This window comes from Phoenix dactylifera, unplaced genomic scaffold, assembly GCF_009389715.1.
Source record: "Phoenix dactylifera cultivar Barhee BC4 unplaced genomic scaffold, palm_55x_up_171113_PBpolish2nd_filt_p 000427F, whole genome shotgun sequence".
In the NCBI taxonomy this organism is placed as follows: Eukaryota; Viridiplantae; Streptophyta; class Magnoliopsida; order Arecales; family Arecaceae; genus Phoenix; species Phoenix dactylifera.
In genome coordinates this window covers 47,788-119,206 of record NW_024067863.1, presented here as the reverse complement: position 1 = coordinate 119,206, position 71,419 = coordinate 47,788, and the positions used below count along the sequence as shown (strand labels likewise).

General features: G+C 39.1%; 5 protein-coding genes across 7 annotated transcripts; 3 read left to right on the top strand and 2 right to left on the bottom strand.

Annotated features, from left to right (window-relative positions):
- Nucleotides 1-434: 434 nt before the first annotated feature.
- Nucleotides 435-3,557, bottom strand: LOC103723470 (probable E3 ubiquitin-protein ligase BAH1-like 1). The gene is made up of 7 exons (XM_008814383.4): nt 3,340-3,557; nt 2,985-3,218; nt 1,978-2,222; nt 1,596-1,850; nt 1,091-1,228; nt 899-957; nt 435-822 (listed from the first exon to the last, which is right to left on the bottom strand). Exons 2-7 carry the CDS (start codon nt 3,208-3,210, stop codon nt 717-719), a joined length of 1,029 nt encoding a protein of 342 aa, XP_008812605.2. The 5' UTR covers nt 3,211-3,218; nt 3,340-3,557; the 3' UTR covers nt 435-716.
- A 7,257-nt stretch (nt 3,558-10,814) lies between these two features.
- On the bottom strand, nt 10,815-18,143 carry LOC103723471 (translationally-controlled tumor protein homolog). 2 transcript variants are annotated; one of them, XM_008814384.4, is made up of 5 exons: nt 17,987-18,143; nt 12,470-12,543; nt 12,097-12,192; nt 11,798-11,955; nt 10,815-11,209 (listed from the first exon to the last, which is right to left on the bottom strand). In XM_008814384.4, exons 1-5 carry the CDS (start codon nt 18,012-18,014, stop codon nt 11,092-11,094), a joined length of 474 nt encoding a protein of 157 aa, XP_008812606.2. In that variant the 5' UTR covers nt 18,015-18,143; the 3' UTR covers nt 10,815-11,091. The 2 variants fall into 2 exon arrangements, with proteins under 2 accessions (XP_008812606.2, XP_038974757.1); XM_039118829.1 differs by having other exon boundaries at nt 10,845-11,209; nt 12,064-12,192.
- A 10,075-nt stretch (nt 18,144-28,218) lies between these two features.
- On the top strand, nt 28,219-44,534 carry LOC120106005 (auxilin-related protein 2-like). The gene is made up of 8 exons (XM_039118828.1): nt 28,219-29,042; nt 32,470-33,985; nt 34,063-34,201; nt 34,311-34,408; nt 34,543-34,608; nt 34,779-34,868; nt 41,345-41,521; nt 44,284-44,534. Exons 1-8 carry the CDS (start codon nt 28,375-28,377, stop codon nt 44,320-44,322), a joined length of 2,793 nt encoding a protein of 930 aa, XP_038974756.1. The 5' UTR covers nt 28,219-28,374; the 3' UTR covers nt 44,323-44,534.
- Nucleotides 44,535-46,011: 1,477 nt separating this feature from the next.
- On the top strand, nt 46,012-66,917 carry LOC103719724 (E3 ubiquitin-protein ligase RFI2). Of its 2 annotated transcripts, XM_008809101.4 has the most exons (7): nt 46,012-46,379; nt 61,243-61,412; nt 63,105-63,163; nt 64,952-64,980; nt 65,070-65,472; nt 66,025-66,257; nt 66,358-66,917. In XM_008809101.4, the coding sequence occupies exons 1-7, from the start codon at nt 46,238-46,240 to the stop codon at nt 66,438-66,440; spliced, it is 1,119 nt and encodes a 372-aa protein (XP_008807323.1). In that variant the 5' UTR covers nt 46,012-46,237; the 3' UTR covers nt 66,441-66,917. The 2 variants fall into 2 exon arrangements, with proteins under 2 accessions (XP_008807323.1, XP_008807322.1); XM_008809100.4 differs by having other exon boundaries at nt 66,025-66,917.
- Nucleotides 66,918-69,604: 2,687 nt separating this feature from the next.
- On the top strand, nt 69,605-69,928 carry LOC120106007. Its single transcript, XM_039118834.1, has one exon. The coding sequence runs from the start codon at nt 69,605-69,607 to the stop codon at nt 69,926-69,928; it is 324 nt and encodes a 107-aa protein (XP_038974762.1).
- Nucleotides 69,929-71,419: the final 1,491 nt, after the last annotated feature.

Here is a 71,419-nt window from a genome sequence, read left to right as displayed (position 1 = left end):
CAAAAAATGGGGATTCATGGATTGGATAGCAAAGTTTACACCAAGATCCAGGCATGCATCTGTCCTGTTGGGCAGTTTAGTTCAAAGAAAATTTTGGACTCCAGTTCATTTCCAAGAGATCTTAATCATAGATTAGTTGGTGAGGCACGCCAATAGAACCACTAACACACATCAATCAAGTACTTAGTGCAGAAAGGTTTCAACAATAAATTATCAGGCTAGTGAGTCACAGTTTGAATGCAAAGCATGAAAACCAATGTAAATGATGTTCAGTAATAGATCAAGTTGGGGGCAAGTTATATAGCATGATAGTTTGCAAATTGGCAACAAAGAATGATTGTTTAAAATATTATGACCACCTGTTCATTGTTTATGAATGATTCAATGAAAGAGTATCTAACGCAAACCTGAAATGAATGCGAAACATACCAAAATACACCACAACAAAGAGATTGTTTCCATTTCCAGTTCAGAGAAGCAATTTGGAGTTTACAAATATGCAATTTGCAACCTCTATAAAGAAGAAGGATTGGCATATTTCGCACCTCTGAAAGAACTTCAAATACTCATGGAATCATGGGATGCCACCTGGTAATTATGCAATTCAATATGACAATTCCTTCATTCACAGCAAAGTGCATAGCATGACATGTCACAACATACAGAAGAGCAAGAGCTCAAGTAGAATGAAATACAAACATCGAGCTGACTTCCACTCAGACTCCCATGAATGCCCGGCACTGGGACTCCCAATGCTCCTTGGCCTGCCGAACGCGCTCCACTCTTTCAGTTTGAAGCCTCTGCGCCCAGTAGCCGGGGCAGCTGTGAAAAAACCAAATTAGCAGCAGTTCTTCTAACTAAGAAAATCTAATGCAATGCAGAGTAAATAGAAATATACCTACGGCTTAACAAAATTTTCAGCTCATCCAAGTGCACTGCACCCTCATATACTCCTTCCTGGAATGACATGTCAAGATTACATTGCGTCTTAAAGGAAAAATATCATTTTGTTACAGCAACTGTAAAATGATATTATGGGAAGTGAACATAGATAAGCACAACAGGAGGTTGTGGGGTTGAGAGAGAGTACCCTCCGACACAATGGGCATTTTGCTTTTGAATCTGCACTCTTTAGCCCATCGACTATGGTAACAGATGCAGCAGAGCAGCAACACATATAGCAGAAGATGTGGCCACATGTAAGAGAAACAGGATCAAACACAGTTTCCTAGAGCATGCCAATTGAAACAGCAATTAGAAGGAGAACTGACTTCCAAAACATCTGATATATTCACTTCCCAAGAATAACTTTAGAAGCAAGTCGAGAAGTTTTAGCTCTACCTAAAATTCTAGGCCGAGTAGTGTTACTAAAAAGCAACCAAGCTTGCAACCATACTCTAGATACCAATTACAATATACTTGGACAAAAAACCATGAGTGAGCCAAGGGGGCTTGGCAGCAATTTTCAATAAAATTACTTTGTGTTTGGAGCACTGGATATGAAATTCTAGGAATTGAAAACTCTTTTTTTTGCTTGCAACTAGAATTGAAAATTCTGTAACCAAAAAAAAAAAGAACTAGAAATGTAAACTCACCAAGCAAATAGAACAAGTCAGGTCAATGTCAAGATTCACTGAATCGAAAAGGCCACAAGAAAGCATGGGTTTGCCATTTTCAAATGTGAGAGAGAAATCACCAAACAGCCCTGGCATCACGTTCTCGTCAGGCTTATTTTCTTTCAAGTTAATGTAAAATGCCATTAGCTCGCAGAGCCATGGAGACTGAAGGATATCAATATGCATACTTCGAGCATTTGATCTAAAAGTCCGACCTTGCTTAGAGTCATGGATCTGTACCAGAAAATTCCATGATATCAGATGTTAGACGTTATTGCATCAAGCCATAATTGTTGACCATTTGAGATTGAACCCATTAAACATTAGCCAAGAAGTGAGATCATAGAGTCAAGTTGTATACCTTATCATATTTCTTCAAAATTTTTCTCATGGCGATGGAGTTAATGATAGCATAGGAAACAAGATCTTTGCCCTCTTGTATTAATGCTTCATGATTACTACTCACCTTGCTTCCAAGCCATATAACAAACTTCCGAAAGCCTGATGCTAAATGCAACTCAAGCAATTGCTGAGCTCGTTGATTAAAACAACCAACAACTTCTGACATCTCCTCAAGAAGGGAGGGGAAGAAAGTCCCATCGCATACTACAATTGACTCATCAAAAGAAGTCAACAAAAACACTAGAAATAGGGCATTATTTTATGAACCAATGTATTGACTAAAATCAATTTGTATATAGATAACAGAACTAAGCAAATTATATTAGAGAAAAAGAACTCAAGATAAGATGAAGAAGAAGAATTCGAGATTTTTACTCTAATTAAGAAAAGGGGAAAGGAAGAATAAAGAGGTCACTTTCCATTCCAAAGGCTCATAAAAAGACCTAGAACACAACAAACCATCCCAGTAACTTACAAAGAAATGCATAATTTTCCAACGGTTTTCGTGTTTAATTCCCAGATGCAGCATACCTGGGCATGTGAATGTATCATAAGAAAAACAAGAAAAAAAGGAGGCAACTTTCTGTATCAAAAAAAAAAAAAAAAAAAAAAAAGCATACCTGGGTGATCAATGGTAAGAATATCATGCACACTTTATAGCACAAACTGTTAAAATTTACACTTGTAATCCCAAAAAAGGTGAAAAATAAGCCAAATGAGGCAACTTTCTTAATTCCAGCAGGAAAAGCTAAAAAGCCTAGAAGAAAACTCAAAGCAAAGCAAACAATCCATGCGCCGAGAAACGGATAAAAAGAGTTTTTAGCTGGTGGTGTGAAGTTCCAAAAGGAAAAAAAAAAGGGAACAATATAAAGAAAGGAGACAGCTTTTTCTTCATCCATTCACCTATAAACAGATAATTTTTTTTTTTTCAGGTAGTGGCATGCGATTCGATTCCCACTTGCATACCTGTGCAATGGTCAGGGCATTGATGAAGCGAAGAATTCTCACCCCCGAACCAAACTGGCTTCTCATTCTCTTCTTCTCCTCCTTCCTTCTTTTGGTGCTGGTATTGAGAACAGAATTCCCTTGGGCACCTCTTCAGTATCTGCTTAAACCCCTTCAATCCAACTTTTTTCAGCCCATTCTTCTCCCTCCCCCTCATATACTCCTCATACTCCTTAGTAAACTTCATCTCCAACTCTACACCCACAAGAGAAGATCAAATCCAGACAAGCACAAAAAGAAATCTAACCAAACCGAAGAATTTATAACAAACATGAAGGTAATTTCGAGAAGAGGAGGAAGAGAGCTTTGTTGATACCGCCGGCAACATAGAAACGAAATCTATGAGAGAATATACTCCTAATCCTGCTTTTTAGCAGACGAATCTCTCCAAATTCGAATTTTTCTTGAATATTCCATTTGGTTGACAGTGATTCTAACACCCTCAGGGGAAGAAAGAGGATGGGAGCCGGGAGATGAATCCGAGATCCCGGAGCAGAGCCTCACAGGGCATATCACCATTAATTTATTTGAGAGCTCGAGTGGAAACCAATGGAGGGCAGGCCCATTTGCCACCTCAAAAAGCATTAATTTCCGCACCCAGTCATCATTCTGATATAGGTCCCACCTTCGCTTACCATGCAATCTGATTAATGATGTGGTAAATATAGTGCTAGTTTGAGTTCTTTTTTTTTTCCCCTAGGCTCTGCTTAGTTATTTAGAAAGCTTGAAAAAGTATCTTTATTTCTAATAAAAGCAGAAAAGAAGGATAACAGAGAAAATGAGGATTCTTACTGTTTGATTGTATCAAAAAAGTGGAGGAAGAGATCTCAGAGAGAATTTTATTGTTTTTTTTAATTTTTTCAGATCTTCATAGAAAAATGTTATCATTATTCTTCTTTTAATGCTGCTTTTTAGCAAGGAAAATCTTAGATCGGTAGGTATGTATATACATACTTATATACACACTTTATTTTGGTAAACCGGATTCATCAAATCATTCTAGAATAGATATACATGCATATGTATATATATACATAGATATAGACACATCATTCTTCTCTTTAATTTTTTTCATTTTTAGACAATCTGAAACTTTTTTCATTTCAAAACATTGAAAAAGGGTGATTATATAACAAACTTTTTTCTTTCTTAACTTTCTTAAGTATAACTATCTTACAAATGTATTAGGAGTAGAGATGTGCAGAGTTCAGACTGGTTAAATTTCTGGGCCAACGAGTTTGCGTTGCCAAAGAACAAACAAAATATACCTTCTACTCATTATTTCGATTAAGTTTATAATGCAAGTCATCCATCTTTTATTCACTCTATATAAAGGTCTATACTCTAAGTGGATGAGGAAAAACTGAATGGTAAATAGGTGGCTCTAAATAGGAGCCAGGTTAAAGAAGAAACCTCTCTTTAACTTAGAGGGTCAGTTTGTCCCATGCTCAGCAATATTCTGAAAATTATGGAAAGCTATGCTAGTCTCAGAATCCATTGTATATTATAGAGATCTTTATCAGATTCTTGAACAGGATTATTATCCCAGCCAAGACATCAACTTATATCAGCATCAAGCCACCCCAACACAATATATATAAATCTTGATCTTATTATCTTGACTGATATAAACTGATAAAATGTGAGATAGCAGCTGCTACAACATATTCATATTGATTAATATTTATTCACTTATTTAAATAAACATTTATAACTAAGTAATATTAAAAACAATGTTTAAAAATAATTTTTAGTTCATCTCATCTGTTGAGATTTCAATATTGCAATCCGGTAGAGATCTTGGAAGATCTCAGTTCATTCCAAATTTTTCCAACATGCCATCGAGATAAACCAAGATGTTGGTTTATCTTAGTCTTAGTCTTTCAACCCTAAAGTTTCGCTTCGCAGTAGATCAAAACTACATTTGCCTGATGAGAACATGTTCGAAGGCTTCAACAAATTTGAGAATGGGGGAATATGAACTGAAAAGGTCCCTTACAAACATAACATACAACCTAGAGTGGCTTGTTTTGTATCATCATCAACGTCTCGAGGCTCATATGTCAGTGAAATTAGGTGACAATGAATGTTCTCAGAGATCAATGGGTTATCTTTCTTGGAACAAGGGACTGGTGCATCAGCTAAGCTGGTTAATAAGACAACATATACAGGTGTGCCCTTTCTTTTACCAACAGAGGTTGGCACCACAACTCTCATGTATCAAGAAGGTTGGGAATTGAAATCCTTACAGATATAAGTGGATAAGCTTTGCTCAAAACCAGGGTCCTCAAATCCCCCATGGTTTAAGTACCAACCAGAGTTCTTAAACAATGATGTACTTGTACAAAAGCCTACCTTTTAGATAAGTAGGATAGCCTAATTGCAAATCATCATTTGTATATCTGTCAAAGGGCACAGCCACATTGTTTATTAATGGATGTGGACTCATTCAATTGTTTTCTCTTCCACCGCAGGTTAAATGTCAAGAAGGGCCCTGTTCTTTCTTTCTGAATCTGTAATGCACACAACCATACGAAGGAATCTTTCTTTAATCAACATGTACAGATTGATTGCTGCTATCCAACAAATAGTTCAAGAAAAATGCTTTGGTGTGCTCATCATGTGCACATGAAAAATTCTCTAGAACTAATAAAACCACAATGGCAACATACTACGCAACTATATCCCATTTATTGCACCAGTTTATAGAGTTAAACAAATGGCATCCTACCACTTGTTAGAGAAAACTTCTCGACTGCACATAATGAGAGCAGCATGACATTAGCCATGGTATGTTCTATTGTCTATGATTCAAATCCATACCTATTTTAACTACAAAAGATAACCCTACTGATGAGAAAAGGAAAGAAAGAAAGAAAAGGAAGACAAGAATGACACCTCAGAACACTTGTTATTGACTTGGTCCTTGTAGGCTTTGTCTGGGCATTCATAAATTGATAATTACAAACAAGAACTTCCACAAAATGGCTAATATACAATATTATACTAGTGGAGAAATAGCCCCTTCATTATTTTAAAAGTCCTATCTAACTGTACTCTTAGGATTTAACCTCTTCATTATTTGTAGACAGACCTACCTTATGGTCCTTTTCATGCTGTCAATGACAAGCCATTTGACATTTTGATGGGAGGAATTTTTCCTGTTGAAACAATTTTCTATGTGCCCAAAATTTGGTGGGTAGTTCCTGATGGCTTCTTTCTTCTTCCTTTTTTTTTTTTTTTTGCTTTCCTCATGATGGGAGAGGTAAAATCTTTAACTCTCCACTCTTGTTTGCCTGCCAACTCCCATCATGTCATCAATTACCAATCCACAACATTTGCCGGCTCTGCGACCTATTGTAAGAATGAGGAGAGAATTAAACTATGCTTCAGTATTTAGCCTGCTTATAATAGTGTAATGATGTACTCTTGTTTTGTGCTACATGCTGTGGAATTTGAGGCCACTGTAAAAACTAGACCTACTCAAATTTCAAAACCAGGAGGCAAACTGAGTCACATCCAATGGCATTGTGCTTTCACTTTCCAATGCAGTTCCTGTTGTGCATGCACCCAAATAGAAATGCGGATGAGGAAAGTTTTTCCCTTTTGACAATTGTTAGACATTTCTCAAGTTCAATGAATCACATGGAAAAACTGCTAGTGCTAGACAAAAGTCATCACAATTATCATCTTTCAAATGAGGCCACCATATGATGTCAGGCTTTCTTGCTCTGTTGGGATCCTAGTAAGGAAATTTCTTGATTTAATTTCAAAGAAATTTATCTTTTTTTTTAAAAAAAAGAAGCATTCATCTGGCAAAATTACTCGAATCGGAATTAGATATTAACTATTTTTCATTAAATATGTTTTCTGAGAGAATGAGCTGAGATCTGAAAGGGTTGATAAGAAAAAGAAAGATATATCATGCATCCTCTCAAAAGAGAGATCTCGTAGGATTTGTTTAAATATAAGTAAAAATATGATTTTTCCAAAAAATGTTATCATTCTATCTGTTCCTATTATAATTTGAAATCGACATGATTGAAGGTGTTTGCACCGTAGTTTTAAGCAATATTACACGTTCAAGTCGTTGTGGCATCAATATTCTGCAAGTATATATATTCAGAAAGTGACTTGGTATCTTCCACCATCTTAATAAAATGGAGTTCGTTTATGTTTTTAATGAGTCTGTAGGAGTCAAGCCATGCACATTATACTCCTGAAAGGGTGGTCTTTGGGATAAAGACTTAAAAACGAAAAGGCATATGATAGCAAGAACAAGGACATGCTCAATGAGAGCTATCCTACCAGCTTTGTAAAGCTGGCCAGCTACTGGGTTGAGCTTGGAGATGGTTCAGCATGGCCTTGTTGAAATCTATCGACTTGCCTAAGTAATAGTTCGGTCTTTCCTTTCTTTCAACTCTCCAAGAAATCATCTTCAGAAGTTTTTCTTAAAAACATCAGTGCTGATTTAAAAGTTCAATTCGATGGTTTTATGCCTGATGTAAACAAATATTGATAGCATCCAAGCTACTGGGTTGAGCTTGGAGATGGTTCAGCATGGCCTTGTTGAAATCTATCGACTTGCCTAAGTAATAGTTCGGTCTTTCCTTTCTTTCAACTCTCCAAGAAATCATCTTCAGAAGTTTTTCTTAAAAACATCGCTGCTGATTTAAAAGTTCAATTCGATGGTTTTATGCCTGATGTAAACAAATATTGATAGCATCCAAGTGGAACAAGCACGAAGCATGGCTTATGGTACACCACACTGCAATCATCTACAAGTTAGGTAAAAGAATCCCCAGGTTAAGAAGGTGATCTTTGAGCATGGAGACATGCTACTAAAAGTGACTAAAAGTATACCTTACAAGAATGAGGTGACGAAAGGTGAGAGGAGTGTTGATCTAGCAAGATGCTTTGTTAAATATCTAAATAACATTAAAAGAAAATCTAACAATTATAATAAAATAGTGATAAGAAAATATTTGGCCTGTGAGGTGTGAGAGGCACGCCAAGAGACGCACTGTCCTAAAGCCATTGTTGCCTCCCCACGTGCAGGTATTGGCGGTCAGCGACGGCTCCAAGATACAACCTAAACGGCTCACAGCGGGCCTAATCTACAGTGCACGTCTGTAGTAGGCAGATTACCTAGTCTATATCGGTTGCCCAAAATATAAAATAAAATAGAAAATTGTAAAAGAGAGAATGGTGGTAGAGAGAAACAATGAGAGCAAGAAGAAGACTCTTGTATATATTTTTGTTAGATGCAAGGAATGGCTTCTTTATAGGCCTTGTGTAATCCAACCATAACGGTTGAATACTTATGGCCTCATTAAGGCCATAATGAAAGATAATGGGAAGTTTTGAAACTTCCAAATGGAATTTGAAATACTTAAAAGGTTATAACAACTCTTTTAAAAAATTTGGGGGTTACAAATCTTTTTATTTACACCACTTTAAAACTTTTCAAAATTCATTCAAGTTCCAACAAGGAGAACACATTGTCTCAACCCACGGATTATGGTAAACCATAGACCTTGTTGCAGAGTCTGAAGGGAGTGACACACTTCATGTAGTCCAACAGATCTCAACTCTATACCTTCTCTTTTAACACATTGATTTTCCCAATTTTACCAATTCTAAGGGTTAATTCTTGTGGAATGTTCTACAGAACTAAAGAAGTTTTTCTTAGTTCTTAAGCCATATGGCATTGCCATGTCCTCTGCTATTGGTTGTGCTGGCTTTCCTTGAATTGCATTTCAGTAGTGATGATGCCATGTGTATGACTCTAATATATCAGGACCAAATGATGCACTTTTGTTACTAAAACCTAATTGAACCTTGCTATGTGACTGTATGAAGAAATATTATTCTTTTGGCAGAATTCTTAAAGAATGAAAATGCCCTCCAAATTTGTGCATGATTCCTTTTCTGTTGCTAATATGAACTGCACATTAATCTATTTCTTGATCTTTCTTTCAGAAAATGCTGTTGCCCTGTGAACTTCCTACGGAGAGAGAAGAAGTTTGGAGTACTTTCAAAGCAAACACTGCAGCAAATTCTCTTCTTTTTGAAAGAAGGGGAGAAAGCATTATTCTATCCGTATTGAACACCATGACTTTGTCTTTCTATGCGGACCCTGGATTTAGATGAGGGATTTGGACTTTAGACAGCCTGTACTTGTCAAGGCTGCATTTTTTTGGTTTTGCCTCTGTTAAGATTGGTGTTGAACCTGTTTTACTGAGATAGTTCAATTTCTTTTGCTCTAAATGTTAAATCTAATTTACACGCTGCAATGTAAAAATTTTTGACTTTTTGTTGTGCGATACATGTTTGGATTTGCATTTGTTGGACCAGTTCCCCACTACTGGTAAGTTTCCTTAGATGGTGATATTTGCATAGATTTTTTACATTCCAAAGTGGTTTATATTGTATCTTTGTGGCTTGAATGGGGAATTTTTCTGATAGAAGTTGTCACTGAAATTCCTAAGCTGAATGCAGCTTTGATTTTTTTTTTTTTCACAATTTCTCAGCCTATTAATTTTTCAGGATCTGTTTTCTGGTTTCTGCATAATTTTTTTGGAATAATAATAATAATAAATAACATTTTTTGGAATATACTAGATATGCCCCGACCTATTCTTTCCAATTCTTCAATGTTTTTTTATGTATCGGTAAGAATAAATATAAGCAAATTCTCCTAATTACCAAATGCCTGCTACCAACAAGCAAATTATAATGTGAACTCCTTGATAGAAGCCTTCAGCCTCCAATTTTCAATTAATTAATCCAATAATTTGATGATGTTTCCATGCAAGTCAAGAAACAAATGTATATTACAAAACTGAGTATGCATCAGTTCATGCTGGTCGGAAAGCATGAAGCTAAGGTTTGTCGTTTTGATATTGGTGTACCGGTACCACTCTATTACTATATCGGTACACTTAGTATGGGCACCAAAATGTTGGTACACTATATATTGTGTAGCGGTACCGTATAAGTATGGCATAATATGGCGTACTATAAGTGAAGCGAGGTTAAGAAGCACACCCTTTACCACGCACCTCTGATCCCATCGTAAAAATAAAAATAAAAAGTTTGTTAACTGAATATGAGCTATATTTTCTTGTAAGGTTCTTTCTTAAGTTTCCTTCTTTGAACATAAGTTTTATACGGCTAAAACTAGTTCTAATAAAAATAATCTACTTAATATATGTGAAGTCACAACATATATACACATCCCCATGAAAAAGAATTAAAAAATATTTACACCTCTATGCCTGATTTATTATTTTTTTTCGAAAAAAATATACAGACAATGAGTGGATAAAGAGATTCTTCTCTCTTTTTATTGAAAGTTTTAAGAAGATTGAGAATAGAGAAGATGTTCACTAGGAATTTAATGTTTATATAAAACTATAAAAAATTTTGTAGTTCTTATAACATTTTCTATTACTCACATTGTATAATTTTTTATCAACCTCTTTGAATTTTGAAGTAAAGCCTACCCCCTTTCCTTGCACCATGAAAATCCATCATCTCTGGAAAGCCAGATTTTAAGCAACATCTAACAAACGTAGCACCTGTATTGATCTTACATTGCAAAGAGAACTGCAAACTTATCCAAACTCCTTCAGTCTTCTTTTAAATATCTCCATATATTTTAGGTAGCATTTACCATGATAGCTAGTTTTCATTTTTTTTTTTAAAAAAAAATTGAAACTACCAAAAACTTATTGTTTGATGGTGAAAATGATGATTGTTTGATGGCTAAGCGGTGGCCAACAATGGTGGCGGGCGGCGATGATGGCCAGCAGCAGGTGCTTGCCAGTGGCAATGGCTGCCAGCGACAGTTTATTCCTCAATAACCCAGTACTTAATATCTCATTACAAACTCATTAAAACACACTTAAGCAAAGCTCGAACAAGTATTTACTTAACTGGTTAAATTAAAAGACAAAAAAGAACAATTAACCCAGCGTAACATAATAGGACTTCTAGCAGAAAGATAAAGGCAGTACTATTTGACTGAACTACAGCATCCCCTTTGCGAGCGGCATCATCATCCTTAGCACTTGACCTCCTTCAATCCATAAGCAAAGTACAGAAATGTTGGATCAGTGGCACCCTCCTTGTAGTATGCAAAGACCATGCTGCTATCATCATGCATGCTCTCGCCCACGAAACTGCCAAAGAACATCAGATTGTTTGAGTCTCAAAAGTTTGACAACGAATAAATCTTGCATCCGACAGTTTGGCAGGATAAAATCCTAGAAGAGAAATGGTTTTGCCTTTCACAACTGAAAAGATCAAAGTTAACAAAAGCATGAGACATGCCTTCAGGCTGGTCCTTCATTTACCAGGAGGTCAGTACCTCGCCCTTAAAAAGGCTAGCATGTTTAATGATTTAGATGACTGTTTATAGCATACTCATTACAGAAATATGCATGCATAAATTTCTAATTGCAGCAAACATAGCTCGTTCCATACATCTGATAAAAATTCACATGCTCATGGCTTTGAAGATTCAAAGTGTGCTAGGGACTTGGCCGTGAGATGTACAAGAGGGGTCTAGGCAATTGATAAATCTTATGGAAATATATAAAAAGAGGCACAAAGTTTTGGGTTTGTAATTACTGTTCTCTATTTTGTCCATTTAAGCCAGAAAAGTAGTTGTCTTCACCATAGGATTTGGCAACATTGTCATCCATACAAGAGATGATATAAAATTACAAACTACATCAAACATAGATAAATGGAAACTTGAGACTTACAATTGTAGGTCACTGAGCTTCGAGATTAAGTACTTGGTAGCTCCCTCAATGTGCTTCTTGAAGAGCTCTTGCTTCTCGGCATCCAGCTTGGGTGTCAATTGCTTGATATAACGCTTCATAAAGGTCACAAATTGCTTCTTGTCGAAGGCAGGTTGTTCCTGTTAATAATTGATATTACAAAGGTAAACCAAAAACCCTTCTTTAGAGCTTTGACCTATAGATTCCAGAATAAAGCTAAATGAATGATATTGACCAAAGGCAATAACCTGAAGGCGGAAGGTGTCGACAATATCAACCACCTTCTCAGCCTGATCATCAAGCCCTTCATCTTCTTCACCACCTTCAGCAGAAGGGTTTGCGCCAATGTCTACATTTACAGCTCCTTTAACAACCCACTGTTCATCAATCAACAATACTATATATTTAAGCTTGTAGGGATATTTCATATCCCACCAATAACAGTATCGAAGTTCAGAATTTCATCTAGCTATCGAATACCAAAAGTTCATAATCAAACAATCTAGGCATGACATGCTTATCCAAATGTATCACAAAAGTGCAAAAAAACCTACAGAAGAAGAACAGAGGCTATTCCACAAACAAACAAGAATGTGTATAAATGGACATACAGACACTTAAAAGGGGTAATTGAGAGGAGCTGGAAAAATTGACCTTCCCCTCAACTTCCCACAGCATTCCATTTTCGATTTCTTTGTAGGGGAATGAGTCTGAGAGGAGCTCGTCACCTAAAAAAAAAACATTAAATTGATCAATTATTTGTTGGCATCAAATCATTAAAAATATCAGTTCAGGAAAGCATATGTTAAGTGCTAATATCATGGACATGGTAAAGAATAAAAGCCATGTAATTGATAAATGCAATGTTTAAAGGACTGCATCAATAAAGAATCAACAGAGAGAGTCAAAATTTGGACCTACTATCATAATTTTTTTTAAATAATAACATAGTTGACAGCATACATGGACCTCAACATCAGTACCAATGCCAATTGCAAGCCCAGATGAAAAAAGTAGAAAGGTCGACATTTGGTTGACAGGCAGTCATAAAAAGCATGTCAAACTATGAAATTGATCCAAATTGGATATATTCATAAATGCTAGGTTGCAATGAACAACTTATTGATATCCCAAAATAGTTGGTAGAAGGCTTAATAAATATGGTTATGGGACAGCAAATCAAGAACTTGTTCATCCTTTAAACATGCTGAAGAGCCAAATGGGCAGATCTGAACTCCAAGTCAAGTTTTCTTACTCATATAATCGAAACCAAACTTACACTAAGAACTTGTGCAGAAAAGGTGTGTCATGGACATTGAATACTGACAAAAAAGAAATAGATTTCTACCGTCTGCATTCTTTATACAGATTACTAGTTCAAGAGAGAAGAACATATAAACAAACAAGGTTCACACGACTGATACACGAGACAATGTTCAACCACTACACCATTCTGACACATCTTCTCCTTCAAAGACAAAGAAAATGCAATAAATGTATACCAGGAAGTCCTAATGGTTTCTTTAGAACAAAGTAAACTTATAGCTGACAAGGGAAACAATTGCAGAGTGACTAAATTAAACTGGATCATATATATAAAGATAAAATATCCTCATGACTCATTAGAGCATTTACATCCACCTGTAATCCTGTACAAAAAACAGAGATGAATTTTTGCATTTTAAATTCCAGTTAATCGCATGGTTGTTAAAAGCATCACATTATAATGCAAAATGGATCAGGTTCAAGATAGCTTATCCCACCTACTTAAAGGCCTAAGTAGTGCTACATCAGAGCCAAGACAGCCAAAATATAAAATATCTACCTTCATTCATATTTCTGGTTTTCTCTGCTAACATGCTATCCTTTAATAGGCATTTACATCCACCTGTAATCCTGTCCAAGTCGACTCACTAACAAACCCTGTAACGCTGACTAGAAACACAAGCTCAACCATTTTTGTCACCTTCTCTAACATAATGTTCAGCCATCTCATCGATGCCTGCTTCTCCAAAACACACAATGGCTTTATCTTAGATGACCTTCATGTTTCAAACCTATACTGACTATAGTCAAAGATTGCTTGCAATGCCATATAATTGACTAGATTTTCTTTGCTAGGGATATTATCAGTCACCACCAAAGATTGTAAATTCTTTTAATCACTTTACAGGCAAAACTTGCCCACATATGATGCCATCTGCACTTCCATGCTAATATTCTGATTAAATATAAAATCTAAAATTATTTTACATGTTGAGGCTCGCTTTTACGTACTCAAGTCCTTGAATTTCAGATTTATATATAACACATAATTTGGGTGATTGAACACATAGAAAAACAATTTATGGCCTTGACGTAATCCAATTTTCAACCACTCTAGAAGCCCAAGTTTGCATGAGGCCACCTGATCAGGTTTTGTTACCGTCTATTTTAAGTATAAAGCATCAGGTTGTGGCACAATTTTATATTTTCCTAACACCATTTTCCAGCCCAAAACACATGAAGGTGTCTAAGCGCAGCAGTGGATACAAGGGCTCATAATCATTCAGATATCAGGCACAAGAATGCCATGCATGCTTCAAGAGCAAGGCAAGGAGGGAAAAAGGAATAATAACATATCCGCTTTAGACCCCAAGAATTCTTACTCTATTTTGAGAATCACAACTGTGAACAAACACGATCTCACATAGTTCACTTCCTAAGAATTAGCCAAGTGATGGTGCAGCACTAACCCTACGCAGTCTAGTCTAATTCAGACCTGTCTTAATCATTTTAATAATATATTTTTCTGTGGACCTGTATCTTATACATGCTGACACCCGTCCCTAGTTCTGTGCACCGACCAATAATTCTTTGGGTAATTGACTTTCCCATCCCTCTAAAGACTCCACTATAACAAAAAGTCCTTGTTAATTAAATCTAAAACAACCGGTCCAGAAACTTTCCAAACTGTAATTCCCGGTCCCTGAGCCCCTTTTATTTTGAAATAAGATACCGAAAATGCCCCTTCCCTCATGATCTCCCATCCTTCCGAAGAAGAAGAATTTCAGAGACTTTCCAAACTGTAATCTCCCAGCCGCGGCTGCTGCCGACCGCGGCCTGCCCCCTCCTGCGGCCGCCGCCGGCCCGGCTCGCCTCCTCCCGAGCCCCCTCCCGCGGCCGCGCCGCCGGGAATGCCTCCGCCCCTGCCCCCATGGTGGGAAGGTGCCGAAGAAGAGGAAGAAGGGCGCCGTCCCACGTCCTGCGGCTGTCGCCGGCCACGGCCCGCCCTCCTCCAGCGTCCGCCGTGGCCCAGCCCCTTTCCGGCGCCGCCGGCCTCGCGGGAAGAGAAGAAAGAAGAAGAAGGGAAGAAGAGAAGAAAAAAAAGAAAAAGAAAAGAAAAAGTTTGAACTGGGGTCGACTCCTGCTCTGCTGGGGTCGACTTGTGAAAATCTTGGGTCGACTCGCTCACTTCTACAACAATTTTCTAAGAACACTTAACTGTGTGCACAGTCCTGTTAACTGTGTTCGCAGACAACTTAACTGTGTGCCGCCAGCTCGCGGAAGGAGAAAAAAGAAGAAAGAAGAAGAAGGGAAGAAGAGAAGAAAAAAAAAAGAAAAAAAAAGAAAAAAAGGAAAAAATAAAAATAAAGTTAAATAAGCTTGGAACAATTAAATAAGTTTGGAACACACTTAATCTAACATGACACACGGTTAAATAAGCTTGGAACATATTTAAATCATCCCGGAACACACTTATTCTACCCCAGAACACAGTTATTTCGACTGTGCACACAGTTAAGTGTTATTAGAAAATTATTGTAGACTTATGCTGAGCTGGGGTCGACCCCTGGGGTCGACCCCTAAAGAGCTGGAGTCGACCCCTGAAATCAGGCAAAAAACAGCTCTCTGAAAAGCCTGAGAGAGTCGACTCCAGGTGAGCAGGGGTCGACCCCAGGTCTGTGAACACAGTTAAGTTGTCTGTGAACACAGTTAACTTGTCTAGGAATACAGTTAAGTTGTCTGTGAACACAGTTAAGTTGTCTAGGAACACAGTTGTTTAGGAACACAGTTAAGTTGTTTGGGAATACAGTTAACTTGTTTGGGAACACAGTTAAGTTATCTAGGAACACAGTTAATTTGTCTAGGAACACAGTTAACTTGTCTAGGAACACAGTTGTTTAGGAACACAGTTAAATTGTTTAGGAACACAGTTAACTTGTCTAGGAACACAGTTAAGTTGTCTGTGAACACAGTTAACTTGTTTAGGAACACAGTTATCTAAGAATACAGTTAAGTTGTTTGGGAACACAGTTAACTTGTCTAGGAACACAGTTAATTTGTCTAGGAACACAGTTGTCTAGGAACACAGTTAAGTTGTTTGGAAACACAGTTAACTTGTCTGGGAACACAGTTGTCTAGGAACACAGTTAAGTTGTCTGTGAACACAGTTAAGTTGTTTAGGAACACAGTTATCTAAGAATACAGTTAAGTTGTTTGGGAACACAGTTAACTTGTCTAGGAACACAGTTAATTTGTCTAGGAACACAGTTGTCTAGGAACACAGTTAAGTTGTTTGGGAACACAATTAACTTGTCTGGGAACACAGTTAAGTTGTCTAGGAACACAGTTAACTTGTCTGGAAACACAGTTAAGTTGTCTAGGAACACAGTTAACTTGTCTAGGAACACAGTTGTTTAGGAATACAGTTAAATTGTTTGGGAACACAGTTAACTTGTCTAGGAACACAGTTGTCTAGGAACACAGTTAAGTTGTCTGTGAACACAGTTAAGTTGTTTAGGAACACAGTTATCTAAGAATACAGTTAAGTTGTTTGGGAACACAGTTAACTTGTCTAGGAACACAGTTAATTTGTCTAGGAACACAGTTGTCTAGGAACACAGTTAAGTTGTTTGGGAACACAGTTAACTTGTCTGGGAACACAGTTAAGTTGTCTAGGAAAGCCTGAGAGTCGACTCCAGGTGAGCAGGGGTCGACTCGTGCTGTTAAGGGGTCGACTCCAGGTCTGTGAACACAGTTAAGTTGTCTGTGAACACAGTTAACTTGTCTAGGAACACAGTTAATTTTATTTTTATTTTTATTTTATTTTATTTTCTTCTTTTTCTTTCATTTTCTTTTTTTTCTTTTCTTTTTCTTTTTTTTTTTCTTCTCTTCTTCCCTTCTCCTTCTTTCTTCTTCCTTCTCCTCTCGCGAGGCCGGCAGCTACGGAAGGGGGTCGGACGGTGGCGGCCGCAGGATGGGGCCACCGGGGGGGGCAGCGGCTCCTCTTCTTTGGCACCTCCCCACCGTGGGGGCGGAGGTAATTCCGGCGGCGCGGAAGGGGGCAGCGGGTGCGGGAGGGGGCGGGCTGTGGCCGGCGGCAGGCGCGGGAGGGGGTGGGCCGTGGCCGGCGGCAGGCGCGGGAGGGGGTGGGCCATGGCCGGCGGCTGCCTTTTTCTTCTCCTTCTTCGGTGGGAATGGGAGAGGCGGGGGCATTTTTGTCCCATAAAGCAATGTTAAAATATATATGGACCGGTTGTTAAACAACCGGTCAACAGGGATTTAATGTTAAAGTTCGGTCAATAAATGGACCGCTGAGCAAGTTCCCCTAATTCTTTTTCAAGGGCTTAATGCCTTTTATCTATTTAATTATTATCATATTCAATTGAAAACAATGATGTTATGAATCATGCAAATGCACAATAATGATTTTATGCACACAAACCCGTTCTCAACAACAAAAGATGAAAACAAATTAAATAACAAACTAAAATTATCAATCCCAAGAAAGCAAGACACGGGAAACATCGCACCAATAACAAGCAACATAAAGTCACGAACTATCTCACCAGGTTATTTTCAGGAATAAATCAAATAAATATAATCATAAAATCATAATCTTCAACTCTCCATTAACTCCAATATTTCATCTCAGAAGGTGAATTCCATGACAATTACCACCAACCAAACAAAAAAAAGTAAAAAATTCCAACAATCGAAGCTTAAAAACCACAGAAATTAATCAAACGAGACAACTAAACAGCAGAATTGCACATCACCCGACCAATAACTACAAAAAAAAGGGAAAAAAACTAACTCTCGTGCTCTGCCTCCAAGATCCGAACTTTCCTAAGCAATCCAAAACCAAAATTTGAGCGGAAAGACAATATAAGAAGATGGCTGCTATACCTGTGAGCAGATCCTGGTAGACGATCATGGTTCCTTCCTCCCCAAAAAGATTCGAGCGACAAATCCTAACCCCGGAGCAGCGAACGAGAAGCGGAGACAGAGGCGAGAGCGACACGGGCTATTTATAGGCGAGGATCGGGCATCCTTGGCGGTGTAGGATTTCCCCGGCTAATGATAGCCGGAATTGAATTAGATTCCGTTTCGAACTAATATTGAATATTCACCGTCCGATTGGTGTTTTTACGGTTATTCACCAGATGGACGGCTGTCCGTGGTTTCCGTGGAGACGAGGTCTTCTGGGTCCAGGAGTAATAGCGGACCGGTATGATAACTCGGGGCGGAGTTTTAGCGGAGGCGAGCAGGTATTACGTGAAAGATCCGACGGTTGCAATGTCTAAATGTTTCAAACAAGAATCTTCGGATTTTAGATCTCGTGTTCCGCGTGAACAAATTTATAATCTTGTATTGTTGGATCTTGGAGGGTAGACTTGGATTTGGAGCAAGACTAGACTATAGTACAATCTTACTTGATGTGTTGGTTACTGCAGTTTGAGTCCGAGTTTGGGTTAGACCAGGTTTAGTTGAATTGGAATGAGTTTTTCATAATTCTAGCCAAGTTAGCATTGTGATCTTATGGTTTTGGATTTCCACTGATCCAATAAATCCAAGGCTTGATCAAGAGATTTGTTCAAATCAATCTTGCTATTAGGTTGTCTCAAAGTATATGTCAAGGCTTGATTGGTAAATGAACCAAGCTTGAATAATGATTGGGCTGATAAATAAATTGAAACTTAGGTTAAACTTGTTGATATCTTCATTTAAGCGGCTCATGAGTGGAGCACGATCAAAGTTTGGACATGTTGGACCGGAACGGTCCAAAATAATATAGGATATTGTCTTACAATTTTATGCTAGAATCGGCTAAACTTGGGATTGGACATATGTAGTTTAATATTCAAAGTAAATTAATATTAGGAATAAATTACATTCACATCTAATAATTTAAAAAATCTATAATTACTCTTCTCGAGGTTTATTTTTATTCATCATTTTCACCCATAACTTAACATGATATCGGTCAAAGCACTAACCTAAAATAGGACTCAAACACCATATCAAAAAAAAATAAAAATAAAAATAAACAAAATAACCTTAAGTAACATAACAACCATCCAAGGATAAAAAAAAAATGTATGCATCCTTCTCTCCATCCAAAGACAATTTTGACTTTTCACATGAGGTAAACAATTTCACTAATATTATTAATTTAATTGGATGTAAGTATGGATTTTACGAATTATTGGATGTAAGTATAATAAATATAAAACTTAAAAAAAAAAATATAATTTACTCTAATATTTAATTAAACCAAGATTAATCTTCGAATGGAAAGTAAAGTAGCCTATGGTTGATATTATATATTTGGGTGGAACGGAGAGAAGCGGTCAAAGAGGTGCATGCCACGGCCTGAAAGAAAATTATCTCCCCTCTTCAAAAGTTGTATGGGTGGAGAAGAACAAACTTGAGGCTATGGGCAAAATCAAAACATTGTGTGGCGGAAGTTCACTACTTGATCTGCATGGTTTTTTAGAGACGGATAAAAAATGGCTGTAAGTGGACTTCAATGTCTCTGTGATCCTGGATTGTAGAGGAATCAAGCTAGATCTGAATGTTTAGTATCTCAAACCTAGTGTGCAACTATCTTCATGTCTAGGATGTTGATTCAACCCAATTTGTGTGCACAATATATTGTTAGCAATATAATATCTAAATAAACAAATGACTCTAAAATTACAATTAATGGAAAATCTTTATAGGGAATAATATATATATATATATATTATTCGACATCAAAATAATTCTATTTTAACACAAAAGAAATCTATTCTAGCACAAAATAAATCTATTCTAGCACAAAATAAATCTATTCATTTAATAAAATTAAATCACAAAATTGCAAATTCTACATATCTACTAATATTAAATTAAAAATATAAGTTAGAGGAAATAGCCTAATGAAGGCAGGTCGAAGCACGTGACGCTGTCCCAAAGAAATGTTTGCCCCTATGTACGGGTCTTTTGACAATCCTCCTTTAAGATACGATGACCCTACAACTTTTTCTTCGATACGTCTCGAAAGAAGTCAAAACGAACCTGATCGGACTTGCAGATCCAGCGAAGAACAAAATAAATAAAATAAAATATAATGTAAAAGAGCAAAAATAAAAATCATAAGTGGCTAAGAAAGGAAGAACTTTTCTGTAAAATTTTTTCAGTATTTTTTTCTATTTTTTTCGTGTCCCGAATAGGATGAAATCAAGGGATATTTATAGGAGTTTTAAGTAGAGTCAATTTGGTCTTTAGCGGATCCGTCCGCGCCTTCCGTGGATTTCGCAAACGCCCCCTTTTATTCCCAAAGCGAACGTCCCAACGGACGTTTCGCGATTAGCCCACATCATTCCCAGCAAAATGCCCAACGGGTTTTCCAATTTCAAACGCGCACGCGGCCAAGTCTCGGGTCGCGTGCACATTTAAATTTTTCCATCAATCCTCTGCAAAAATTTAAATAATTTTAAAATCAAAATAAAATACTGAATATCTTATATTATGTAATAGGTGTAGGTACCTTTCGATTTAAACCTTCACTTAGTAACAATTGACTGCATCTGTGGAGCCAAGGTGGTCTTAACCTTTAACCTCGGTCCATGGCTTAGAATAAATCAACATTACACATAATATAGACCAATTTGCATTCTAAACGGGTTGCGCTAATATGGCCATACGCAGGTATCTATCATGTGCTTTTTAGGGAATCGCTCATTTTTCATAATTGCGGCCTCACGACTGCACATATAGGTGAGTCCTAATAAGAAAATTAGAAAGGAAGCTCCTGCCTCTTGAGTCTCTAACTCATTAAGAGTTATAAAAACAAACTCATCCTACCACTTGCTTTTATAAGCACTACTGCCATAGGAATGAGGAAAGCATAAAACAGTGCTCCTTTTAGTCACACTCCGATTTGGTTCTACCCATTGAACCTTTTAAGGTTGGGTTCCCACAATGGTGATCTATCTTTATGGGCTAAGCCCAATCCCCTCGACGACTCTAAAACTACTATTCTAGATAAACCTTTTGTAAGCTGATCAGCCAAATAATTTTTTAGATTTTACAAAATTCAAAGCAATAACATTATTTTTCAATTTATATCTTAATTTATGACGCACTTTTAAGTACCTGTTCATTTTTACATTTACACTTATGTATTGCAGATTTACAATCATAATGTAAGGAGATAGGTGGTAAAGGTGACTCATCTATAGGAAGGTCTATAAGTAGATCTTTAAGCCACTCAGCCTCAGTGCTAGTGGTGCTAAAGCTATCAGTTCAGACTCCATGGTACTCCTAGATATCAAGGTTTGTTTGATGGATTTCCAAGACACAACAGTACCTCCTAGGATAAAGACATATCCTGTGGTAGATTTAACATCTAAGGTATCACTGATCTAGTTGGCATCACTATAGCAGGAAACCCACTAAAGTGCAAGCAATAGGACTTGGTACCCTTAAGATACCTAAGGATCCTCTCTAATACTGTCCAGTGATCTTTATTTGGATTAACAGTATATCTACTAAGTCTATTTACAGCATATAATATATCTGACCTGGTGTAGTTTGCTAGGAATCCTAGTGAGCCTATAATTTGAGCATATAGGCTTTGAAAGATAGGAATTCCTAAGTTCTTCTTAAAGTGTGTAGAAGGATCAAAGGGAGTAAAGACAGGCTGACAATCAGAATAATTAAATTTATTGAGTATCTTGTCAACATAATGACTTTGGGATAACTCAATTCTATTTGCACTTCTAATTATTTTGGTATTTAAAATTAAGTCAGCTTGTCCCAAGTCTTTCATATCAAACTTATGACTTAAGAATTGTTTTACTTCATCAACTATCTGAAGATCTGTCCCAAAGATCAGTATATCATCTACATAGAGGCACAAGATCACAAATTTGTATCCAACTCTCTTATGATATATACATTCGTCTGTGCTATTGATTTCAAATTCAAATGTCATTATGGTTTCATTAAATTTTAAGTGTCATTGCTTGGGTGCTTGTTTAAGACCATAAAGAGATCTACTAGTCTGCAAACTTTATTTTCTTGGCTTGGGATTACAAATTTCTCTGACTGATCCATATAGATTTCTTCATTTAAGTCTCCATTTAGAAAAGATGTCTTGATATCCATCTGATGAATCCTTATAAATAGATTTAAAAGGCTTCTTAGGGAGTTTGGCTTTTATACAAATTTGACATTTCTAATGGTTCTTAAGATCACTTTTTGGTATTAGATTTAGGTTCATAAGTTGCTTAATTGAATTATAATTTACATGACCTAATCTATCATGCCAAATAGAAGGAGGTTCTATATTCATAATTAAAGGATTTTCATTCATTGAATGAGCTATTACATTCAACTTAAACAATTCTTCACCTAGAAACCCTTTTTCTACAAATATTACACCATAAGAAATTACAACTTTATTGTACTCAAAAATAAGGCGATAGCCTTGCTGGATAAGCAAGGAACGACTATTGAGGTTTCTCCTAACAATTGGAACATATTGGACGCCGTGTAGGGACAGGACTTTTTCAGAGGCGAGCTTTAAGTCCACTCGTCCCACTCATAGCATACGCACCTCCGAGCTGTTTGCCATGATCACAGCTCCTCCACTTAAGACCTGATAAGAAGAAAATCAGGAGCGATCCGAACAAATATGAGTACCAGCTCCGGTATCAATCCACCAATCAAGTGCTTGCAAAGTCATGTTAACTTCAGGAGTGAAGGAAACAAACTTGAAAGCTGTCTCAAAAGAGCCAGTGCCAGAAGTCACCATGTTGACTTGAGCACTGATTGTGTGTGGACAATTTTTCTTGGATTGAAGAGGTGCAGTCTTCTTATAGAAGCACCGGAGAGATAAATGGTTGGTCCGACCACACACATAACAGAAACGGACACGATCATTCTCTTTCTTCTTCTTCTGCTCCTGTGATTGGATAGGTTTTCCATTATGGTGGTTAGGGTTTCTAGGGTTGTAAGGTTTCTTTTTGTAATGCTTATTTTTGAAGGGTCGGTTTTGATTTTTTCTAGGTGGGACCTCTATATTATAAGCATTATTCTTGTGGCTAGTAGAGGTTTTACTCTTGAGCCTATGCTGCTCTTCTATTCAAATGGAGTTCAAAACTTGGGTTAGGTGAGACCTCCTTGGGTATGGCTCAGAGTCTTAGCAAAATCAGACCAGAAATTAGGTAGTTTATCTATCAGACAGGCTACCTGAAATGATTCATCCAAATTGGTTCCATTAGCACTAAGCTGGCAGATCAGGATTTCAAAATCATAGATTTGGTCATTCATAAGCTTTGAGTCCACCATCCTAAAGTTATTGAAATCGGAGGCCTTGAACCTCTTCACCCCAGCATCATCAAGACCATATTTGCTTGCTAGGATTTTTCGGAGTTCTTTGGCACTCTTGGCTGTGTAATAGATATCATACAGCCTCTCAGAAAGGACACCTAGAATTTTATGGATGCAATAATAGTCTATCTCATCAGGTGTCCTAGAGGGTGTGCTGGTGGAGGCAGAAGGTTCAGTGTTGGAGGAGGTTGAGTTCCTGTTTGAGTTTTGGCGAGTAGCATATCGTGAAGTAGTTGGGTTGGACCCATTATCAACTTCAATGGTGCTCTCACCTATGGCTGAGATTAACCCTAATGTGGTAAGCCAGAACCGCATTTGGTTCTGCCATCTCCTAAAGTTATGGCCAACAAATTTTTCAGATTTGGCACTAAGGTGGTCACTAGTATTTGAGGCCATAGGTTCAACATTATAGAAAAATGACAGAAACCTGAATAAAGGCAAAAAGTCTATGTCAAAAGATTGCATTAAATTTGTATTGAATTTTGAATGTCTAGTTGATATATCCAAAAAATAATAGCCAAATCAGCTCCAGATCGGTGGTAGAGCACTAGACTCACTTAAGTACCAGCCTTTCTTAGGCACGTATGCCTTTTTGACAAGCTTTTCTTTGACACTATTAGTTAGTGGATATAATCACTAGAAATCACACAAATTTAATTTTTACAAAAGTCTAAGTGCAAACTTAAATTTGTTGTTACGAATTAACCAATTTTCAAAATTTTCATTTGAATTTTTCGAATTAGTAATAATTGATTACTAATTTTGTGCCAGCAAATCAAATATTATAATTGAGATCTAAAATGTCAATTCAATAAATTATAAGATTTATTATCTTATTAGAATAATTGATTACTAAATTTATCCTAGCAAATCATTATTGTAATTGAGATCTAAAATGTCAATTCAATGAATTATAAGATTTATTACCTTATTAGAAGAATTGATTCTAATTTTGTGCTAGCAAATCAATTATTGTAATTGAGATTTAAAATGTCAATTCAATGAATTATAAGATTTATTACCTTATTAGAATAATCGATTAAGATCTAATAAGTCAATTCAATAAATTAATTATTATGTATTAAATAATTTTCAAATTTTTTGTTTGAATAGGATATGGAAATTACTCCTTGAGGAGTCCAAATGGAGATATGATAAATCTCCTGGAGGTTAAACAAATTATTACCTTTTTAAAATGATTTACTGGATTATATATTACTAACATAAAAATAAACAAACACTTCTTTGGATTGTTAGCAATATAATATCTAAATAAATAAATGAATCTAAAATTACAATTAATGGAAAGTCTTTATAGGGAATAATATATATATATATATATTATATTCGACATCAAAATAATTCTATTTTAATACAAAAGAAATATATTCTAGCACAAAATAGATCTATTCATTTAATAAAATTAAATCACAAAATTGCAAATCCTATAGATCTACTAATATTAAATTAAAAATATAAGTTAGAGAAAATAGCCTAATTGAAGGCATGTCGAAGTGCGTAGACGCTGTCCCAAATAAGTATTTACCCCCACGTACGGATCTTCCAACAATCCTCTTCTGAGATACGACAATTCTACAACTTCTTCTTCGGTACGTCTCGGAAGAAGTCAAAACGAACCCGATCGGACTTGCAGATCCAGCGAAGAACAAAATAAAAGAAATAAAATAAAATATAAAAGAGCAAAAATAAAAATCATAAGTGACTAAGAGGAGGAAAAATTTTTCTCCATAATTTTTTTCAGTATTTTTCTCTATTTTTTTCGTAGGATGAAATCAAGGGGCATTTATAGGAGTTTTGAGCAGGAGCAATTTGGTCTTTTAGTGGATGCGTCCGCGCCATCCACGGATGTACCCACGATGATTTCGCAAACGCTTGCTTTTATTCCCAAAGCGAACATCCCAGCGGATATTTCGCGATTGACCCACGTCATTCCCAGCAAAAACGCCCAACGGGCATTTCCAATTTCAAATGCGCACCGACCAAGTCTCGGGCCACGTGTGCATTTAAATTTTTCCATCATATATTTGACTTGAAGTTTTGATTGATGTCTAAATTTTATGGCCTTGTGATTGTAAGCTACTACTCTTGTTGAAATTAATTTTGCTAAACTCTTTAGGTATTGAGTCCCTTTTTGAGATGGTCAACATTTGCGGGTAGGGATTTAATACTACAAAATAGATTAAGCAAGGAATTTCTCATATTTGGATGCATTTTCTTTTCTTTTGTTTTTTTGACAACACCAATTGCATAAACAATTACTATTGCTTATATCTAAATGGTAGTTTCTATTCGCATATTAGTGCAATTTGAAACTCGAAGTCTGTCTCATAATATTATAGTTGTGATCATGTAATATAAACAACACTACAGCCAAAGTCCACATGCTTGCTGCTTTTCTCTCTATCCATAAATTTGAGATGTTTGCAGTCATCTCATTGGGTAGCTATATCTTTATCTTCCATATCAGTCTCCTAAAAATGTGCATATTGCACTTACTCTTCGACCGACAAATTGAGCCAAGTGTTATATCCTTGGAAGATAAAACCTCAGCACACAAAATAGATATTATGATTTTAATGCTGAATATTGATATGCAATTTTATTTGAACCTCATGTTGCTTAACCTTGCCGATAGTTTTTTTTTATGTGCCTTCTATCATCTATTATTGCACTAGGTTTCTAGATGATTTTGTCTTATTAAACTATTGGCCTCTAAAGACTCATTTGGTTCGTGGCTGAAATCGAGATCGGAATGAGAATCAGGATGGTCATATCCTCATTGTGGGTTCGTCATCAGAATCAAAATCAGAATTGGAATGGAATTTGAATACTATAAGAGAATAGGGATTGGATCTTAGAGAATTGAGGCATTCCATCCCTCCTTAGAATTAGAATGGGAATGGGACTCCCCCATCTAAATAGCTGGAATGGGAGCCACTCATTTTCATTCCAGAGTCTAACACTCTCCAACCTAGCATACTCTAAAGTTAATGGGTTTACAGTTTTTTCAGCCGTGGCCTTCTACAGAGATAATAAATAAGTCGGGGATTAGAAAATATGGCCACTTTAAAACAAGCAAACCATCTACTTGATGACAAATATACCCCTCTTTTTTTACTCTGATGGACACCCCTCTCCCTTCATTCTATGTTTGAAAATTGAAAGTTTTGCGTACATTCTATATAAAATGCCAAATTATGTGTTTACCCCTATGAAGTTGCAATTTGCATATTAACTTTTGGATTGAGTTGTTTTACATCTTGGCCCCTACCACCCCTCTACATTAGATGACACCATTAAAATGCCATAAAAATATTATTAAATTTATAAAATAATATTTTATCCTCATAGAAACAGATCTAAAAATAGAACTAAAATATTATTTGAAAGCTAAATTAAATCCTAACCATCAAATAAAACAGAAACATCTCAACCACTAAGTCAATATTTGAAGATGGCTTAGAATGATGATTTATTTTACTTATATTCATTGAATCGAGTTATTGCAACTAACTTATAATATTTGAAATATTTTTTCCCCTTTGAAACAAATGATATATATATATATATATATTCTATTTATTCTTTTGCATATTTTCAAATTTTACAATCTAGAGTAATTAAAAGACATTTAATTCTGTTAGTTCTATATATTTCTCTACATTATACATTAATTTTTCATTAAAAATTGACAAGCAATGTAGAATGTAGATTCATGTGATTTAATGACAATAATTAGAATAAAAACTTATCAATTGCTATGCATATTCCTTTTTATTTGATAAAAAATAAATATACTTCATTTTATTTTTTGATACTGTTAAAATTTAATACTTAGAAAAACTAAATGATATAAATTTTATTTCAAAATAAATAAAATATATCAATTTAACTTTTAAATAATAAATTTCAAATTTTTAAAAGAATGAAATACAATATACTTTATTTTTGTCTTTCCATCAAAGAAAAAAGATTATGCATAGCTATCGACAAATTTTTATTTTAGATCACATGGATCAACGTTCTACCTTACTTTTTAGTAGTAGAATAAATACAGAATGATCATAAATCATATAATCTTCTAGAAAATGTTTAATAAAAAAATAATATATGATGCATAAAATATGTGCCCCCCCCCCCCCCCCCCCCCCAAAAAAAAAAAAAAAAAAAAAGAGACCATTTCAATGTTGTAAACTAGTAGAAATAATTCAATTCAATTAGATATGCAGTCCCTTGGTAGCTAGTTGATATAGACGCACAGAAGGATCACATTACAACAAAAAATGTAATATCAAAAATTTAATGGTGAATGTAAGAAGGGGTAAAATTGAAAAGTCTACGTATATAGGTACATACATACCTATATATATACACATATTTTTTGAGAAAGAACTTTTTTTCCTTTAAGAATCATAAAAGTAAATTCTTTTTTTTTTTAAAGCAACACCAAGCACACACAAAGTCATTTCTATATCTTAATTAGACTAGTCAATTCATCATCCTCCTATGCCATGTTGCCATGGTAAGATCCCAAATGCATTACATTAATCAAGCACTCAGCAGTGCTCTCCCCTAATCAAAATTTTTTTTTCAGCACGCAGCTCCACACAGCAAACTTCTTACTCCACGAATCACAACAGTCCATCTCCAGGCAGGCGCGTCCTCCTCTCTCTCGACCGGGGCCCACTGCGGGAGCCAAAAGTTTAATCCCCGATCTCACCTCACCAACCTCGGTCTCTCGGGCTTGCACTCTCTCTGCCCCCCAACCTCCGAGGCGTCCGCCCCCTCGCCGCCGATCACCGGAGCTTCGCCGAGATCGAAGCCCCCCGCCGAGATATCCGACCGACCAGCTCGATCTCCGCCCCGATCCGCCGTCGCCTCCCCCACAGACCATGGACGAGTTCCCTGGCCTCCTGGCCCGGGACTTCGGCTTCCGGCCCCAGGGCAAGAACGCCCCCATGGCCGCCTCCAAGGCCGCTTCCGTCGGAGGCGTCAATCTTGGGACTGGATCCGCCCGATCCTCCCCCGCCTCCACCTCCTGGAACAAGTCAAGATCCGGCTGGAATTCCACCGGCGATTCCCTCCTTGGGGATCACGGCGTCGAAATCTCGGAGAACCGGAGCCCTCCGGCCTACGACGACGTCTTCGGTGGCCCCCCCAGTCAGTCGAACTCCACCTCCCATGGCCGCTCGGGCTCCGCTACCTCCCCTCCTTCTTTTGACTCCATTTTCGAGGGTTTCAAGGATTCCGGGGCGAAGCCGGTGACGTCGTCGTCCTTGCCCGTATATGATAAGCCCGTCTATGATGATGATATTTTTGATGGGGTTCCGGGCATAAAGAGCTCGTCGATCAAGTATGATGATGTCTTCACCTCGATGTCGGCCGGATCCAATCACGTCTCCTCACCTCCGTATGATGATCTTCTTGAGAATCTCGGGAAGGCAATGCCGGAGTCAAAGGGTGCGGGTGATAAGAGACCCGGGGAGCAGAAGGACCAGGACTTCTCTGGATTTGAGGAGCTGATACCTGGATTCGGTGGGAGCAGTCCTCCGCATAAAAGGTACAATCTTGGCTCCATCAATGATCTCTCTTGGTGATCTTATTCTGCTGTAAATGTTGAAATTCTTGGTGCTCTTGTCTTAGTATCTTTTGCCTTCCCTTCAATGTTGCACCCCTGGACCAATGTTGGATGCTAATTATCCTTATTGAACTTACATTCTTCTAATGAAAATTTGATATTAGAATTTTTGTCTCGTGAGCATTATCTCAATCGAATCTCAGAGAATCTGTTTAAATATGGTTCCAATTAGTCTTTATAGTCGCTTGTTTTTCTCCTTAAATATTTGTTCCTAAATACTGGTTCGAAGTAATAGATGTGAGGATTTAGGCTTGTTGTTATTAATTTTCTGTTTTTTCTTTCATTCCCTTATTTTCTGAGTGTTTTTTAGGAACTAAAAAGTTGCATCAGAGAAACGGTGTTTTCTTAAAGAAAGAAAGTCAAGCCGATGACATATTGAAAACATGACCCACTAATTCATATTGTCAAGCCCGTTGCTAGCTGCAAGTTCACTCTGTTTTTCTTAAAGAAGGAAGGAGAAGCTGATGGCATATTGAAGAGTGAAAACATAATCCATTAATTCATGTTGTCAAGCCCATTGCTAGCTGCAAGTTCACTCTGTTTCCTTCTTTCATTCTGTGGGCTATTTTGAGCTAAGAGCAGCAGTAAATGTATTAGTTGTCAATCAAATGCCATCCCAATTTTGCTAACTTACTATCTCTTTGCTTCTAAAGGTATTGGAATGTTTAAAAGTTAGAGAAAAGTTTTCAGGTTAGCTCTACCTTTTCAAATCTTCTACATTATTGCTTTTCTTTTATTTTGTTCTTTTTAAAGACACGGTACAAATATACTGATATGTGAAATGTATCATACACCATGTATCATTTCGAGTCCTAACAAACATTATATGCATCCTTTTGGATCTTAAGGTGTATGCATCAACATACCATGTAAATCAATATTGGTATACCCATGAATCTAGCAACCAGTATGCTGTATAACAAAGTGACAAAGAGTAAAGTGTGTATATAACCAATGCTTACACACACACACACACATATATTCAATTTTCCGTTGGCGTTTATTTTTGTTGGAGTTATTAAAAAGTGCAGTTTCCATATTTGTGTAGTTTTTGGAGTCTTTAATGTGATTGTTAGTATCAAATATTTATTCTACAGGTTGAGGATATGTCTATGTATTTTGTAAGGCTACTCAGAAACTGTAATTAAAAGGTGTTTATGTTCACGTATATATAGAATATACATCAGGGCGGCTCCTGTATTTTTCCTGTGTCATTGCAGGCAAAGTTCGAGCATTGTAAGTTGTAGTACACATACTATGTCAAATCTTGAACCATACCACCAAGAAAAGAAGACCTGAAAAATTCTGTTTATCTTTTTCTCAGTCTGTTACACTATCTCCTGGTTGCACAAAATTGACACTGTTGGATCCAATGTTTCTGTCATATGTATTTTTTTTAGAGTCACACTGCCAACTCTTAAAGTTTCTACAAAACTCCAAACATTCATGTTTGATCTTGGTGAACTAGGTAGTGCCCCCTCCTCTCCTTCGAGAATGTTCTGTGTTCAATCCTTGTGTGGTCGCCAAATACATGGACTTTGTAATTTTTCTTGGGTGGGTATTCCCTCCCATTCTTCCCTCACCCCTCAAAACGAAAAAAAAGAAACAAAAGAAAACAAAAAACATTACTACATTCGATGATAATTAGCGACCTTTATTTTCAAAAAATGGATAAAAAAATGGCATAAATTGCCAATATGAACGGAGACCCTGAAATGATGCTAAAACATCAGTATAATGAACAAAAAGATCGTTCATAACCAATTTCAGTCTATTTTGGTAGAAACTAGACAAAACCACTGAACAATGGACTCAATCCAGTTAGTTTCAAAACTGGCCATGGCTCTGGTTTTAGCCAAAACTGATCCATTTTATTCAAAACTTCAAACCTTAGTTTACATGTGAAAGGTTCTCAAGATTGTTTCTTGGCTACAATTTATGATTTGTGTTGTCATTGCCATCTTTCTTTGAACTACGCATTTTTATTCTACTTTCATTATTTCTTATATGTGTTGGGATAATCTACAAATCATCTTATATGTATCATGATTGGTGATACCACTTTCTTTGAATGAAGAAAGACGGTTCCAAGGTATTGTCCCTAGATAGCTGTTATTAGGCTTTGTTGATTATATTTTGGTCATGACTCATCTATATCAAATAACCGGGCTTATACATTTAGTTGGCTTATGGATTATGGCTCATTATTAGAGGGTTCAACTGCTTTTTTTTCTCCACTTGTTTTAAATATTACTTGTAAAAAGGATTAAGGATTAAATCAATAATTGGGAGAGTCTTTTATGAATTATCTATTATTATTATTTTCAACCATACATGAAATACTGCATCAATTCGATGAAAAAAGTTCACCATGTCAAAGTCTTGTCAACTTCTCTCTTTGTCTATAATTTTTATAATTTGATGAGGATATTAGAGGTCTGCTTCTAAGTAACATGAGTTTAAACTACAATCATAATTTTAGTTCTTTCAACAGCCAATTGCCAACTGGCTTTATAGCTTCCATGGTTTTTCTCTCCCAACCAGGACTTGACACCAGTACTTAGACGATCGATGGCGAGTTGTGAGTTGCTAGTAAGGATTTGCTTATTCCTTCAGTGGAGTCTTGTTGACTTTGAGTTGCACTCTGTAGCTGACTGGATTCAGAGCTATGCTCTGTAACTGACCCATTTTGAGGAAAAAAGGCGTGGATGATGATGATCATTTATTTACCTGTCCTTATATTTCATTGCTTTTCTCTAGCCATCTTATATAATCCACAATCGATATTTTTTAATTAGTGTTTACTCTCAACTTTTCAGAGCACTTCCAAGTTAATTTATCCTCAACTAGGAAAGCATCATTGTTTGTTGGCACAGGCTAGTGGTCAACTATGTTGCCTAACTTGTTGCACTTATACTGACAGCGGCATGGATATTGATATGTTGTACAACATGGGTGCTTAACAGAATTTGTTTTAATAGTTAAGATCCTTATTCTAAGTAACCATTTTTCCTTTTTTATATCCCGATATATCTTCATCTATTTGTGACTGTATGAAGATGTCATATACTTTATCTTTACATTTCACATTTTCATCTGATTTGCATGAATTGTCTTGGTTCTGTGTTAGTTCTTTCCCTCCTCCCAAGCTTGTTGGCCAGCCATGTGGAAAATATACTCCGAAAATGCTGTTTATTTGGTAGAACTCGTCATTTAATGCATCCTCAGTTTTTTTTTTAATTTTTTATTTTTGTGAGTGTGTTTAGGTGGGGGTGCAGTGTTCTAGTTATTTAAACGATTCATATTGGCCATTCATATTCTTGCCTTAAATGTTACTATTTGTTTGCAGGGAGATTCCAGTGACTAACCAACAAAAAGCTAAACCAACTGCCAGTACTTCAGAAGATCCTTTTGTTGTTTTGGAAACGACATCAACCTCACCATATTCATCATCTGGGTTGTTCAATGACCCTTTGGAACATATTAGTAGGACTACCAATTCTGGAAGCACAAAAACTGGATCTTCTTCTGTTAGAGGGTCGATATTCGATGATGCTAATGTGTTTAATGGCTTCTCAAATTCAGTGCCTTCATATACAAGTGAGATGAATGACAACCAGGATGAGAACCCCCAAAATAATGTCCAGGGTACGAGCCCTGGGCATCATTTTGGAAAAGAACCACCTCAACGATCTTCAATGGAGGCTTCTGAAAATATCACTCCTAAAATGCAACCAAGTAAATCAGATACATATGGAAGAAATGCCATGGCAGATCAATCTCCAAAATCTCATGACCATTTGGAGAGAACAGGTGACCAATGGCTTACTGTTAATGAAATTCCTCTCTCTACACAACCTACAACTGCTCCGCCACCTTTGAGACCTCCTCCTCCACTTGTCATCAAACAAGCGCCCTTTGAAGCAAATACCAAAAGAAGGGAAAATGAACCTTTTTCACAGCCTAGTCAAAACTATTCTTATCCTAAAGATTCAGTGAAGAAATCTAGTGTATCTCCAATAGATGAATTAGAAGATTTTGCCATGGGAAAGCCTCAAACATATGCTTATGATCATGAAGAAGTATTCACCAATGAAGGAGAAATTGAGACGAATTCAGCTGCAGCAGCATCTGCAGCTGCTATGAAGGAGGCTATGGATAGAGCTGAGGCGAAGATTAAACATGCTAGGGAGGTAAGGGGGAGAGAACGAGCACAGCAAGAAAGAGATGGAAAAGCCAAGTCAGATGCTCAGGATATAGAAGATAAAGAGAAACAAGAAAGACTAGATCGTGAAAGGGAACAGAAGGAAAGGGACGAGAAGGAGAAGGAGCAAAAGAGACTTGAAAGGGAGAGAGAACTAGAACTTGAGAGGGAAAGGGAAAGAGCAAGGCAAGCTGTGGGAAGGGCTACAAGAGAAGCACGGGAAAGAGCAGCTGCTGAAGCCCGTGCGAAAGCTGAGAGGGCCGCTTATGAGAAGGCAGCAGCTGAAGCACGTCAGCGTGCTGAGAGAGCTGCAGTACAGAGGGCAGCGGCTGAAGCACGTGAAAGAGCTGCAGCAGAGGCAAGGCAAAGAGCTGAGAGGGCAGCTGCAGAAGCCAGGGAAAAGGCTGCTACAGCAAAGGAGAGGGGTGCTGCAGAATCTAGAGAGAAGGCTGCAGCTGAAAGGGCTGCTGTGGAGAGAGCTGCAGCAGAAGCACGGATGAGAGCTGAAAGAGTAGCAGTAGATAGAGCTAATGCTGAAGCTCGTGAAAGGGCTGCTGCTGCTGCCAGAGGAAAGCAGAACAAGACCGAAAATGATCTTGAGTCATTCTTTAGTATGGGTGCTCGAGCAAATAGTGCACCAAAACAAAGGGCTACTTCCGCGGTGAGAACCCATGTTCAATTTGTCAGCATATCCATTGTGATTTAAGCAGGTTATCACTTGCTGCGTGGATGTTTCAGGAGACTATGTTTGACACTCAAGCTCAAGGCAGGGGCAGTTCTGATGCATCTTGGAGGACATCTTCTGGTTCTTCATCCACCATGAAAAAGGCATCATCTACAACAAATATTGCGGATGACTTGAGTTCCATTTTTGGAGGTAGTATTCTTTGGGTGCAACTAGCATTAATTTATGCCATCATGTGAGTTCTTTTTTACTTAATAATTGCTATTCGACTAACATATTATTATTGCTAATTTTTTTGAAGCTCCTTCATCATCTGGAGAATTTCAAGATATTGAGGGAGAGAGCGAAGAAAGAAGAAAAGCTAGATTTGAAAGACATCAAAGAACACTTGAGCGTGCGGTAATGGCGTTTTTGTCTATATTGTACTGCTTCAAACTGAGGATAGGCACTTGCACTCATCACTGATGGTTAAACAAGAAACTCTATACTCTTTAGATGTTATAATTCTGGCTTGACTAAGTATGTTTGTCCAGGCAAAAGCTCTGGCCGAGAAGAACGAGCGTGATTTGCAAACTCAGAGGGATCAGGCAGAGAGACATGTAAGCCCTCTATACCTGAATGAAGCAGTTAATATTCACATTTATTTACATTCAAACTATACATACAAAAGGATCACTTCAGTTACAATTACATTTGATATAGGTTCTTGTTCTGAAGACCTTCCATGTAAGTTGCTATTTCCTCTAATGCTGCTCTATGCTGTTTTCAGAGGATCGCTGAAACACTGGATGCTGAGATAAAACGGTGGGCAGCAGGGAAAGAAGCCAACTTACGTGCCTTACTATCCACATTGCAATATGTGAGCCTGTTTTCTTTCTTTTTATAAACTTGGTTGACTTTGTTGCTGATGTTTCTTGATTGTCATTTTGTGTTGCTAAACTTACCCACCCCCTACTCCCCCCACCCCCAAAAAAAATGTTTTTTGGCATCCCCAGATTCTGATGCGTGCACTCTTAATTGGCTGTGACCTGTTCTTTTCTGTTTGGTGTTTTACAACCTAGATATTGACTTTGTTTGGATGGAATTGCATGCTAGACTGTAATAGCAGTGCTTACCATCTTTGGTGAAGTCATGAGGATGATCTTTTGACGATGGCATGTGACTATTGCAGTTACTGCTGATTCACTAATTTCAGAATTTTAGTTACTTTTTCAAACTTCTGCAATCTGAAATTCACTTATATAGGATGATACCTTCAGCAGAAAGGTTACCATGATTCTACAAACTGCTACCAGTAATTTGGGATGCCTAATTGACTAGTTTGTTTGATGCACTCTTTCTTTTTGTCTCATGTTCATTATTTACTGCTTAAATGGTCTCTGAATGTCCTCTGATTTTCGTTTGCCTTTGAAGTTGTTCCTGTTTATGGTATTCATGCTTTGCATTTGTAGTCCATGAACTGCAGACTATTAATTTCAAAAAATTGAGTTTGTAATGTCAAAACCAAAATAGAGCAGCAAGACCTTTATATATAACAATTGTACAAAAATAACAAGCCTTAATCCGTCCGTCTTTTTATGTGCCCTACTTCCCTGGTGCTTCTTTCATAAGGTCGAGTTACGTAAAAAAAAACCATCTTCTGGTCAATTTTCAATGGTTCATCCAATTTGTCGTGACTCTACACCTTTTTTTTCAAATCACCAAGATTAGAGGCCTACCTCATCCTTGCGCATGCTGCAGATAGACATGTTATTTCAGATTGTTACTCCAGTGGGCGCAACTCCTAAATGTCCTTTATGTTCTCATTGCAGCTCTGTCTATCAAGTTCTCACACATTGACCTCAACATCCTTTAAAATCTTAGAGCCTAGAAATGAGCTAAATATGCCATGAAGTCTCATTGTAAAGGCCCATTACTGTTATTGGTTCAACTTTGGGAGTCCCAACACTCAGCATACTGCACATTTCCACACCATTAAATATATATTGATGCACGCTTCAAAGGTTTTCCCCCTTCCTCATCACCCACGAATTTATCTTTCTGTAACTCGCAGATGCCTTTCTGAATCAATAAAAGCCACATGTCAATTATTCCTCATTTATTTCTTTTTTTAATCATTACTTGAACGTTAATTACTTCTGAAAAATTGGTCTTCCATGTATCACATGAAGCCCTTCTTAATTGCCTAGATTAAGAATTTGCCAACATTTGTATAGGAATGTTATTAGGTTGAGAATTGGTAGCATAATTGTAATTTTTTAAAAAGATCAAACTTTGCCTTATCAAAATAACACCAATCTAAACGGATAAGGTGTAGTTTAAGGTGAAAGATAAGATACATTTGTATAGGAATGTTATTAGGTTGAGAATTGCTGCTAAATATTAATAATGATAGGTTCAACCGGTAAGGCGCTGCTGAATATTAAATTTTTAATAATAGGGGATGCATTTAACCTACGCTGCAATGTTCAAATGTATTCCGGCGCACACCCAAAACATCCATAAATGTACATATGTGTATTTGCCTTCATCCTTAATGACCTCATATTGTCTATTCCTTGCACCACCCCCCCCCCCCCAAAAAAAAAAAAAACAAAAAAAAACATTTTTAATAAATTAATGAATATATTATTTTTGGGCTACCTGCCAAGCACGTAGATGCTAGTTGGTCCCCTAGCTGCAGTTTTTCTATTCTAGACCTTTCACTCCGATGGCCAACCTTTCATATTGCATTCATATTTTCTTGTTAGCCACCTTTGATGTCAGTTCAAGCTTTTCCCTATCCTGTCTTATTCCATCCATGTAACCTTGTGCCTTTTTCTACATCAAAGTTCTTACTGAAGCCCCTCAATTTCTTTGTTGCACATGCCTATACCATTTCAATCATTTCTGCATCACTATGTCCTTGATTCATGCAATTACTACATCCCTTCTAATATTGTCATTCTCACTCTATGCTTGTTTACTACACATGCACCTCAACATTCTTGGCTCAGCAACTCTAAACTTATTTTTTCTTTGGTCCTACTTTTGGGGGCATACAACATTGCGAGATCTATTTTCATTCTAGAAAAATTTCCTTTAGTTCACCCAGATATTTCATCACGTGCCGTAGAAGCACGTTAGCTAGCTCTAATTCTATCACACACACCCATATATTCATTGGTCTCTTCATTATTTGTATATTGGATCCTATATAATAAAAACAGTCACTTTGTGGTATCTTATAATCAATCAACCTTAATAGGAGCCTTATCTTTGTTTGTATTCTCACTAACATTGCATTTCGTACATTTCTATTTTTGTTTTGTGGACTTTTAATCTCTTTCAAGCTTTCTTCTATAAATACAGTAGTTTTTAGTCTTCTCTCTCTCCCCCTCATTTTGCTCCCCAAGCAATGCAATATCACCTGCAGAAGACACACCATGGTACATCTACCTAACTACTAGCAGTTAGTAGTGACTATCTATAATTAAGATACTGAATATTGGTTAAGACTACCATGGGTCATTAAGCTCAAAGGTTTTTTTTAAAACTAGTTTAAACCAAATCCCCACTCCTATAACCTTGAGATGGCTAAAACAACATTCTTCCTGTTATTATTTTGGATAAGTTCCCAAATTGAAATTGAAGTTCATAAACTTTAACCATCAAGAAACAACTTTGTGAGGAGGGTGATCTCAAGAAAACTTCCCTCAAAAAGAGTATTTCAGTCTTTGCGAGATTCTAACACAATACTATGGAGAAATTACTGAACTAGAGAAGTTCGGCATTTCAGAAATGCAATTTTGGAAGAAGAAAAGAACTCGACATCTATCAATATAATTCTAAATATGCTGACTACAAGAAGAATGGTCAATATAAATTCTAAATATGCTGCTTACAAGAAGAATGGTCATCCTTTTATAGGTTAAGCTTCATTGATACTCTTGGTTTAGTTTGAAAATAAATCTAGTAGCACTTTGCAAGCTAGTCTCTTAAAATATTGCAAACTATAGCTGAACAAAGGGAAGATAAAAGTAATTCTTCATTACTTATAATGATGGGAGTGTGTATTTACTATGGTGTCTATTGGGGCACTAATGACAGGTGCCCCTTTATTTTCATCCCTTCTTATGCAAGCTGAATGAAAAAAACCCTATAAGGGTCTCACTGTGAAGGAAGACTTATCCTTCCACAGAAGTGTGCTAGAGCTCTTTCACTTATCTCTTTCTTGAACAATGGAAAGGTATTTCTTTCACACTTTCGTTTAAATAATAAAAAGAGAATTCTTTTGGAGTTTTTTTTTTTTGTGCTAAAAACGGGCATTTCATACTACACGGGTACGAATACACCCAGCGGAATCTGCAAACAAAAGGTCCCGGAATGCACCGGGCAAGTCATCCTTACCAACCCATAGGGTGCCTCTTGAGTGGCTCGCAACATACTCCACCACCCAGTCCGCCGCCCCGTTTGCCTTGCAATAACATGCATAGCCTGAAAAGTAAGCCCCTCCCTCACCATCAACCATATATCACGGAGCAAAGAATGAATTCCTCCATCCCTGTGAGAGCCCTTCCGGACCCAGCTGATCACTGTGGCCGAATCATCCTCTAGGAGGATGGAACTCGCCTGAAGTACATGTCGTGCATACCGTAATCCCATCCAAGCCGTCCGTAGCTCTGCTCCTAGGACCGAGGTATCGAAGATTTGACAACCCCCTGTTGCCACCATGCTGGAGCTCGGACCCCTGATAACAAAACCTGCTCCTTTCCTCCTGTCTCCGTCCAGGACTGAGCCATCAAAATTGACCTTGAGGAAGCTTAGGGGTGGGGGCTTTCAGGTGAAAAACACCGTATGAGAAGCTGCTGAAGCAGTATGGGAGCCCCAGGTGTCCCGAGCTGTCAAAGGTTTATGATCCAGACCTGCATGAAGGAACTCTGCTGCCTGTGCCCGAGCCCGCTCCATCACGAACCGTGGGGACAGGCTAGGCTCGCCAAAAACTCGGCATTCCTGGCCATCCATACCTGGTAAGCTATGCAGGACGCCCTAATAGCCACAGAACTCATCTGGGGGGAACTGGACCAATGCCGGACCTCCTCCAGAAAATAATCCCTCCGGCTCCAAGCTACCACCAGAATCCCGGACAACCTCCAAGCCCCCCCGCCCAAACACACTGGAATAGTGCATGATCCACTGACTCGTCTACCTCACAATACTGGCATAAAGGAGGAATGCTAACACCACGTCGGCTCAGCGCCAAGCTTGTCGGCAGACAGTCCCAGGCTATCTTCTAGAGGAATAATGCAACCCTCTGGTGTAGCCTAAACCTCCATATCCAGCCACAGTCCCTACCTAGCTCCGACTCCTGCTGAAGAATCCGAGAAACATCACCAACCCTGAGTCTGGCCCTACAAGTGGTGCTCCATACCCTAACATCTGGACCTGCTGATCCCGGGATGGGGAGAGCCTGTACCCGCTCTGCTAAGTGCTCTCCGAATAACTGGCCCAACCTGTCATCATCCCACTCTGCCTCCCTAGGCATGAGGTCTTGCACTCGGAGCCCCGCAGTCCCCTTACCGCTGATCATCGTCCGCCATAGCCTCAACGGAAGTGCATCCACCTAAGGGTCCTCCATCACGTCAATGCTCCGTTTGTCGCCAATCAACCACCTAGTATGTGCTAGAGCCATAGGCATATACCTCCCAACCTCCCGCCACATGAAAGATGTCCTCCGGCCGCCCACCACCTGGCCAGCTGAGCTTGCATGACCATATCTCGCTATCATGACCTGACTCCAAAGTCCATGTGGCTCCAGAACAATTTGCACTGCTCGTCGCGCCAGGAGTGCCTCATGTCTCGCCTCGCCAGTAGTAAAATTTACGTGTTTGGATTCCAATAACAGCCAACTTCCCCTTTAAATCCCTCCTTGGTGCATGTATGGAAGAGAAACCATCTAGAGGTTTTACCCCCTTACTTTTTGAGTAGTGATAGACAACTTCCACACATCCTTCCCACCTTAATCATGCTTGTGAGAGAATGCTCCCCGGAAGCCAAACTTGTGAGAAGGATTAACATCAGTTACCAAGGCCACCTCTCCTCATCCTTTTAAATTTTACTAGTTAAGGAGCCTGACATATGGCTGGTCACCAGTATGATTTTGAATATAGATCCATCTATAGGAGCATTTGCTAGCTCTCCTTTTCTACTGCCTGATATATGTCTAGATCGATAAACAACTACCACACATCCTTCATGCCTTGACAATGCATTTAGAAAAGGCTATTAGGAAGCCAAACTTGTGTGTGACATTAACAGCAGATACCTAGGCCACCTCTCCTCATCTTTCCTTTATAAATTTTTTGTTTACTTCTTTATAAATTTTTTAAGGAGCTTGATATATGGCTTGTCACCAGTATGGTTTTTAAGAAATATCCATCTATAGGAACATTTTGCTACCTTCTCCTTTTACTGCTTGGCCATCATGTCTAGGAGGAAATGATTATGGAGCTTGCCTGATGGGCGGAAAATGATTTGGCTGCTATTGCTGTTGATTTTTCATTTGGAGTTTTTTTCTTTTCTTTTCTTTTTTTTTGGGGGGGGGGTGGGGGTGGGGGTGGGATGGATGGATCAGGAGCAATGCTTGACAAGCAAGGGGATGATCGTGGATGCATTAAAAAGATGACATTGAAGTTTCCTCTTTTGACTATTCTCCTTCTCCATCCTTTAAGCCGCTGTGACCTGCTGAGCAATGGAACATTGAAGAGGAAAAGGAGCCAAAAAATGTTGACTGTCATAATTCTACCATATGCAAGACAAACAATTTAGTCGTTCCCCCTGATTCTTTCTGGTTTTCAATATGGAACATATGAGAAAGATGCTTTAGGCATGTATCTGGCAATATGGACATGATTATCTGAGTTAGACTTTAAGTGTATCTCTGATTGGAGTCTCAGAAATGAAAATACATTTAAGCATATTTCTATCATTGTTCAAATTTGATGAAATGTATGGCTTGTTATTTGTGCCACTCTGCAAATGTACCGCATTTACTAGGTGCCTGCAAGATATATTGCTTAAATTGATAAAAATTTGGAACAGAGGAGGTATCATGCAATATATGTCATTCCATATAGGAAGGGATTAAGTTTTTTCTAACACTAAAGGACTAGGTAGTTTATGAATTGAAATTTATAAGGATTCATTTCAAGTTCCTTCTGTTTTCTCCTATTGGAAATTGTTTTTACAAAAGGAGAAAGCTAGACTTTAATTTTGCTTGAGCATGAGAAGTTAAACTGTTTCCCTGTCAGTTATCATTCACTACGTTTTCTTGTTTGTGTTGCAAACTGCGAGCAGGTGCTTTGGCCTGAATGTGGCTGGCAGCCTGTATCTCTGACTGATTTAATTACTGCTGCTGCGGTGAAAAAGGTTTATAGGAAAGCAACCTTATGCATACATCCTGATAAGGTGCAGCAAAAGGGTGCAAATCTTCAACAAAAGTATATTGCTGAGAAGGTTTTTGATCTCCTAAAGGTATCTATTCAATTATGGTTTGATTTTCCTACAGGTTAGATGATTTATATTTTTTCTTGGCAGTCATCAAGAAACTATGTTGTTCGAGTTGTTATTGTTTTTAATACTGCTTACTACTTAATGAATATGCAAATTATGGGGTGTTGAAGGAATCCATGAGAACCTATCATTGTTGTTACATACATGGTGTGTAATGCCAGACTATAGTAGTCCATACCAGGCATACTTGTAGTAAACTGATACTCAGTATGCCCCTCATACTGAGTATCGACACCAAGAACTGATTTGTACCAACATTGTACCGGTTGGGTACCAGTAATGGTACTAAAATCAATACTGTGTACATTGTTTACATTATCAGAAAAGAGTAATTTTATTTCTAATTCATTGTGATGGACCTATACATATAGTAAATTGATACTCGGTTACGAAGTGTAGATTGCAAGATGGGAGCATACTAAGACTATACCAGTACTGGGTACCTTTCTAATATATATATATATATCAGAAAAGAGTAATTGTGTCTCTAATTCATTGTGATGGACCTATACATGGAAATGAACTAACCTTGAATGGGCCTCTGTGATTGAAGTAAATCAAGTGTACAGCATATTATCTAGAAGAATTTTCCTAACACTATACATGCATATTCAAGCAGGCTGTGTGTCTGTGGCATCGTCTGAGTCAAAATCTGAAACTTGTTTTATATGGCCGATGAGGCAGAAATCTTAATGACTGAAAAGACTTTTGTTCCTAGTAACACGACAAGTAGAGGTTAGGTCCCAGTCCCAAGGAAGTTTTCCCTTTAAAAGAAGTTTCGGTACTCTTTGAGTGAAACAATTTGCCTGATGTTCTTGAAAAAAATCTTGGAAAGCTGATTGGGCTTGGAAACTCATTAATCCTTTTTTGTCAAACATTACTTCCATATTATCTGAATAAACTAAATTAAATATCATGTTCAGATCATCTGTAAATGTATTTTGGTGCATGGGATAGCCACATGAGGTACATCCAAATTCTTGTTCCAGACTTGTCTCCATGAAGGCCCCCCTCTGTCTCATTAGAACCTTTCCAAGAACGGACTTCAACATAATTATCATGTTTCTACTTGTATCTGTCAACATGCTTAAATGAAAAAAACCTGGGTTTCTACCACTATATTTCAAGTTTTCAATCACTTGGAACCCTGGTTTTGGCTCCACTAAATTTCCTCTTATTGAAGAATCCATGCCATTTTCTTTGTACCAGCAAAGCTCAACTTACACTGGGACAACAAATTGATTTTCTTCCGTAAATCTTAAACTCAACTGGTATCCAGATTTCTCCATGAAGACAAAAACAATTTCTTGATCCATTTTAAGTATGTTGTTTTGAGCTTTTTTCTAAAGAGAGTCCCTTATAATTACCCTAATAATGCTTCCTTGCAATCTGTTTCTTTCACCCAATACTTTGCTAGATTTCCCAAATCTTGCAATGATAGTGAATTGATCTGATTACTGTTTATACAAGTTGGACCAATAAAATTCTATTGGAACCGGCTTCAGCTGGAGCAGCATGTATTCAAATTACATAAATGGGTGACATCATGTCTAGCTCATGTCCCATGGAGGTCAGTTCTAACTCATGCCAGACAAAGACCCCTCTTGACCTATCCACACTTATTTTTCTATCTAGTATGTTTGTCACACCATCTATCTATTGGTGCTTCTATGGAGTTCTCTTGCAACATATGTTTACCATTAAGTGAAACATGAGAAGTGCTTCTGTTGGAGGAACTTTTGTGCAAGTTTCTATAATGTGCTTTCAGAAAAGCAGAAGGCAGTGCTGGACATTTCCCAAGTATTTACTCCTAACTTGAGTGTGAGTTTAATTTCCAGAACTGCTTGCTAAAAGATGACAGCCATCATATTTTTGCAGGTGTACGTGCATCACTGAGTTAAATGCATGTCTACTAATTCAGTAGACTGGATATAGAAGTTAATGTATTTTCACCTAAATAAGACCTTTGGTTTTCTCAAACAATCCACTAATTTCATTTTACCGTGACACCGAATTGCAACCTGAAGAGATGAAAAATGTAGTCTCAGTGCTTTGGCCAAATGAAGGCACTACCATGGAGTTTCTGTCATGAATACTCGACTTATTTTTATGAAGCCACGGGTTATAATTTTGGTTAAAACATTTTGGCTTTTTAATAGTCTGAAAAAGAGTTGCAGCGACACATTTTATTGCGCTTCTAAAATGCCTTATTTATTTCATCGTCAGCATAATAATTAGGCTGTGATCTGAAATAGGAAGTGTTTCAGCTAAATCTAGTTGAACTGAAACTGAAATGATACTGCTGGAACTACTAAAATGAACCAACTGATCAGCTACATATTTGAATGAGATTAGACCAAAACATCTTGTTTCTGGGTAAATGCTTCAGGGTATAAGCTAGCAAAATGGTTATGGGACCTGGGAAATAAACTTTGATAAAACAATGAGCTGGCTGACTGCAATCCAGCTGAAAACTTTTGCTGCTGCAGCAATCATGCTGTAGCCATGTAATCTTTGTAACTTGGTCCATGTGCTTGAGTATAGTTTGTCTCATTTTGGCCTTTATTTTTTGTGATTGTTACACCATTTAATGATTCTGAAAGTGGGCAAGTGAGCAAAGGTAATCTTAACGGTTGTGATGAACTTGAGAAAGTGTTCATTTGTGCTGAATATTATACAAGCTCTTCATTTCTGATGTATATCATCATCATGGTATTAAACAGGAAGCTTGGAACAAATTCAACTCTGAAGAGCTCTTTTAAGATTCTTATGGGACGGCTTTGTTTTCTTGCACGAGCTATCGGGGAGGGTCTGCGAGTACTCAGCTTCAGAAAAGCTTTGTTATGTCTATTATTTTTTATTTTTTTTGTTTCCATATGTGTTGATCATTCAATGTTGCTTCTTGACTACATGCTGCCTTTAGAAAAGGGATTGTTTCTTTATGACTGCTGGAAATATATCTTGCTTTGATCCAGTGTCATGAGTATCTGAGGCGACTTCTTTGTGCTTTTTTACCTTCTCTGTAATTATAGACTTGTTGAGCACCCCGGCACTCTCTATCTGTTATCTGATGTCATGGATTTGCAATTGAGGTACTCTGCAAGATTGAATACAGACTAATTATTCCTTCGTAGTTAGATCAGGATTAAACACGTCAAAATGATGAACCAAGTGCACGCCTTGTTTAGCACATTCCTTGGTATGCGGGATATATGTTCTTTTGCACCTCTGTCTTCTTGGCTTGATTGGCCACCATTTATCTTACTAGCATCAGTTCTTGCAATGCATCCCTTAATTTTCCATAGTTATTTTTCAATTCTGCATGAACAGAGCTTTACGCCGACATCAACGGACATTTTACATAGATAAGGAAATGAACAATGACATAAAAATTCTAGAAGGGAAGCTAGGCAAGGGGGATTTCAGACGAAAATTACTTGTCGTTATCCATGAAGAAGCTTCCATCAGACATGTATGGCTTTCTTGACTTGATAAATGACCTAAAGCTGGGGCCAGCATCAAAGAGAGAGAGAAGGGCAAACCCTAATTACCTACATTCCAAGGTGGTTGTTTACAAGTCCTCTCGTAGGCTGGACTATAAAGATCTGCATGCTGTTCTCCATTCATCATGAGGCATATAATATTCCAATGGATATAATCATAATGGGAGGGGTCTCACCTTCTGGTCTCTCCCATGAGTGTTTGTTGCTCGTTATACAGCTTGCTGGATGCGAGATTATGTTACTTTTCGAGGTTTTGATAATGCTGTGTTCATCAAAAAATGATCTCATACCAGAACTTTTATGTACAAGGGCTCTACTAACCATCAAGCCAAGCTATTGATTGGTGTTTTTTATTTTCTTTCTTAAGAAAGCAAAACACCCATTGCAACAGCAATTATTAGCAATTTTACAAATAATAATTGCTTTGTTAAATAAACTATTGTTTTTAAGCAGACATGGAGATTTTGATCCAAAAATTGTATAATACTTGGGTGAATGGTGGAAAGATCAAATCAACAAGAATTTTGTTAATATATTTCATAAGTTAACTCCAAATATAACATCATAATGATTATTAGTTTGAATCAACCTGTGGATTCGGGTCAAAACAAATGAGCTCTAGTTTGGAGGTGGTCGCCAACCAAAACCATTTAATAACGGGAAAACGCCGTCCACCGCATCCGTCTCATCTTTTACTGCATCCGACTCGGTCTCACTCGCCGGCCCGTCCACGATCCCCACCAATTTAACCACCCCATCCAAGTGCCCCCACAATTTATTCATTGCGAACGTGAAGATCCACCGTCCATATTGTAATGATCGAGCATCTTCTACCGTCTGTAGGGTTCTTGATAGCGATGTTCAGTCGGTGATGAAGTCGGTGGGAAAATGAACGACAGATTTTATTTCTCATATAAAATGTTATGCGGACAATTGGATGGGATGACACCTCCGGAGCCCCATATTCGAAAACACGCGATAGAAGGCCGAAGCTTCGGAGGCCCCGAGTAAGAGCGAGAGAGAGATTTTGCGCAAAGCAAGGTGGAGACGAGGCACAGATTCTCTGGTCAGAGTTCTAGGGTTTGTAAAGGCGTTGGATTGGATCGAATCGAGGGAGGAATTCTCTACGTTCGCGGTCGGATTTGGGGGTTTCTGAGGGCTAGGGCATGAGAGGATGGGCCTCGGGGAATCGGAAAAAGGGGACGGGGGCAAGGAAGGAGCGATAATGGTCGCCTGCTCGATCTGCCTCGAGACCGTGATGAGTGAGGGTGATCGGTCCACTGCCAGACTGCAATGCGGACACCAATTCCACCTAGGTCCGTACCAGAGAACAATTGCCCTTATTTTATTTCTTGTTTCTCATTGAATATTTGGTTTTTTAGCCGGCAGGTTCTATATTTGGTAAAAATTTGTCATTTTTCTAGAATATGTTATATAAAGATTAGATTTTTGCCTGATTGCACTCCTTATAACTCTGGTCGAGAGCTGATAAATTTATACTAGTAGAAGTCTTTTGCAATATTTATCTCCCATTAGGGCAACGTAAAATATCATGGATTTAAGGACTTTACGGACACATGAGTTGCCATGCATTAGCTCATGTTTCTGCACCTCTTTCTGTAATGGGAAGTCATGCTTCTTATTTTGATGAAGCTTTGAGTGGGAAACCTTTTGTGAGGTTTCAGGAATTTATTGAGGGTGTTTGCAGTGAAATCGTTGATAGTTGTCAAAGCATGTGCCTATTTTTTTTTTGGAAGATGCTGACAATGATCAGACTGCTATAGGCTATATGATCAGGATCCGCAAATAAGATGCTTGCAGCAGTTGTCAAATCATGCTTCCTCTGCTACTGTTGTTTCTATAAAGCACCAACAAGGGTCAGATAATTATAGTCTCTATTTTTGAGACTGATATATTAGCAAATTTGTTAGCTGTTGTGGCTATGCGGCTGCATTTAAATTTTAATCCGAAATTGTAGAACCAAAACTTTAATGCCAGTGGGTGAAAAATACACAAGAAACATCCGATGTACATTAATTATTATGGATTGACCAATAAATTTCTAGCATTTGAATTTTTTTAATTCTAATTGTAATATATGATAAGAAAAGCATACTGTCAGAAAAGGCTAGATCATACTCCAATATAATATCTGTACCAGTAAATTTCTAACAGATTTGGAAATTGCCTTTCTTTTTACACATCAAAGAGGTCTGCTTCTGATGGTTTTGCTATACTATCTATTAGATACTGGCATGTGCAATGTGCATTGCTTTATTTAATTAGGAACATTTGATGGATGGTGGAAATCTCATAATTACTACTTTCATTTATATCATTTCTTAGAAAATAGTATATGTGGTGGTATTTTTGCTAGAAGAAGAATGACTTAAAAGGGATTTGAGGAAATAACAAGCCTTGCTGTGGGATTCAAGAAGATCTTAGGCCTTACGGTGATTGTATGTGTTTTTCTTTTTAAAATTAGCTTCTCTGTTTAAATATAGATCCTGGCTAACCTTGCAAGGTTCCTCTCGCATGCAGTTATGTGTCGTACATTGAATTCCCAGTATGGACTATGGTAGACAATGCCCATAGATTTTTCTCTATATGATGGTATAGCCCATTCTCTGAGAATAATACCAGGAAGATATTGGCAAAGGAGCTTTTTTTTTAATTTTTTAGGGGATGAAGCACAAAGGAGCAAGAATTTTGTAATGAAATTAGCATTGCATGAGAAAGCACAACTTTGTGAAGGGAAAGTTGCTGATTTAGAGAAAGCAGGTTTGGATAAGTTTGTAGACTTCAATCTTCTTCTTACTTCGGTTTCAGTACTCAGGTCCAACAAAATATGAAAAGAGTGCCTTTATTGGAATTTGTGCGAAAGGTGCTTAGTTGCCAAAATCATGAAGGTGTGAAAGTATGGGCATGTAGCTATTTTAGAAGCACTTTTAACAAGGAAATGCTTAGGAAGTCATGTTCAAGATTCCAAGGAGATTCTTAAGTGGATGTGTTACTCTGGGTAGAAGATTCTGACTACCAAGGAATGGTGAGAGGCTAAAGTTGGAAGGTGTTCCCGGATTGCAAGGTCAAAAATACTTTTTTAAATGTGCATGCTTGTGACCTAATATTAGAATGTTTGACCAAAAACTTGTGGAGCAAAGCTTTGGATGAGAAAGTTGCCCAACGTTGTCTCTTGTCAAATGCATAGCAACCTATCTTTTTGTTTATTTCATCTCTTTTTAAAGCCTTTTTATTGTGGCTAAGCTCAACACTTGAGTAGACAAAGCAAGTTATTCTAGCTGGAAGAGGTGTGGGGCGTTAAGTATTGAGATCCACCCTGTCAAATCAGCCAAAGTTCCCCTCAAGCTTATTATGAGGGGTATGGATTGGTTAAATCAGGTATGCTTTGCACAAGTAATTTGGTAGATGGAATGCCTTGAATGGAAGTATATAAGGAAAAAGAAACATAGTAGAAGTCAGAGTCTATCTGTGAAAGATTAGAACCAAACTGATATTGTGGACTTATAAAATAGTCTTGGAGGGTGTATTTCAAAATGGGGTTCAATCATATTTCTAGAGGGCACAGAAATGTTTGATGGGGTAGTATTTTTGCTGTCCAGATCGTGAACTTTTGGCTATCCAACCTAACGTTTGTTATAGTAGCTGAATCTACCTACTGCTTACAATAATTTTCTTATAATACACCATGTTAATATTGAAGAGAGCTTACTCTCACTGACACTTAAGTATAAGAATGAACATCCAAAAAATCCAGAGCCATTTTGGAGTCCCCACTGCTCACTGGTAGTGTTGCAAATTGGTTGGCTAGACCGTTGACCCATACTGCCCCCAACCTGGTCATGCTCAGTTTGATTACTTGTTTTGAACCTGTGGGCTGGGCTTGGGTCTAAAATATGACTGATCTGAATAACCAGGTCCTTCCTAATTCTAAGACACAGACTAACCGCATTTAAAATTGGTCAAATATTATTTAGCGAAAACTGGCCTGGCTCAGCAAGATGTAATGACAATAATAGATCTTGCATAGAAAAGAATAACTAATTTGATCATGGGAGGGTAATATCTTTATGTGTGCTTTAAGTTATGTTTTTGCATACAAACTCACCAATTCTTTAATCTATTTTACTTCCATCTTGAGAAAAGAAAAAAGTTTGACCACAATAAAAAAAGGTCACCTAGAATAGGATGTCAAAATTTTCTCCTGAGGTTGAGTATTAAGTGTTTCTTGCCTACATAGGTTGCTTTGGTATACCATCTAACGGAGTTGGTTTGCAGGCTTTGAAAAGAATTGAAATGAAAGTAGAGTACTTGATCTGTGGAGGTGACTTTGTGTGGAGATGTACCCATTTTAGTTTTGTCATCGATTTGCGTTACATGGGGTGGATGTTATTCCTTCTTATTAAAAGTCTGATGAGCTGATAAATCTTGTTCACAATTATTATATTCACAACTTATTTGGAACATGGTGGATTACCTTCTTTTCTTCTCGACCTTATTCTTTTTATCCCTAGGCAACCACCTCTTTTTTAATTTTGCCTTTCTTTAGCCATCCATTTCTACATATACAATGGGAGCTTTTGGGGGCAATTCCATGCATTGGGCCATTCATTCCTATATAATCATTATAATGTCATCCAACAATTAGCGCATTTGTCCCTGATAAAGAGGGAGACAAGGAACCAAAGTCTAAGTCATTTCCTCCCCTAAGTCAAAAAACTGCCTTCGAGATCATTCTATCCCTTTCTCTATTATATAGATATCTCACTTTAATAAGTGCATCTATCTTGGTTCTAGTGCTGCTCTCTCTCTATGTTATCCAGCAAAGGCGGAATATTATTTACCATTCTACATTAATGAGGAAAAAAAAATCAAATCGGGCCACAACCATCCATCTCAAAGATTGATGAGTTTACAATCATTTATCTAATAATCCTTTAATCCTGCCTCTCAGATGAATCGTGTGCTCATACATGCTGAATGCTAATAAGCGTAGCTACAAAAGAATAAGTTCCTATTATCCAAGGCTTGTCTTGATGATACCTTTCTATAAGGTGCTATGTTGGCTATCAATACAAACTTTTCCAAATTCTTATTCACAAATTCCTTTTTGTATATATAGGACTTCTCTTCATTTCATTGTCTTGAACACATGTATAAGCCCTTGTCCTAGTAGGGCTTCTTAATTCTTTGTTATGCCATCTCTTTATAACTTCATCTTTATTTGGTGGGATGTTTCTTATTCCTTGATCTAACCTTAAGCCTACGGCCCATTCACTTCGTCATTGTCATCCTGGGTTCTTAGATTCTCTTTATCCTAGCATTATGGAGCCACTCAAGTCTCAGAAAACATGCCTTGACTATGCCTCACCCCAGATGTACCTCCTGACTTCATACATTTGGCTCCACGTCTTTGAGATATATCTCCGCCCATCTCTATTTTTGCTAGATAAAAAAGAGAAGTAATTTGAACATTGTTTTTGGATGAAAAGCACATGAGTAATCATATCCAAAGTTGATTAGGTATGTTATAAATTGATTTTTTGATTGACTATGATGGGAGTGCATGGCCTGGTAGTTGACTTGTTAATTCTGCAAGTTGAGTTTGGTCACTTTGGTGTGGTTTTACCTATGGGGGGACCTTTACTCGACATAATGTATTGTTGGTTGTTCACTCCAAATTGAGGTGGAATCAATTATGATTTTTATTATTCATGAATATGAAGAAATTATGGTCATGTATATAGGCTTGGTTATTTAGCTGTTGAGATGAGACATTGGGAGTGGTATATTGCTTCTAGATGTTTCATAATAAGGAAAAAGTTGGTATCCATGGATTCTTATATAATTAAAGTTCAGTATATTGTGGAGATGCTTTAAGGAGTGAGCTATCATGAATCCATGACAATGATAACTATTTAACACCATAGGAACTGAAGTTTTGTGTTTTTTATTTGTGTGGGTAACTGGAGCTTAGCTGAGATCATGAAGAGATTAGCTTGTGATAATGCTCCAAGAAGGTCTGATGGGGACATCAGAGCTGATCATCCGTCCATCTAGTCCACCATTTTTATTTTGATTCTATTTTTTTGTTTTATTTTGGACTTGTTTGCATTTTCATTGTTGTAGGGCTTTATTTGTGTTATTTGCGCTTTATTGGAATTATTTTTGTGTAAGGGGTTCTGTGTTTATTTTTTTGTTTGGGCCCTATATATAGGGGACCCTTATTGTGATTAGGATTTAATGAAACTGAATTAAGATTTCTTCCCCCACGTTCCTCTCTCCTCTCTCTTCCCTCTCCTTCTCTTCTCCTTTCTTCTTCCTGCGTCTCTATAACCTCTACTTCCTTCCCCTTCCCTTCTTCTTCCTCCTCCTCTTCCCCTGCAGTTGTCCGTCATCAGCTTGGTATCAGAGTAGGCCGCCTTTGCCCCTGCTGCCAAAGCCACGATCCAGATTCTCTTCTCTTCCTCGGTTCCCACCAACAACCAGAACAGCCCCCCTTCTCTCTATCAGTTCTGTTCATCAGAAGAAAGAAAGGGTCCCACTTTTTCTCTCTCGGTTCTCACTAGGAGAAGGCGACAAAACCCCCTTTGCTGGTTCCTCCCGGTTCCCGTGGTCACTCGTCACTGCGCTCGCAGCCTCGCTCGCCTCCACCTTGCAGCGCCGCCTCGCCGTCGGCCCGCCAACCGAAGATGCTGCAACCCCACGAGAGCCCGCCGCCCTGGTGTCAACTGCACGACACTCGGTATGACGGGAAAGCCATCGGCCGCACCTCTATGACCATTGCCGGTGGCTGGATCCGAAGGAGCAACGCCACCGCTCCTTCCCATCGCCGCCCCGCCACCTCTTCAACTGCTGCAGCCCTCTCGTGCAGCCGTCGGCCCCGGTCCTAGATCCCTGGCCGCTGTCAGCGTCATGAAGTTCGGAGCGCTCTTCCGAAACTATCGGGGGGTTGGAGAAAACCAGCCTAACGGGTAAGCCCCAGACCCGTTAACCCGAGTCCCTCAGCCCGGATCCGTTTCAAAAAAAAAGGCGCACGTGATTTACACGTGACATACCCATAACGGGTATCGGGTCGGGTCAAATCCGATAATCCGGATCCTAACAGATCCGAGTTAAAAAAAGAGAAAAAAAAAAGAAAAAAAAGAAAAGAAAAAAAAGAGAGAAAAAACAAAGTACCTGTCATCGTCTTCTCCAGTCGCCGTAGCGCCCTCGCCCCGCCGTCCTCGCCGTGCCGCCGTGCTCACCGTCTTCCTCGAGATCTCCACCACCTCCGCGTTTTCGCCTCGCCGCTTCACCGCCTCCACCGTTCGCAAATCCGTTCCGCCCCTCTACGATCACCCGCCGTCGCCGCTTTTCACCTTCCCCTCGCTCGCCGCCCGAAATCTTTCGCCGCACCCCGCCCATCCCCCAGTCTACCGCACCGCGCTGCCTTTGTCGCCGCTTCCGCCTTCCCCAGCGCCGCATCCTCCCTTCCTCCTCTGTCTTCTCCGGTCCCCCACCCCCCCAAAAATCCCTTCCCTCCCATTTGACCACCCCAAGGGTTTCGGTTTCGGTTGAAACATTTGGCTCCAGATCCCGGCCCTACAACTCCCTCCTTTCTTTCACGGACCGCCTCTGTCATCAGGGCCAAGCCCACTTTCAGCCCCTCTCCTCTTCAAAGGCCCAATCATCCGATTCCACACCACACCAGGCCGCCCTATATTCTCATCCGTGGGCCCATCAGGCCCAGACCGCCACTTTCCTACCCTTCGGCTCATTGGCCCAAGTCACTCATCCCTTCTTCAGGCCTACAGCCCACTGCCCCTCTTTTTTCTGCAAACAGGCCACTGTCATCAGGCTCGTCACATCTTTTCAGAGTTACAGAGATCAGACCTGCCGAGTTGCTGTGTTGAGAACCAATTGGAGCCATTTCGAGAGTTCATCTACCGCAGCCGTGCCCTTGATCGTCGCCCCAGCCTCCGAGTAATTCTGGTCGTCCGCTTCACGACAAGTGATAGGTTTTCACTTGTCTTGGGCTTGTTCATTTAATTATGTTCTAGTTCTCTTGCATGATAGCCATATTCTTGAAACTTACTTTTGCTATCAAAATTCAGAACATAGAACCCCTACTCTCAAACCCATCTTATTCGCCATTTTTAAAATCTAGACATTAAATTAGCACACCCTAGCAACTGAATGTTCCTCAATATTCTTCGATCATATTGATTTAGGATCAGAGCAACTGTACTACTTGATTGCAATCTACTTGATTGCAGCCCAACCTATCGGTTTGGCCGCACCACCTATAGTCCTTCCCCATTCTCCTAGGAACCAAATCCAATACTCTAGGTGTCAATAATTCGGCCATATAGCATCTCAATATTCCATTAAGACCTACCTGATTACTGAACCAGAAGCTGAAAACCAAGAGGCCGAATATGTCGAAGAAGTCTGTGAACCAAATATAGAAGATTATGTAGAAGACTTTGGAGACGAACACACCGGATTGGAATTTGTCCAGAATGATCCTCAAAAGAAAACTGTTGACCTAAGTACAAACATACTTCACATTACTACTTCGAAAGAGGTAGTAAAAGATATTGAGGGTCAGTCTCCTGTGTTGGCACATGTGGCTAAAGCTATCAATGAGGAACCCAACCTTGACCATTCTCCTATGATAGCTCCCCTTCTAGAGGAGTTTCATTCTGTAATTCCTGATGATCTTTCGGATGCACTTCCTCCGATGTGTTATATCCATCACGCAATTGAGTTAGTCCTTCGAGCACCTCTGCCTACCCTTCCTTATTATGGGCTCAATCCAAATGCATGCGCTGAGTTGAAACATCAAGTTGACGAACTATTCACAAGAGGGTATGATTGTGAGAGCCTAAGCCCCTATACTGTGTCTACACTCCTCAACCCCACAAAAGATAGTTTTTGAAGGATGTGCGTTGATAGCTGTGCCATCAACAAACTCACGGTTAAGTAGCGCTTTTCCATTCCTAGGCTAAACGACCTTTTAGATTCTGTCTGGTGCCACGATCTTTTCTAAGATTTATTTGAAGATTTGGTACCACAAGATTTGGATTCGTCCCGAATGCCCATGGCCAGATGTCATTATGGATTTCGTGTTTGGACTTCCATATACTTCTACGAATCACGATTTCATTTTTGTGGTTGTGAACTGATTTTCAAAGATGGCTCACTTTTTTTCTGTTCTAAGACTTCTGATGCTTCTAGAATTGCCAAACTTTCGATGAAGTCGTTAGATTCCCTGTGCCTCCAAAATCTATTATGTCTGAAGGGATGCTGATAGGTACCAAATTATAATTTTCTTTTGCCTATCATCCTCAAACCGGCAGCCAGATTGAAGTTGTCAACCGTAGCCTTAGAAGCCTGTTAAAATGTCTGGTAAGTGAACATGCTAGGATCTGGGATTTAGTGTTACCGACCATTGAGTTTGCATATAATAGTTCGGTCAGTAAGTCCATAAGCATGAGTCCATTTGATGTGGTGCATGGTTGCAAACCTAGGCTGCCCATAGACCTGATCCCCATGTCTCATCAGTATAGTGTCTGAGTCTGCACAGTTATACGCATTGCACCGACATTCATTGCATCAAGAAATCAGCAAATGCATTCACTTCAATATCTTAAAATATAAATTTCTTGCTGATTTACACGAATATTATAAAGAGCTAAGTGAAAGAGGTTACGTCATGATAAGAATTAGGCTTGAACGACTTTTTTCGAAAATGTTCAAGAAATTGCAAGCTTGTAGTGCGGAACCGTTCAAAGTCCTATGGAAAATTAATTCGATTACATATGCTGTGGATCTTCCTGATGACTATGGAATTAGTGCGACATTTAATATTAAAATTTTAATCCCTTATAAAAAGACAACAATTATTCATTTTGACCCCTTTGTTGACACACTTGCCCTTGTTGATCACCCTGACCCATTACCTGCTGTTGAGCCACCACCTTACAAATTTCATGCACGCAGAGAATAAATAGAACATATATTAGATGAGCAGGTTATGTCAACCAGGAACGGTGGTTACCAACGTTATCTTGTTCGGTGGAAGGGCCGACCAAAGTCTGATGTGACGTAGATCTCCAGAGCTGAGTTGCAGCACCTTGATCCCGATCTTCTGGAGCAGTACAACAGCCGACCCAATCTGCACTCGACGAGGTCGAGTTTTTTTCCATTCGGAAGGAGTTGATGGGGACATCAGAGCTGATCATCCGTCCGTCAGTCCATTTTTATTTTGATTCTATTTTTTTGTTTTATTTTTGGGCTTGTTTACATTTTTATTGTTGTAGGGCTTTATTTGTGTTATTTTGGGCTTTATTGAGGATTATTTTTATGTAAGGGGTTCTATGTTAATTTTCTTGTTTGGGCCCTATATATAGGAGACCATCATTGTGATTAGGGTTTAATGAAAGTGAACTAAGATTTCTTCCCCCACGTTCTTTCTCTCCTCAAACCTCCCTCTTCTCTTCTCCTCTCTTCTTTTTGCGTCTCTATAACCTCTTCTTCCTCCTCTTTCCCTCCAGTTGTCCGTCATCAACTTGGTATCAGAGTAGGCCGACTTTGCCCCTGCTGCCAAAGCCACGATCCAGATTCTCTTCTCTCCCTCGGCTCCCACCAACAACCAGAACCGCCCCCCTCTCTCTGTCAATTCTGTTGATCAGAAGAAAGAAAGGGTCCCACTTTTTCTCTCTCGGTTCTCACCAGGAGAAGGGGACAAAACCCCCTTTGCTGGTTCCTTCCGGTTCCCATGGTCACCCGTCACTGTGCCCGTAGCCTCGCTCGCCTCCACCTCGCAGCGCCGCCTCGTCGTCGGCCCACCAACTGAAGACGTTGCAACCCCACGAGAGCCCGCCGCCCTGGTGTCAACTACACGACACTCAGTCTCACGGGAAAGCCACCGGCCGCACCTCTGTGACCACCGCCCGTGGTCAGATCCGAAGGAGCAACGCCATCGCTCCTTCCCGTCGCTGCCTCGCCACCTCTTCAGCCGCTGCAACCCTCTCGTGCAGCCGTCGCCCCCAGTCCTAGATCCCCGGCTGCCGTCAGCGTCATGAAGTTCGGAGCGCTCTTCCGAAACTATCAGGGGGTTGGAGAAAACCAGCCTAACGGGTAAGCCCCAGACTCGTTAACCCGAGTCCCTCGGCTCGGATCCGTTTCAAAAAAAAAGCGCAGGTGATTTACACGTGACAAACCTGTAACGGGTATCGGGTCGTGTCAAACCCGATACTCCGGATCCTAACGGATCCGAGTTAAAAAAAATAGAAAAAAAAAGAAAAGAAAAAAAAAGAGAAAAAACAAAGTACCTGTCATCGTCTTCTCCAGTCGCCGCAGCGCCCTCGCCCCGCCGTCCTCGCCGTGTCGCCTTGCTCACCGTCTTCCTCGAGATCTCCACCACCTCCGCATTTTCGCCTCACCGCTTCACCGCCTTCGTCGTTCGCAGCGCCATTCCGCCCCTCTGCAACCACCCGCCGTCGCCGCTTCCCACCTTCCCCTCGCTTGCCGCCCCAAATCTTTCGCCGCACCCCGCCCGTCCCTCACTCTGCCGCACCACGCCGCCTCTATCACCGCTTCTGCCTTCCCCAGCGCCGCATCCCCCCTTCCTCCTTCATCTTCTCCGGTCACCCCCCCCTCAAGTCCCTTCCCTCCCATTTGACCACCCCAAGGGTTTCGGTTGAAACCCTTGGCTCCAGATCCCGACCCCACAACTCCCCCCCTCTTTCTTTCACGGACCGCCTCTGTCATCAGGGTCGAGCCCGCTTTCACCCCCACTCCTCTTCAAAGGCCCAATCGTCCGATTCCACACCACACCAGGCCACCCCATATTCTCATCCGTGGGCCCATCAGGCCCACACCGCCAGTTCCTACCCTTCGGCCCACTGGCCCAAGTCACCCATCCTTTCATCAGGCCCACAGCCCGCTGCCCCTTTTTTTTCTGCAAACGGGCCACTGTCATCAAGCCCGTCACATCTTTTCAGAGTTACCGAGATCAGACCTGCCGAGTTGCTGTGTTAAGAACCAATTGGAGCCATTTTGAGAGTTCATCAGCCGCAACTGTGTCCCTGATCGTCGCCCCAGCCTCCGAGTAATTCTGGTCGTCCGCTTCACAACAAGTGATAGGTTTCCACTTTTCTTGGGCTTGTTCATTTAATTATGTTCTAGTTCTCTTGCATGATAGCCATATTCTTGAAACTTACTTTTGCTATCAAAATTCAGAACATAGAACCCCTACTCTCAAACCCATCCTATTCGCCATTTTAAAATCTAGATATTAAATTAGCACACCCTAGCAACTGAATGTTCCTCAACATTCTTCGATCATATTGATTTAGGATCAGAGCAACTGTACTACTTGATTGCAATCTAATTTCGTAAATTGAATAATCTTAATCCTTAATTCCGAATAACCGAGGTAAAAATCAGCAACATTTAAAGTTTAAGTTATTCTAATGAAAACTTGCTGATCTCTAAAATCATAGTAGATTGTATTAGTAGGTTGTCCTATATCAAATTTGGTTCTGCATCATATTTTTTAGGGTTTCATTAGTAACATTGCATTTTACATCATCATACATAGTGTTATCATTACATATCAACACATGGTGATAAGGAGTACCAAGCCGACCAACCTAAAGTCTCCTTAGCTACCATGGATTTTGAAGTCCTGAAATTTCTCATGGACCAGTTCGCTGCCATACAAGCTCAAAGGAAAGAAATCAAACAAGAGGTCTGTGAGCTCATGCGAAATGTTAGGACCCTTAAACCACCAACCCTCGTTGCAGCCCAACCTAAAATCAGTTTGGCCGCTCCACCTATAGTTCGTCCTCATTCCTCTAGGAACCAAACCCAATGCTCTAGGTGTCAATAATTCGGCCGCATAGCGTCTCAATGTTCCATTAAGACCTACCTGTTTACTGAACCAGAAGCTGGAAACCAAGAGACCGAATATGTCGAAAAAGTCTATGAACCAGACATAGAAGATTATGTAGAAGACTTTGAAGACGAATCCACCGGATTTGAATTTGTCCAGAATGATCTTCAAAAGAAAACTGTTGACCTAAGTACAAACATACCATTTCACATTACTACTTCGAAAGAGGTAGTAAAAGATTTCGAGGGTCAGTCTCCTGTGTTGGCACATGTGGCTAAAGCTATCAATGAGGAATCCAACCTTGACCATTCTCATGTGATGGCTCCCATTCTAGAGGGGTTTCATTCTGTAATCTCTGATGATTTCCCGGATGCACTTCCTTCGATGTGTTATATCCGTCACGCAATTGAGTTAGTCCTCTGAGCACCTTTGCCTACCCTTCCTTATCATAGGCTCAACCTAAATGCATGCGCTGAGTTGAAACATCAACTTGACGAACTCTTCGCAAGAGGGTATGATTGTGAGAGCCTAAGCCCCTATACTGTGTTTGCACTCCTCAACCCCACAAAAGATAGTTCTTGAAGGATGTGCATTGATAGCCATGCCATCAACAAACTCACAGTTAAGTATCGCTTTTCCATTTCTAGGCTAAACAACCTTGTAGATTCTGTTTGGTGCCACGATCTTTTCTAAGATTGATTTGAAGAGTTGGTACCACCACAAAAGATAGTTCTTTAAGGATGTGCGTTGATAGCCGTGCCATCAACAAACTCACGGTTAAGTATCGCTTTTCCATTCCTAGGCTAAACGACCTTTTAGATTCTATTTGGTGCCACGATCTTTTCTAAGATTGATTTGAAGAGTTGGTACCACCACAAAAGATAGTTCTTGAAGAATGTGCATTGATAGCCGTGCCATCAACAAACTCATGGTTAAGTATCGCTTTCCATTCCTAGGCTAAACGATCTTTTAGATTCTGTCGGGTGCCACGATCTTTTCTAAGATTGATTTGAAGAGTTGGTGCTATTAGATTCGGATTTGTTCCGAATGCCCATGGCTAGATGTCATTATGGATTTCGTGTTAGGGCTTCCACATACTTCTACTAAGCACGATTTTATTTTTGTGGTTGTGAACCGATTTTTAAAGATGGCTCATTTTGTTTCTTGTTCTAAGACTTCTGATGTTTCTAGAATTGCCAAACTTTATTTCAATGAAGTCGTTAGACCCCCTGACCCTCCAAAATCTATTGTCTAATAGGGATGCTGATAGGCACCAAACTAAAATTTTCTTCTGCTTATCATCCTCAAACCGGCAGCCAGACTGAAGTTATCAACCGTAGCCTTAGAAACCTGTTAAAATGTCTGTTAGGTGAACATGCTAGGACCTGGAATTTAGTGTTACCGACCACTGAGTTTGCATATAATAGTTCGCTCAATAAGTCCATAGGCATGAGTCCAATCGATGTGGTGCATGGTTGCAAACCTAGGCAGTCCATAGACCTGATTTCCATGTCTCATTAGTATAGAGTGTCTGAGTCTGCACAGTTATTCGCATTGCGCCCACATTCATTGCATCAAGAAATCAGCAAATGCATTCACTTTAATAACTTAAAATATAAATTTTTTGTTGATTTACGCGAACGTTATAAAGAGCTAAGTGAAAGAGGTTACGTTATGATAAAAATTAGGCTTGAACAACTTTCTTCGGAAACGTTCAAGAAATTGCAAGCTTGTAGCGCGGAACCGTTCAAAGTCCTATGGAAAATTAATTCGAATACATATGCTGTGGATCTTCCTGATGACTATGGAATTAGTGTGATATTTAATATTAAAGATTTAATCTCCTACAAAAAGACAACAATTATTCATTCTGACCCCTTTGTTGACACATCTGCCCTTTTTGATCACCCTGACCCATTACCTACTCTTGAGCCACCACTTTCCAAATTTTATGCACTCAAAGAATAAATATAATATATATTAGATGAGCAGGTTATGTTAACCAGGAACGGTGGTTACCAACGTTACCTTGTTCGGTGGAAAGGCCGACCAAAGTCTGACGTGACGTCGATCTCCAGAGCTGAGTTGCAGCGTCTTGATCCCGATCTCTTGGAGCAATACGACAACCAGCCCGATTTGTACTCGACGAGGTCGAGTTTTTTCCATCCGGAAGGAGTTGATGGGGACATCAGAGCTGATCATCCGCCCATCTAGTCCAACATTTTTATTTTGATTATATTTTTTTGTTTTATTTTTGGGCTTGTTTACATTTTTATTGTTGTAGGGCTTTATTTGTGTTATTTTGGGCTTTATTGGAAATTATTTTTGTGTAAGGGGTTCTGTGTTAATTTTCTTGTTTGGGCCCTATATATATGGGACCCTCATTGTGATTAGGGTTTAATGAAAGTGAATTAAGATTTCTTCCCCCACGTTCCTTCTATCCTCTCTCTTCCCTCTCCTCTTCTCCTCTCCTCCTCTCTTCTTTCTGCGTCTCTATAACCTCTTCTTTCTTCCCTTTCCCTTCTTCTTCCTCCTCCTCTTCCCCTGCAGTTGTCCGTCATCAAGGTCTAGAGCAAAACTTAGACTTTGTGGTTAATGTATAACATGCTTAAAGCATGCTCCATGAAACATGTTAAAGGATGATCTTAGATGAATTGATGAAGATTGTGAAGGATCGATGACAGTGATAGGTGGAATTTGGATATGACTATCAGCACTAAAAATATATCTTTGATGAATTATGAATGTCGAGACAGGCATGAAACCAACCCCAAGTTCCTAGTTACATTGCTATTTTTTCCCTTGAATTTGATTAAGTCCTCGCAAGCAGAGAAAACAGAAGAAATTTTATTAAAGGTTCCAATTTAGATTTGACTTAATGTCTCAAAGATATCAACTATATCCCAAATGTTTTTTATGGAATAATTATAATTTTGTTCTGGTCCAATGTGTATTCACCTAATGTAAAATTTTCTGTACACATTATTTTTCAATAATAAAGTAGTTCAGTACACAATATCAATCACAAGGTTTGAAAGTTTACATTATGTTCGAATAGTACAATAAGTTGGACTCCTTTGACTTGTCATTTGTCATGGGTTTTAAAACTGGCTATCATGTTCACCTGTTGGCTGCTATTCCTCTTTCATGTATATATTGCATGAACTTGTGTGCAGTTAATGTAATGTTAAAAAATATTTACATAATTTAGAAACACTTCCAACAATGTACAATTATCTGATTACTCATTGCTGTTTCTTTAACAAATTGTTCAGATTGTATTGGCTCTGCATTTAATGCCAAAGGGGTTATGCAATGCCCAAATTGTCGAAAAGTCGAGAATGGCAATTGGCTATATGCAAGCAGTTCACGCCCATTGCCAGAGCTGAGCATGGATGACTGGGCACATGATGAAGACCTCTATGAACTTAGTTATTCAGAAATGGTACAGTGACGGATCGATTTATTTGTTTTCTATGATTATATAGTGTAGTCATGTACTTATTTATATATGTTGCTTTTCTTTCCATAGCATTAAAGATGTTTCTTTTTTCTGTTCTGTTCTTTGACCGTCACAGAGTTTTCTTATTCATTAGATTTGGTGCCCATTAATTGCTTACTTGTTCTATTTATTTATTTTTATTGTTTGCCCATTGGTGCACAGTCTGTGAAAACTTCAGAGATTTCAACTAAATGCAATAACTAACTTTTAAGATACTTATAGTTGTCCAAACACTCATCATTAAAAGTATTAGGTTTTATTTTTCCATTTCTCTTTCCTGTCGTTCTGCTATAACTGTGTTTTGATAGTATCAAAATTTTCTTCCTGCTTTAATTATTCTCATTTTGACGATTTCCTAATGATTAAGGGAAAATGTTGTTTGGTCTGCTCGGACATGTCTGATGATTTCCTAATGATAAATGAGGTTGATTTTGAGTAGAAGGGTATACAGAGGGCTAAGTCAAAGAAACCTTGCTTAGGAGTTGCAAGATTGGCAACCAGATTTTTCAGCTCAATTTGCTGCTTCATCCCAAATTCACACTCTCATTCCTGCACCCACTTCATGACACTTCCCTTCTTTCTTAAATTATCTTCTGTTACTTCATCTGTTCTATTAGATCAGCCTTTTTTGATGATAAACTTTTGTCTGACCAATTCTTTTTGATTGCCTGAGTCATGTGTTTCTTTAAAATGTGAAAATGAGTAGATTCTTTTAGTTTATTGCAATTAATATTATTATGCTTTCTGGACACTTAATTTTTTATGTGAGGTTCTCTTCCTCATGTTGCTTTCTCACCCTCTCCCTAATCTACTAACTAAAGTCATGAGTTTTGATTTGATAAGGACTCATGACACTCAAATCAGATGGACTACAGCTATATTCTTACCCTCTTCTGGGTGCTTTATGATTTGAACAGCATGTTATATGCTGCTTAAAGCTTTCTCAATAGTTTTGTTTCTTTCAGGATACACCATGCTGTGCATGTACTGTTAGTATTGTCTGCTGCTGTTTACTTTCTTTAGGACTGCAGTTTGATTCTCTATTTTCATCTTTGCTTTGTTGTTTAAATGCAATGTTTGAGCATGACTCTCTAGACAACGTTTTGCAGATGGCTCTTTCTGTGTTATTGTCATTGATATAAATATCATAACATAAATTGATGTCCCTGGTGCATATTTGAAGTGCTTCTAACTAGCAATTCCTTCCACGTATATGTATTCCCAACATTGCAGTATTCCCATTATATCTTGCATTCATTACTTGGCCTGCGAGTATGCTGACAAGCATGCTGTCTGTTGCTTTCTTTTTATCTTTGTAGGACAGTTGTATGTTACTCAAATTAAAGGTCTCTATTATCATATAGTTGAAGAAACAATGCTGTTTTAGTCATCTTTCATGTTAGTAACTATATCAGGAAAAGTGCATGCAGCTAAGCTTCAATTTTTCCAACTAATTTGTTAAGTATCATGTTCGGGCTTTTTTCTAAAAATCTCTTCCATTCTTGGAAAAATGTTCTTAAGTGTTTATAAGGGTTCTTACTGACAGTTGTATCCTTGGGATAATCCCCAAATATAGCAGAATCTTGTAACATTTGATTTCTTAATTTGATTTCTTCTTTTAATCTGTTTATGCAGCCATTTGGAGTTCATTGGTGCCCATTTAGCAGATTAGCGCAGGCTGCATCATCATTTGAGTAAGTGTAATATATTTCTGTACAAGGATTAGTTCAGTTCCTTCCCCTTACCTTTCTGGAAACATAAATTTTTTTTGATGGAATCACTTCTCTGCTTTTATGGAGGCATTGCTGCTAGCTGAAAACATATGAAATATAGTTGGATCTGGTATGTATAAATATCTGAAAGATTATGAAATGTAAGCATGCTTCTGTTGAAGCTTTAAGATATGCTTCTCTGGCAATTATTCTTAAGGACGACATGGTTATCTATTGTAAAGGTTGCCCCTAGGAAACTTCTTGTTAGCTATGTACATATATCAACTCGAGGAACTAGATTTTGCTTTGCTGGTGTATCAATTGTTTTCAATCTTGTGTTAATGCATTCTTTCCTTCCCGTGTCTTCTTGAATACTCCTGGCAAAGCAGACTTTTTATGTCCAGTGAAGATGATGCTACTTTTTGTTTGTTTTCCGGTTACTAAATCAATGGTTTTGTTGTTTATGCACCTGGTGATGTCGATTAAAATAATTATGTTACTTGATGTCTTAATTTGAAAATTAATTGTGACAAAGGATAATTGGTCTTGAGACTTCAGAATGTTCCTTAAACATCAATTTCCATGCATGCATAATTAAGAACTCTGTTTGTTTTTCATTATTACATTGTGACATCTAACGCCTTGCTAATAACTTTTAATCAACTATATATCTTCTGCTAGTACATACACTGAAAAACCTCCTCTCTGACTTGAACAATTAATGCATCTAAAACCAATATAGAGAGAATGGCTCAAAGCTGTGGTGCCAGCCTATTGCCATTGAGATATGTCCTGATGATGCTTAGATGCTAGCTAAAAGAATAAGACTCAATTGTACAACTAATCGATATTCGATTAATATAGAATCAAAAAATCCAGGATATCAAAAATATGTCTTTTGGTAGTTGGTTAGTGCTAAGATTCTCTTTCTTGGTCCAATCTTCCCATTTGTTGGTTGGTGCTAAGATTTTGGTAGTTGGTTAGTTCCAGTCCTTCTCAAATCCCTATTTATTCTATTTACTTGCATGCGTAGATGGTACAGTAGCTAGACCTTTATTGTCATAATAGCTAAGCATCAAGATGTCCTGAAATGCCTGACACTAGTTTTTTTTTTTAAAAAAAAAAAGAGCATGAGAATGTGTTTGTATAGAGCAAGGAAATCCATAAGTACATACACACACATTGATATGAAGTAAAATTTCAGGCAGGATAACACCAAGTAAATATTTTGGCACTTCACTTGGAGTGTGTTGATGCATTAAAACAATCATGTGTGGCACCTCCAAATGTGGAGAACTAAAATGCCTTCCAGTAGGGAGTTACATCTCAATACATTATGTCAAGCTTCAACACCTCAGGTTGCCTTAAGTAGAACAATGCATTTAAAAAATGGCAAGGGGATGTCTTGCTATGCTGTGTCCAAAAGTATTGGCACTCCTAAATCTCTAAACAATAAGTTTTCCTGGTTGTGTAGCGCATGCCAACACGTACAAGTCAAATACTTACCATGTCAATAAACAAAATGAGAGAGCCTTGCTTCTTTTACTGGATCTTCATTTTCAAATAAATTTGTAACGCTTCATGACAATTCTGAGATATGAATATAATTTAATTGGTATTTATGGTGCTGAGGTTTATAGGTGTTGTGAGATTGAAATCTTTCACCTTGATATACGTGTTCTTGCTTGGTCTTAATAATTGATATTGACTATAGGATGATATGTTTTTTCTTGGCATTGTTTCCCACTCCATTGACTTTTTTCTTTTCAGGGAAGGGGAATCTTCTCCACATATTTCTTGTAAGTTTATACTTTTTCTGAAAATGATTAATTGTGTATGATTGTGGAGTATAGGAGTAAGTATCATATCAAAATATTCTGCTTTGCAGTCCAGGATCTTTTGGGACATCAAGCCATCTTTACAGAGCATCCAGCTGCTTCATCAGCAGCTCATCCATGCCCATATGTGGCTTACTTGCAGCCACTCCAACCTTCATCTTCCTCAAGTTCCCATGTTTCATCTGAAAGTCCTATTGATGGTCCTGGATATCACCATCACTGGAGTCACATTCCCAGGCCGACAGATGTCCAGATTGTTCACACACTACCTCCCATTGATCTCCAGTATCATAGTTGGGAACAGCATTCTCAGTCATATTCCCCACCTAACAGCCATATCAGTGGTGCTGATCAGGCTTCAGCTTCTTCTCCAACAATGAGAGCTGCAAGGCTTGATTCTGATGGTCTACCGAGGGCAGGGCCTTTTGTCCATCCCTTTATTCTTGGCCACGGGTAAGTGATCTCGAGTTCAAATAATGGAATATTATCCTAATTATATTTTGTTTTCTATTACAGCAATGTCCATAGATTTTTGTAATCTCCAGTGATGCACAATAATAACGTTAGTTCTCAAAATGCAATTCCTTGACAAAGGTTTTAAGCCATCCCACTTTCTGTTCTATTTGCAGCTTATGTTGGCCAATCATTCTGCTTTTTGATCACCTTCTTTTCCTGTATCCATCACATTTATGTTTGAGAATTGGCTCCTAAGGTTTCGCATCCATCGATTTTCCTCTGAGCATTCTAAATTCAGTGAACTTATCAGCTCTGTATAATTTCATACCTCTTAAAGAGCAGCATCCCACCAATGCTGATTCTGCTTGTAGTCTCTTAGTACTAGAATGTCACTTGCTTTGCATCGCTATCTAATGTCTTGGTTGGCATTATCCCTGCTTCTATGAGATTCAGCAACATAACATGAAAACAGAAGTGTCCTTTTTTTGTGTGTAAGATATCCTGGTCTCTGATGATGCTGACTGATATTTGCCTCAATTTTTACCCCAGATCTGGTTCTAGGGGTAGATCCCCCAGTTCTTTTGTTCCCTCGCCAGTTCCACCATATCTCAGAGCTCGTGGCGCTGTTCATGATCATCAAAATTCCCAAAGCATACATGGAACCATCTTCACAGGCATACAGCGATCGGGAGGTTCGAGGGGTTTGGCTACCTTAGCTCCAACACCGGTCTCTCTGACGGATCAGGCTGGCTTTTACCTGCTCCCTTCTGCAGGTCAATCAGGTCACAATCTAATAGATGCTGAGAACACTGCAGGGCACCACTTATATACTTCGTGGGAAAGGGACCGATTTGTTCCATATCAATTATTTCCTGTGGACAGGGAATCAGGATGGTGGGGACCTTATATGCAATCTACTGGTGCATCAGATTCCAGTCACAGGGCAGGTCTGTGGCCCCGGGTAGGCTCTGAGAGGTCATCATCCCGAGGCTGGTCGTAGAGCTCGTCTTATCAGCCTATGCATGTCACTTGAATGCAGTCCTTCATATGATGGCGAAGTTCATGACATGCTGCAGAAGCAGTGCTTTAAACTGAAAATGACTTTTTTATAAGGCTGGGTTGCCTCTTAGAACTGAGACTCCAAACGATCTTTTGGAAGTAATTCAGCTGAAAACCTGTTTATAACTCTGTAGGGGCTATGACATTATTTATGCTTGGAGATTGCTGGGATGATTTTGGGAGAGGTGGGCAGGTTTTAATTACTTCTGTTGAATCTGTCCCAGTGATAAAAATCAGGAATGTCATCCTAAAATCCCTTGTCTAAAAAAAAGAAGGGAATCATACTGCTCTTTGAAATCTTTTTAAAAAACGCTTAGCTCCTGTCAGTTCATATTTGGCTGAGTTTTTGCCTTATTCAAAGGATGGACTGATTGATTGTTTTAGTTTCAATCTGTAGCTACTTTTTTGAATTGGTATTGTCTCCCAATGAGGTTACCTACTTCAAGCTGGAAAGTCTTTTATTAGAGAGATCTGACCAATACCTTCTGGCAACCTATAGGTTGACAGGGATGCCTCATGTTTGCTTAGGCTGCTCAGAAATTAAAAGTCTGCAATTGCATAAATACTTCTTCAGCATGCTTGACAAGAGTTCGATGGACAATGGGGTTCGAATATCTCTAATCCTCCAAACTTTGATGATTGCAAGATTTGAACATATACGTCGTATATAACCATCACATTACTAATGCAGTATGCAACATTTCACGCCATACTCATAAAAAGAACCACTTCGGTTTGGTATTCATTGCAAAGACTTGGTGAAAATCCGGCAAGCCACACTTCTGATAACCGAGCAGGTCAATACTATAGCTGATGGAAACTTGATTGCTTAGGTTGGGTTATTGAAACACTATATATAATTACTTAGGTTGCACCTGACCATGTAGAATAGAATTGTCCAGCATCCAACTTGTTCTCTATACATGATATCAAAATTTTATGTTCTACAGAAGACCGATTAGCTCTCTTATGTCAACCCTACAAAGTTGATGCTCAACTTGTGAATTTATTGGTAAACAATAAAAAATCTCAGATCAGAGGTTATCTCTACTGTTGCAACAAGGACTTTTGCAACTTTTGTCATACTATTGCTTTGTAACTGAACTTTTTAATGACTAAATCATCCTTTATAAAGTTTTTCTACAATCAAAAAGTCTTTGATAAGCATACAAAGTGTGATGGAATTAAATGCCACATTCGTCAATATTTAAGAACCATTCTGACCTTTAAAAAAAAATGGAAAATATCTTAAACTGCATTTGGTTACTGGTTCAATAGTAGATAACTTGAATTTTTTTGATTAACCAACTGAATACCACCCAAACAGTAGTGGACAAATGCATTTGTTCAACGAGGGTGAAATAATATCAGCAATTAAGAGCACTAACAAAAGGAGAATAGAAAACAACTAGTTTGCTTCGACGAAAGCTTTGAGAATCGTGCGTGATTGGCGATGGCATAGAAGGCCAAGGCGAGCAAGACGGTGGGCAGCGCTGCAGCAGGTGGGAGCCGGGATCCACCGATGAGGGGGGAGGAGATGAGTGGTAGGGCGAGGCCTGACGGCTGGGTCACGCACCCCATTTTGGAGGCAGAGGTGGAGAAGCTCTGGTGTATCTTCTTGGCAATCCTCGAGCAACCAGAGGAGCCGATCAAGGCTTTGCAAAGAGAGTGGGAGGATCGGGCGGTGGTGGTCTACAACTTGGGATGCCGAGTGCCGGAGAAGTGGGTGGCCTGGGATGTTGCCCTCTTGGGGAAGACGAAGGCCGAGGAGAAAGCAATTTTCCTCGCCAACGGCTTCCTTGTCCTCTGCTTTAAATCGACGGCTGACCGAGACGAGTTTTGACCGGCGGGCCATGGGTGGTGGCGGGCCAATTGCCGGTCATGGAGTCGTGTGCTCCTAATTCCATGCCGGGACTGGACGCCATGAAAAGACGGTGGTCTAGATCCACTTGTCTCGGCTCCCAGTGCAGTATTGGTCTAGCAAGATGATCCTTCGAATCGTGACGGTGGTGGGTCAACCGCTCATCGTTGACAGGATCACGGACCAGCAGAAAGTCATGAGATTTGCCATGGTGAAGGTGGCCATCGACACCACCGTGTCGTTGCTTCCCGGCATCCAAATTAGAGGGAAGGCGAGAATGCTCTGGTAGCCCTTCGTCTACGAAAACATGCCTGATTTCTGCTACCGTTGCGGGTGGATAGGGCATGCGGAGGCGTCCTGCAGGCTTCCGACACAGCGTTGGAGGGGCTGGAGCAGATACCTATGGTGGTGGAGATCGGCAATGACCTATGGAAGCCGGACTCCAGCTCAGGCGAGGAGACCCGACGACTGATCTTCGGCCCGTGGTTAGCATCCATGCGGATCCGACCGCCACGAGCTACGAAGGGTCCGCCGCAACCGAGGAAGACAACTAAGTTTATGCCTGAGTCGTCTTCTTTGAGGCTACAGTCTCCGCCCATCCGCCTGAGCTCCCTTAGCTTGTCGCCGAACTCAGACGATTGGCAGAAATCGATGAAGGTGGCTCGACGTCGTTCCCCACCCAAGGACCAGTCGACAGGCGAGGGTGGTGACTTAGGCTCCGATTTCGGATCGACACTAGGTGGTGGCCGAGTCGGGTCAGGCTTTGATCCATTGTCGGACCTGGGAGACTTGGCAAGCGATGCAGATGGCAGTGGTCGGTTGGGGTGCGGCCGGCCTAGAGGTCCACATGTCGGAAGTGGCCAAGGTTCGTCTAACAGACGACCCAAAGCTCGACGTCCGATTCCATCAGGTGGAGGAGAGCACGATCAGACGAGTTATGGTTGACTTGTTCAGGTCTAGGTTGACAGAGGACAATGACTCAAATGTGACTGCCTATCTTCTGCGGCTGGATTTCGAAGTTGGGGCAGCAGAGAATGCAGCCTTAATTAGAGCTATGTCGGAGTTGAAGGTGTGAAAGGCTGTTTGGGCTCGGGCGGAGGACAAAACCCTAGGGTCGGACGGTTTTCCCCTCTTCTTTTTGAGGAGGTACTGGTGCATTATTGAGAGGGTAGTGGTGGAGGCAGTTTAGTTGTTTTTTAATTGGCATTAATGGCTGGCGACTGGATGACAACCTTCGTCACCCGGATCCCGAAGCACCTAGATGAGGCGGAGCCCAGCCACTATAAGCCCATCAGTCTTTGCACTACCCTTTACAAGGTGGTGATCAAGATTCTAGTGGACAGGATGAAGCCCTTGCTATACAGTCTCATCTATCAGGAGCAAAGGCTTAAGGCTTTTGTGAGAGGGCAGAGCATCACCGACAATGTCCTGATTGCCCAGAAAATGATATGGGACCTACAGCGGGCCCCAAGGCAGCAGTGCTATATGGCGGTGAAGCTAGATATGAAAAGGGCCTACGATAGGGTCTGCTGATGCTTTCTTGATGAGAGCACAAAAGTGCGATCTAACTACCAATTAACTTAGCCTAATACTAGCAAAATAATGATAAATAATATGTGTTAACATTTGCATGATTAAATATTTTATCCTTAGCATTTATTATAATTTTTATCATTATTTTATATAAATTCATCCAAAAAGAATGCATCTTCCCAGCTGCAGAACAGAGTCCATGACTCTTCTTCCGCTTCCCAGCCTGCCAGTCACCTAGCTCCATAGGTGTCCGGATCAGCTTCTCTTCCGCATCCAACCCAGCTTCTTCCCAGCCATCACTGCATCCCAATCGTCTGCGAATCGTCCGCCACCAACATCTCCCAGCCGTGTCCACCTCTTCCCCTGTTTCTTCCCAAAACAGAGCATCTGAGTTGCAGCGCCCCCCCCCCCCCCCCCCCCCCCCCCCCCCCCATCCGTGGATCAGATCAAGCGCCTTCCGCGTGTGGATTAGCTTCCGAGCTTTTCTCCCATTGATTTAGCAGCCGTCAGTGATTTAGCAGCCGTCAGTTTCCTCCGAGAGTCCTCCCAACGTCCTCCAGAGTCCGTTGCATTTCAGCTTCAACTACCATCTTCCGGCAATCCAGCAGTTCGGGTCCACATTCCGCATCCAAGCATCCATTGGCGATCGAGAGAGTCCAAGTTCACCGTGTGCATCCTCCGCTTAATCTTCCCAGCGTCCACGTCATCCTGTGATTTGTTAGGAAATTTGTTAGATAAAGTTGGAGGGGATAGAGTCGAGAAACAACCAGGGCTGTCGAGTCGAATGGAAATAGGGTGCCGAACAGCCTATTGCTCTCATTCGAGAGGAGCTCTCTTTTTTGGTAATTTCTTCTACCGGGAAAAAAAAAAAAGTGAGAAAGAGAGAGGAAGATGATCGGCTAAAGTCCTAGGTGATGCATGAAGGAAGATCCTTTGATGTACCGAGTTCATGATGTAAATTCTACTCCTTTGCTTTATACGATTTATCTTTTTGATTATGCCATGATTTTTATATGTTGAAAATTCTTTTATGATTTATGCTTATTGATACATGTCTTCCTCGATTATTTGATTCATCGTTGACGTTATAAGGTACGTTGAATACTTAGAAAGAGAATTCGTGTTATCAAGAACATACTCCATAATTAAATTTTATCTGCTTATAATTTTAAAAAAAACAAAAAATCATAGAATTTATCACATGAATTTGATATTATCAAAAGAGATTCTAGATCCCTACACCATCTTAATCTATCCAAACTTCAATTCTCTATTTACTGATTTATTTTATGCTTGCAAAAACATCATCTTAATCCACAAATTTATTGAATTAATTAATCTAAAATTATACTAAATAATCTCATATATATTTCGTTCCACGAGGATTCGACCTCGGACTCCCGAGAATTTACTACTTGTACGATTCTCCTATACTTGGGAGATTAGTTTCGCGAAAGCATTTTTGCGAACGCGTCATTCCTCACGCGTGCA

Coding starts and splice junctions, on each gene's coding strand:
- LOC103723470 (XM_008814383.4), bottom strand. CDS start 3,210: ATGAAGTTTACTAAGGAGTATGAGGAGTATATGAGGGGGAGGGAGAAG. Junction 2,223..2,984: donor ATGCCCTGACCATTGCACAG/GTATGCAAGTGG, acceptor AGTCAATTGTAG/TATGCGATGGGACTTTCTTC. Junction 1,229..1,595: donor TGACTTGTTCTATTTGCTTG/GTGAGTTTACAT, acceptor GGCATGCTCTAG/GAAACTGTGTTTGATCCTGT.
- LOC103723471 (XM_039118829.1), bottom strand. CDS start 18,014: ATGATCGTCTACCAGGATCTGCTCACAG. Junction 12,544..17,986: donor CTACCAGGATCTGCTCACAG/GTATAGCAGCCA, acceptor TTTTTTTTTTAG/GTGACGAGCTCCTCTCAGAC. Junction 12,193..12,469: donor TGTGGGAAGTTGAGGGGAAG/GTCAATTTTTCC, acceptor ATTGATGAACAG/TGGGTTGTTAAAGGAGCTGT.
- LOC120106005 (XM_039118828.1), top strand. CDS start 28,375: ATGGACGAGTTCCCTGGCCTCCTGGCCCGGGACTTCGGCTTCCGGCCC. Junction 33,986..34,062: donor AACAAAGGGCTACTTCCGCG/GTGAGAACCCAT, acceptor TGGATGTTTCAG/GAGACTATGTTTGACACTCA. Junction 34,609..34,778: donor GGGATCAGGCAGAGAGACAT/GTAAGCCCTCTA, acceptor TGCTGTTTTCAG/AGGATCGCTGAAACACTGGA.
- LOC103719724 (XM_008809100.4), top strand. CDS start 46,238: ATGGGCCTCGGGGAATCGGAAAAAGGGGACGGGGGCAAGGAAGGAGCG. Junction 46,380..61,242: donor CGGACACCAATTCCACCTAG/GTCCGTACCAGA, acceptor CAAATTGTTCAG/ATTGTATTGGCTCTGCATTT. Junction 64,981..65,069: donor ATCTTCTCCACATATTTCTT/GTAAGTTTATAC, acceptor TCTGCTTTGCAG/TCCAGGATCTTTTGGGACAT.
- LOC120106007 (XM_039118834.1), top strand. CDS start 69,605: ATGGCTGGCGACTGGATGACAACCTTCGTCACCCGGATCCCGAAGCAC.